Source organism: Salvelinus alpinus, chromosome 14 (assembly GCF_045679555.1).
Source record: "Salvelinus alpinus chromosome 14, SLU_Salpinus.1, whole genome shotgun sequence".
Lineage (NCBI taxonomy): Eukaryota > Metazoa > Chordata > Actinopteri > Salmoniformes > Salmonidae > Salvelinus > Salvelinus alpinus.
The window spans coordinates 11,346,031-11,417,181 of NC_092099.1; the positions used below are offsets into that span (position 1 = coordinate 11,346,031).

The 71,151-nt window shown below is 44.0% G+C and overlaps 4 protein-coding genes, 1 long non-coding RNA gene and 1 pseudogene across 9 annotated transcripts in view; 2 read left to right on the forward strand and 4 right to left on the reverse strand.

Annotated features, from left to right (window-relative positions):
• The first annotated feature begins 18,182 nt into the window (after positions 1–18,182).
• LOC139538411 (cyclin-dependent kinase 5 activator 1-like) lies at positions 18,183–25,471 on the forward strand (annotated as a pseudogene).
• LOC139538412 (uncharacterized) lies at positions 21,131–22,824 on the forward strand. The gene is made up of 2 exons (XR_011667735.1): positions 21,131–21,338; positions 22,366–22,824. It is a non-coding gene; the product is annotated as an uncharacterized lncRNA (long non-coding RNA).
• Positions 25,472–37,005: 11,534 nt separating the features above from the next.
• Positions 37,006–41,609, reverse strand: LOC139538413 (protein FEV). Of its 2 annotated transcripts, none has more exons than XM_071340406.1 (3): positions 40,112–41,609; positions 39,559–39,630; positions 37,006–39,062 (listed from the first exon to the last, which is right to left on the reverse strand). In XM_071340406.1, the coding sequence occupies exons 1-3, from the start codon at positions 40,158–40,160 to the stop codon at positions 38,524–38,526; spliced, it is 660 nt and encodes a 219-aa protein (XP_071196507.1). In that variant the 5' UTR covers positions 40,161–41,609; the 3' UTR covers positions 37,006–38,523. The 2 variants fall into 2 exon arrangements, with proteins under 2 accessions (XP_071196507.1, XP_071196504.1); XM_071340403.1 differs by having other exon boundaries at positions 40,100–41,609.
• A 2,414-nt stretch (positions 41,610–44,023) lies between these two features.
• Positions 44,024–46,662, reverse strand: LOC139538414 (beta-crystallin A2-like). The gene is made up of 5 exons (XM_071340407.1): positions 46,559–46,662; positions 46,081–46,267; positions 45,181–45,322; positions 44,794–44,936; positions 44,024–44,546 (listed from the first exon to the last, which is right to left on the reverse strand). The coding sequence occupies exons 2-5, from the start codon at positions 46,236–46,238 to the stop codon at positions 44,399–44,401; spliced, it is 591 nt and encodes a 196-aa protein (XP_071196508.1). The 5' UTR covers positions 46,239–46,267; positions 46,559–46,662; the 3' UTR covers positions 44,024–44,398.
• A 10,163-nt stretch (positions 46,663–56,825) lies between these two features.
• Positions 56,826–60,424, reverse strand: LOC139538415 (uridine 5'-monophosphate synthase-like). Its single transcript, XM_071340408.1, has 6 exons — positions 60,190–60,424; positions 59,730–59,883; positions 58,848–59,534; positions 58,381–58,556; positions 58,015–58,129; positions 56,826–57,656 (listed from the first exon to the last, which is right to left on the reverse strand). Exons 1-6 carry the CDS (start codon positions 60,337–60,339, stop codon positions 57,478–57,480), a joined length of 1,461 nt encoding a protein of 486 aa, XP_071196509.1. The 5' UTR covers positions 60,340–60,424; the 3' UTR covers positions 56,826–57,477.
• A 4,926-nt stretch (positions 60,425–65,350) lies between these two features.
• Positions 65,351–71,151, reverse strand: part of LOC139538416 (kalirin-like) — a 301,849-nt gene continuing 296,048 nt past the window's right edge. For all 4 annotated transcript variants that reach the window (XM_071340411.1, XM_071340413.1, XM_071340412.1 and 1 more), the window contains 6 exons: positions 70,981–71,112; positions 70,584–70,748; positions 70,117–70,195; positions 69,747–69,947; positions 69,076–69,214; positions 65,351–68,831 (listed from right to left, as the gene is read on the reverse strand). In XM_071340411.1, coding sequence (XP_071196512.1) covers positions 68,286–68,831; positions 69,076–69,214; positions 69,747–69,947; positions 70,117–70,195; positions 70,584–70,748; positions 70,981–71,112 — 1,262 coding nt within the window. In that variant the 3' untranslated portion in view covers positions 65,351–68,285. The remainder of the gene's footprint in view (positions 68,832–69,075; positions 69,215–69,746; positions 69,948–70,116; positions 70,196–70,583; positions 70,749–70,980; positions 71,113–71,151) is intronic.

A 71,151-nucleotide genomic window follows, 5' to 3' on the forward strand; every position in this document is an offset into this window, starting at 1 on the left:
GTGGCAAAGCAATTCACTTTTTGTCCTGAATACAAGTGTTATGTTTGGTCCAATACAACACATTACTGAGTACCACTCTCCATATTTTCAAGCGTAGTGATGGCTGCATCATGTTATGGGTATGCTTGTAATCGTTAAGAACTGGGGAGTTTTTCAGGATAAAAATAAACGGAATGGAGCAAAGCACAGGTAAAATCCTAGAGGAAAACCTGCTTCAGTCTGCTTTCCACCAGACACTAGGATCCAAATTCACCTTTCAGCAGGACAATAACCTAACTCTAGCAGAGTTACACTGAAAAATCAACACTGGCCAATTTGCTGTGTAGGGACTGGGCCTTTTAGAAACACATTTCATGCAATTGTCATTTCATATGACTGGAGACTCTCCTGTGAGGATCCAAAGATCAGGACAGTGGATCAGCGTCTATAGAGCGCTCTCACCTGCAAAGAGGGGGGGGGGGGGGGGGGTTGATGTGTTTTTTTTTTTACATCTCATGTCGATCGTAAATTGTAATGCAGCAGACGACTCCTTTCTGGTCTCTAGTATGGTATTAGGGTTACTGTGAGCATAGTTCATGGCTTCTCTTTCTCTCACGCTTTCTCTCTTTTTCTCACTCCATCTTATGTAACAAGTGTCATATTGTGTTAGTCTGCTAGGGACTTGTCATCGTATTAAGTTTCTAATCAATAACCTATGTGTGTAACATAAATAATCAAATCAATTTGTGTGGTACGGGATGATTACTAACACTCTGTTTTTTGCAGATTCACGAAGTATGCAACGTTCAGAATGAGACTAATATGAGGAAATTATTAATTAGTGTCTGGTATCAAAATATATATTATTGAGTTCATTCGGGAGACGGTAACTCGGTAAACAACTTCTCCCGTGGGGCCCCAAATTTCCTGAGTTGATTGTAACATGATTCATTTAATCGAGTAACAATTAAACATAGTTAGTTTGATTTGATAAATAACAGTCATCAGATTAATGATAGTCACGTCACTACGAAGCCTTTGGCAGAAACTTTTTTAATACCGCACAAATGATCGAAATGACAGGCTACTTTGACACTGACAAACTGAGAATAAATAAAAACGACCTCGTCTTGAGTCCATCAATAGCTTTCCATTTCTCTGACTCACCCAATGATCCGCAGCTCACTTACTGTACCGGTGATGGCCGATGCGCTCATGCTAAAAGGCTACCAATCTGGTGTTGCCAAATAGTTTCTTCACCAACAAGAGGGGTGTGAATAGTTTGTGTTATGAACAGTGCTTGTGTTGTGCCCATAGAAATAGATATGGAGCGCGGGATGTTCCCCACCCATACCAAAAAGTCCTATATGGCAATATATGTATATATAGGCATGTATGGTGGAAACATATACACTATATATAGAAAATTATGTGGACACCCCTTCAAATTGGTGGATTTGTCTATTTCAACCACACCCGTTGCTGACAGGTGTATAAAATCGAGCACACAGCCATGCAATCTCCATAGACAGACATTGACAATAGAACTGCCTTATTGAACATCTCAATGACTTTTAACGTGGCACTGTCATATGATTCCAACATGTGAGTTAGTCAAATTTCTGCCCTGCTAGAGCTGACCCGGCCAACTGTAAGTGCTATTATTGTGAAGTGGAAACATCTAGGAGCAACAACAGCTCAGCTGTATATTGGTAGGCCACACAAGCTCACAGAATCGGACTGCCGAGTGCTGAAGTACGTAATATGTAAAAATTGTCAGTCCTTGGTTGCAACACTCACTACCAAGTTCCAAACTACCTTTGGAAGTAACATCAGCACAAGATCAGTTCGTTAGGAGCTTCATGAAATGGGTTTCCATGGCCGAGCAGCCGCACTGTCACGGTGTGCGCTACTGGTGGAGAAGTCAGGTGCAGGAGAGCAGAGAGTTGTGAACAGGCGCACACTTTATTAAGGCAGAGGCCAATAAAACAGACAGACGCCACTGCGTCAAAACCTCTAGCCAAAGGTAAAAGTGCTATGCGCGAAACAGTCGCAAAAAAACCCACGGAATAACTGGGAAAAACCCAGCCTGGCGCGTACACACGAACATGTAACAAAAACTATTTCACACAAAGACATGGAGGGGAACAGAGGAATAAATACATTCAGTGTGATTAGGGAATGAAAACCAGGTGTGCAGGGAACAAGACAAAACAAATGGAACAATGGAAAAATGGAGCGGCGATGGCTAAAAAGCCGGTGACGTCGACCGCCGAACGCCACCCGAACAAGGAGAGGAGCCGACTTCGGCGGAAGTCGTGACACGAACACAAAGGTAAGATAACCATGCACCATTTACATTTTTTATTTAACCTTTATTTAACTAGGCATGTCAGTTAAGAACAAATTCTTATTTACAATGACGGCCAACACCGGCCAAACCCGGACGACGCTGGGCCAATTGTCCACCGCCCTATGGGACTCCCAATCACTAGGTAGTCTAGAATCTGGCTAACCACCATATACTAAAATATCCACACAAACCACCAGCCAGCCACCCATATACAGTGGGGAGAACAAGTATTTGATACACTGCCGATTTTGCAGGTTTTCCTACTTACAAAGCATGTAGAGGTCTGTCATTTTTATCATAGGTACACTTCAACTGTGAGAGACGGAATCTAAAACAAAAATCCAGAAAATCACATTGTATGATTTTTAAGTAATTAATTTGCATTTTATTGCATGACATAAGTATTTGATACATCAGAAAAGCAGAACTGAATATTTGGTACAGAAACCTTAGTTTGCAATTACAGAGATCATACGTTTCCTGTAGTTCTTGACCAGGTTTGCACACACTGCAGCAGGGATTGATAATGATGATAATTATTAATAATTACAGACCTCTACATGCTTTGTAAGTAGGAAAACCTGCAAAATTGTCAGTGTATCAAATACTTGTTCTCCCCACTGTATAATGAGTTAGAAGAGTATGAATATTAAGCTATATTATGAAGTTATTATTGAAGACCATCGAAGATAAATCACAACCTGTAAAAAAAAAATGAGCTAGCTAACTAGCATATTTACATCACTCATCCACATCAATGATCAACTGATAGCCTAAACTCATTTCCTGATGTCAATCATGTCTTTAGGGGGCACTGGTGCTAACTAGCTCGCTTACAATTTGTAATGAATGAGTGTGTTGTTGCAGAAATAAATAGGCCAATCCAGAAATATATATAATACTGTCACTTCAGAGGCAGTTAGTATGTTATGAATTTCGAGATCTGAATAATTTTTTTATTTCACTTTTATTTAACCAGGTAGGCTAATTGATAACAAGTTCTCATTTACAACTGTGACCTGGCCAAGATAACGCAAAGCAGTGCATCACAAACAACAACACAAAGTTACACATGGAATAAACAAACATACAGTCAATAATACAATAGAAAAAGGGTATATACAGTGTGTGCAAATGAGGTAGGATAAGGAAGGCAAGGCAACAAATAAGCCATAGTGTCGAAATAAATACAATATAGCAATTAAACACTGGAGTGAAAGATGTGCAGAAGATGAATGTGCAAGTAGAAACACGGGGGTGCAAAGGAGCAAAATAAATAACAGTATGGGGGTGAGGTAGTTGGATGGGCTGTTTACAGATGGGCTATTTACATGTGCAGTGATCTGTGAGCTGCTCTGACAGCTGGTGCTTAAAGTTAGTGAGGGAGATATGAGTCTCCAGCTTCAGTGATTTTTGCTGTTCGTTCCAGTCATTGGCAGCAGAGAACTGGAAGGAAAGGCGGCCAAATGAGGATTTGGCTTTGGGGGTGACCAGTGAAATATACCTGCTGGAGCATATGGTACGGGTGGGTGCTGCTATGGTGACCAGTGAGCTGAGATAAGGAGGGGCTTTACCTAGCAAAGACTTATAGATGACCTGGAGCCAGTGGGTTTGGCGATGAATATGAAGCGAGGGCCGGCCAACGAGAGCATACAGGTCGCAGTGGTGGGTAGTATATGGGGCTTTGGTGACAAAACGGATGGCACTGTGATAGACTACATCCAGTTTGCTGAGCAGAGTGTTGGAGGCTATTTTGTAAATGACATCGCCGAAGTCGAGGATCGGTAGAATAGTCAGTTTTACGAGGTTATGTTTAGCAGCATGAGTGAAGGATGCTTTGTTGCGAAATAGGAAGCTGATTCTAGATTTAATTTTGGATTGGAGATGCTTAATGTGAGTCTGGAAGGAGAGTTTACAGTCTAACCAGACACCTAGGTATTTGTAGTTGTCCACATATTCTTAATCAGAACCGTCCAGAATAGTGATGCTGGACCGGAGGGCAGGTGTGGGAAGCGATCGGTTGAAGAGCATGCATTTAGTTTAACTTGCATTTAAGAGCAGTTGGAGGCCACGGAAGAAGAGTTGTATGGCATTGAAGCTCGTCTGGTGGTTAGTTAACACAGTGTCCAAAGAAGGGCTAGAAGTATACAGAATGCTGTCGTCTGCGTAGAGGTGGATCAGAGAATCACCAACAGCAAGAGCGACATCATTGATGTATACAGAGAAGAGAGTCGGCACGAGAATTGAACCCTGTGGCACCCCCATAGAGACTACCAGAGGTCCGTACAACAGGTCCTCCGATTTGACACACTGAACTCTATCTGAGAAGCAGTTGGTGAACCAGGCGAGGAAGTCATTTGAGAAACCAAGGCTATTGAGTCTGCCGATAAGAATTGAGGTGATTGACAGAGTCAAAAGCCTTGGCCAGGTCGACGAATACAGCTGCACAGTATTGTCACTTATCGATTGCGGTTATGATATCGTTTAGGACCTTAAGCGTGGCTGAGGTGCACCCATGACCAGCTCGGAAACCAGATTGCATAGCGGAGAAGGTACGTGGAATTCGAAATGGTCAGGGATCTGTTTGTTAACTTGGCTTTCGAAGACCTTAGAAAGGCAGGGTAGGATAGATATAGGTCTGTAGCAATTTGGGTCTAGAGTGTTTCCCCCTTTGAAGAGGGGGATGACCGCGGCAGCTTTCCAATCTTCGGGGATCTCAGACGATACGAAAGAGAGGTTGAACAGGCTAGTAATACAATTTCGACTGATAATTTTAGAAAGAGAGGGTCCAGATTGTTTAGCCCGGGTGATTTGTAGTGGTCCAGATTTTGCTGCTCTTTCAGAACATCAGCTATCTGCATTTGGGTGAAGGAGAAATGGGGGAGGCTTGGGCAAGTTGCTGTGGGGGGTGCAGGGCTGTTGACCGAGGTAGGGGTAGTTGTCACGATCGTCTTGCGGTGAGAGAGATGAACAAACGAAACAAAACAACAAACAGACGAACGTGAAGCTATGAAAGAACTAAGTGCACACATGCAACATAGAACATAGACAATTACCCACAAAACCCATCAGAGACAATAAACCACAGCTGCCTCTAATTGAGAACCAATCTAGGCAGCCATAGACATACAAACACCTAGACAAGACACTGACCCATTAAACGTACAAACCCCTAGACAAACCAAAACACATACATTCCCCATGTCACACCCTGACCTAACTAAAATAATAATGAAAACAAAGATAACTAAGGCCAGGGTGTGACAGTACCCCCCCCCCCCAAAGGTGCGGACTCCGACCGCACAACCTGACATTGAAGGGGAGGGTCCGGGGTGGGCCTTATTACGGCGGCGGCTCGGGTGCGGGACGTGGCCCCCACTCCACCATTGTCAATACCCGCTTTGGTGGCTCTGGTAGATCCTGGCTGACTGGCGGCTTTGGAAGATCCTGGCTGGCTGGCGACTCTGGCTGCTCATGGCTGGCTGGCGACTCTGGCTGCTCATGGCTGGCGGACGGCTCTGGCTGCTCATGGCTGGCGGACGGCTCTGGCTGCTCATGGCTGGCGGACGGCTCTGGCTGCTCATGGCTGGCGGACGGCTCTGGCTGCTCATGGCTGGCGGACGGCTCTGGCTGCTCATGGCTGGCGGACGGCTCTGGCTGATCCTGTCTGGCGGACGGCTCTGGCTGATCCTGTCTGGCGGACGGCTCTGGCTGATCCTGTCTGGCGGACGGCTCTGGCTGATCCTGTCTGGCGGACGGCTCTGGCTGATCCTGTCTGGCGGACGGCTCTGGCTGATCCTGTCTGGCGGACGGCTCTAGCGGCTCGGGACAGACGGGCAGCTCTGACGGCTCGGGACAGACGGGCAGCTCAGACGGTGCTTGGCAGACGGGCAGCTCAGACGGTGCTTGGCAGACGGGCAGCTCAGACGGTGCTTGGCAGACGGGCAGCTCAGACGGTGCTTGGCAGACGGGCAGCTCAGACGGTGCTTGGCAGACGGGCAGCTCAGACGGTGCTTGGCAGACGGGCAGCTCAGACGGTGCTTGGCAGACGGGCAGCTCAGACGGTGCTTGGCAGACGGGCAGCTCTGACGGTGCTTGGCAGACGGGCAGCTCTGACGGTGCTTGGCAGACGGGCAGCTCTGACGGTGCTTGGCAGACGGGCAGCTCTGACGGTGCTTGGCAGACGGGCAGCTCTGATGGTGCTTGGCAGACGGGCAGCTCTGACGGTGCTTGGCAGACGGGCAGCTCTGACGGTGCTTGGCAGACTGGCAGCTCTGACGGTGCTTGGCAGACTGGCAGCTCTGACAGTGCTTGGCAGACTGGCAGCTCTGACGGTGCTTGGCAGACTGGCAGCTCTGACGGTGCTTGGCAGACTGGCAGCTCTGACGGTGCTTGGCAGACTGGCAGCTCTGGCCGGCTGAGGCACACTGTATGCCTGGTGCGTGGTGCCGGAACTGGAGGTACCGGGCTAAGGACACGCACCTTCAGGCTAGTGCGGGGAGAAGGAACAGGGCATACTGGACCCTGGAGACGCACATTAGGCCTAGTGCGTGGTGCCGGCACTGGTGGTACCGGGCTGGGGACACGCATCTCAGGGCTAGTGCGGGGAGCAGCAACAGGACGCACAGGACTCTGGGGACACACAGGAGGCTTGGTGCGTGGTGTAGGCACTGGTGGTAATGGGCTGGAGACACGCACCATAGGGCTAGTGCGTGGAGGAGGAACAGGGCTCTGGAGACGCATAGGAAGCTTGGTGCGTGGTGCCGGAACTGGTGGTACCGGGCTGGAGACAAGCACCACAGGGTTAGTGCGTGGAGGAGGAACAGGGCTCTGGAGACGCACAGGAAGCCTGGTGCGTGGTGTAGGCACTGGTGGTACTGGGCTGGGGCGGGGAGGTGGCGCCGGAAATACCGGACCGTGCAGGCGTACTGGCTCCCTTGAGCACTGAGCCTGCCCAACCTTACCTGGTTGTATGCTCCCCGTCGCGCGACCAGTGCGGGGAGGTGGAATAACCCGCACCGGGCTCTGTAGGCGAACCGGGGACACCATGCGTAAGGCTGGTGCCATGTATGCCGGCCCGAGGAGACGCACTGGAGACCAGACGCGTTGAGCCGGCTTCATGGCACCTGGCTCAATGCCCAATCTAGCCCTGCCAGTGCGGGGAGGTGGAATAACCCGCACCGGGCTATGAACACGTACAGGAGACACCATGCGCTCTACTGCGTAACACGGTGTCTGCCCGTACTCTCGCTCTCCACGGTAAGTACAGGGAGTAGGCGCAGGTCTCCTACCTGACTTCGCCACACTCCCTTTTAGCCACCCCCCAATACATTTTTGGGGCTGACTCACAGGCTTCCTACCGCGTCTTCGTGCTGCCTCCATTCGCCGGTATCCCTCCTCGCACTGCGCCAGAGAATCCCAGGCGGGCTCCGGCACTCGCCCTGGGTCGATCGCCCACCTGTCGATCTCCTCCCACGTAGTGTAGCCCAGATCCTGCTCCCATTGCCATAAATCCTGTGTGTATTGCTCCTGTTGCCGCTTGACGCGCTGCTTGGTCCCGTTATGGTGGGTAATTCTGTCACGATCGTCTTGCTGTGAGAGAGAGGACCAAGGCGCAGCGTGTGAAAAATACATCTTCTCTTTATTTTAGAAGATGAACAAACGAAACAAAACAACAAACAGACGAACGTGAAGCTATGATAGAACTAAGTGCACACATGCAACATAGACAATTACCCACAAAACCCAAATGCCTATGGCTGCCTTAAATATGGCTCTCAATCAGAGACAATAAACCGCAGCTGCCTCTAATTGAGAACCAATCTAGGCAGCCATAGACATACAAACACCTAGACAAGACACTGACCCATTAAACGTACAAACCCCTAGACAAACCAAAACACATACATTCCCCATGTCACACCCTGACCTAACTAAAATAATAATGAAAACAAAGATAACTAAGGCCAGGGTGTGACAGTAGTAGCCTGGTGGAAAGCATGGCCAGCCGTAGAAAAATGCTTATTGAAGTTCTCAATTATTGTGGATTTATCGGTGGTGACAGTGTTTCCTAGCCTCAGTGCAGTGGCCAGCTGGGAGGAGGTGCTCTTAATCTCCATGGACTTTACAGTGTCGCAGAACTTTTTGGAGTTTGTGCTACAGGATGCAAATTTCTGTTTGAAAAAGCTAGCCTTTGCTTTCCTAACTGACTGTGTATATTGGTTCCTAACTTTCCTCAAAAGTTGCACATCGCGGGGGCTATTCAATCCTAATGCAGTACGCCACAGGATGTTTTTGTGCTGGTCAAGGGCAGTCAGGTCTGCAGTGAACCAAGGGCTTTATCTGTTCCTGGTTCTACATTTTTTGAATGGGGCATGCTTATTTAAGATGGTGAGGAAAGCACTTTTAAAGAATAACCAGGCATCCTCTACTAACGGAATGAGGTCAATATCCTTCCAGGATACCCAGGCCAGGTCGATTAGAAAGGCCTGCTCGCTGAAGTGTTTTAGGGAGCGTTTGACAGTGATGAGGGGTGGTCGTTTGACAGCAGACCCATTACGGACGCAGGCAATGAGGCATTGATCACTGAGATCCTGGTTGAAGACAGCAGAGGTGTATTTGGAGGGCAGATTGGTCAGGATGATATCTATGAGGGTGCCTGTGTTTACGGATTTGGGGTTGTACCTGGTGGGTTCATTGATCATTTGTGTGAGATTGAGGGCATCAAGCTTACATTGTAGGATGGCTGGGGTGTTAAGCATGTCCCAGTTTAGGTCACCTAACAGCACAAGCTCTGAAGATAGATGGGGGGCAATCAATTCACATATGGTGTCCAGGGCACAGCTGGGGGCAGAAGGTGTTCTATAGCAAGCGGCAACAGTGAGAGACTTGTTTCTGGAAAGGTGGATTTAAAAAAAATAGAAGCTCAAATTGTTTGGGCACAGACCTGGATAGTAAGACAGAACTCTGCAGGCTATCTCTGCAGTAGATTGCAACTCCGCCCCCTTTGGCAGTTCTATCTTGTCAGAAAATGTTGTAGTTAGGGCAGAAAATTTCCGGGTTTTTGGTGGTCTTCCTAAGCCAGGATTCAGACACGGCTAGGACATCCGGGTTGGCAGAGTGTGCTAAAGCAGTGAATAAAACAAACTTAGGGAGGAGGCTTCTAATGTTCAGATGCATGAAACCAAGGCTTTTACGGTTACAGAAGTCAACAAATGCGAGCGCCTGGGGAATGGGAGTGGAGCTAGGCAGGGCCTGGATTAAACTCTACATCACCAGAGGAACAGAGGAGGAGTAGGATAAGGGTACCGCTAAAGGCTATAAGAACTGGTCGTCTAGTACGTTCGGAACAGAGAGTAAAAGGAGCAGGTTTCTGGGCATGGTAGAGTAGATTCAAGGCATAATTATGAAAGTCTTCTACTATTCTTTCAAACAGGGGATTTTTTTCATTTTGAGCACCTTTCCCCTGAAAGGTCTGTGCACGGTCCTGTGTAGGTTTATGTTTTCAAATATTTGGTTTTAAGCTGGCATTGGACGTGGGAACGGGAGAACGCTTTTTCCCTAAATCGCAACTTCATTTGCTTGGTTTAATTCTGATTGGACTGTGGAATCAATCACTTGCTTTCTAATGACGACCAGTAATTACTTCTGGATGAATTGTAGTCCAATAATGGACTAAAGGAGCCTAACGTTACTCCTTATAGTCCAAGGACCTTACATGTTCTGTTTAGAGGTGAATTGGCTCTGGCAGCCAAAACAGCCAAATAATCAGTGGCAATTTTAGCATGTAAATCTTATTGGGGGAGGATGCATGCCAGCAAAGCCACAACACAACACAACACAACACAAAACAATACATTAAGTGCACTATAACGGTGACAAACGGTGCCCACAAACTGTTAGGGCCTACATAAAGCAGTCCCAACAGCAGTCCCAACATCTTACCACTGCTACACCTGGCTATCAGCGAAGCCTTTTCTGGCAATGAAACAGTTCATTGATTTAATGCCTTAAAAAAAAAGATAGCTGACGTGGCTGACTTGCTTAAACAAATGTGATTTTTAATGACAATTGAGATGTACAAGCTATGGCATAAGGGGACGACAAGAGGAAAGGAGGTAATCTGTAATTTTGATTAAGACATTAATGAGCGAACTAGGACTTTTGGAATGTACAGGTACAGAATTCAGAACATGGGCCATTCTTACAGTGTTCTCCAAGTACATCAAGTCAGAACGGTAGTATAAATAAAGGGGACATATAATCAGACAATGAAAGCTCTTACAATATTCGATGATTCCATTTCAATAAGACAGTTTATAGGCTACATGTGCACCACCAAGTCACCACCAAGATACTGTACGTTCCATATGTTTCCAAAACTGTACAGCAAGCAATGCGTTTTAACGTTCAGAACGAGCGCCGGGGCTCTCAACAAAACCAGACGATACTTGTCAATAGGCGCAAAAGGTAGTTAGCGTCTATGAATGTTTTAGAAGAATTGTAGAGGTATCATTGTCCATAATTATCCCTCAACAGGCTGGTGTGATACATTTTTTGAGGGCAGGACAACATTGACGTTGGCCGAATGTATATGATTTTGCTTTCAGGATTTGTTTACACTTCAAGGATTTCCGTACAAGATACGCCTTCAACCACCTCCATAGGTGGTTTGGATGATCTAGTCACAATCAGATCACAATGTATCTTTTGACTGTCTACACCTGTCAACAAATGTGGGCATAATCAAAATGTGGACAAGATCAGGACAACAGACACATGTCAGAGCCAGGTATAAACAGGGCTTTTGTTGTGCTGCTGTGTGTCTTATCAGGCTGTCTATGGCCAGCTGCAGTGGCAGGCAGACAACTCCCCCATGGAAGGACCTGTGATCTGGCTTGCCTGCCTGCCTGCCACCCCCTTCCCCCTCCCTCCCTCCCTCATGCCTCTGGCCACAGTGCTGTGCAAAGCCCCTGCTGAAGGCCTTGATGGACAAGTCCTCGATAAGACAGGATACCTGATCCCTCTGTTTGCTTTTGATGTGCTCCACGACAACAGCCAGACAGATTCTTCTTGTAGAGAGAATGGGCTGAGGGTATAGGCTAGTGGGAAAGTGAGAGGCTTCATCTTTCTGGGAATGAGTGCTGAATGATTTCAGTGTGGTAGTTCAATTAAATGTATTGTATTATTTCTTACTACTTGTCCTATACAATAGCATGGTAACTGTCTGGGATTTATTTATTTCATGTATCTAATAATGGATTCACAGATGTATCTAACTATTTGTGAATAGTTTCACTCTCAAGCTTTACGAGCACTTGTCTTGCCATATAAATGGTTGTGTCTGAACCTTAAATGAAGAACAATTAAGTTAATGTATTTAGCAGAGAAAGAGCTTTTCCTGTAGTAGTAGTTGGTATAGGCAGGTCATTTCCATTGGTTGTGTGACTAGACTCCTGGCAGTGGCAGATGGGTTGAAAGGAGGATTCTGTCATGATGGGCAATATTACCCTGATAGAGGCATTGGGGTCTACCATTTCACCGTCTGGACTAATTAAAATGCTTGCTTGAAGTGGTGAAGACTTGCTGACAGAATAGATCAACAAGCTGCCTCCATAGGGCATATACTCACTATTGGGACACATTCACTGTATGTCTGACTGAGGGACGAGCCTGCACCCTGGTGTTCGTTTTCAATAGTTCAGAAACAACTAGCACTTGTGACATATTAGTTCCTGATGCACTACAAGAATACAAAAAATACTCAATTGAATCTGTGTAACCCTACAGTTAAAAGTTTGCACTGTATAATAACAATTTTCAAAATGACATGACCCTCTCTTTCTAAATTAGTAAATGCAATTAAAACATAATGTAAAGTTTTGTTACATTGTCATAAAAACTGAAAATAGGAATAGATACTTTTATTATGACATTTTGGAACACAGGTTGGTACTCTGCACTATCACTAGCACTAAATGACCACAAGGTGGAAGAATGAAACTGTGAGAATGGAAAGCAAGCGTTTCAGTGTTTCAGCACAGCAAGTGCTCGACCATTGAGTTAATCAAGACGCTTAAATAATAATGTAAACTTGATTGAGAACTCATCAAAATTACAATAACCACAATAAATGTAAAATAAATGTTGATGTTCATTTCGTTTTGTCTGTGCAACTTCACTATTTTCCTATTATGTGCTATTGGTTGTCATAAATAGTATTGTGGTGCAAGTTGCGTTTTACTTCCAGCCGATATTCTACATCTGGTGGATTTGGACACAAGCCATTTCCTCCACCCAACTCCAATTGTTGTTAGTGAACAGATGTGATGTGAAGCCTGTCACTTCTCTCTACTCTCACACCCACTCACTCACTCCCCCTCCCTCTCTTTCCCTCTCTCTCTTTCCTTCTTTCGCTCTCTCTCTCTCTATCTCCCTCTCCATCCCTCCCTCTCTTTTGCTCTCTCTCTACCCCCCATCCCCCCTTTTCCTGACAGCAGTCATCTCTCTACGGCAGACTGACAGTATGAGGCAGCTCCTGCCCGGACCCCGCTGAGACTGAATCAAACTTTCACAGGAATCACTTTGCATATTCCCACGTCCAGTGCCAGCGCAAAACCAAATATTTGAAACACTATCAAATCTGCCCCTTCTGCAACACTGTCACTTTCCTCCCTCTGCTCACATGTGTTAGTGTTCCAAAAGGATCATCAGCTTGAAGCACGGCCAGCTGTTAGCTCATATCTGCCTGAACATGTTTTGAGAGGGGGAAGTCAATACACATTGATAAGTTTTAATAAAAATGAATTGATTAGCCCCAGACTGAGAATATTCAATAGCAGGAAATGGAATAAACGTATTAACAGTTTCAACAAAAAAAAAAGAGCTGATCAGTGATTGATTTGATCATTCCCCATCATCAATATTCATTGAATCGTTTTTCCGATTTTGTTGCATTACAACCTGTAATTTAAATAGATTTTTATTTGGATTTCATGTAATGGACATACACAAAATAGTCCGCAAAACAGCCCGGTTCAACCTGTGCCTGCACTCTGGAGGGTCCGGGCTAGAGTAGTTATCCAGCCTGGGGGAGTGGTGCCAAGACTGCGCACCAGAGCTCCAGTGCTCCCCCACAGCCCGGTCCTTCAGGTGCCTCCTAACACCAAGCCTCCTGTAAGTCTCCCCAGCCTGGTGGGTCCTGTGGCAGCCCCACGCACCAGGCTGTCTCTCCGTCTCCTCCCTACAGGTGTGTCTGTCTGCCCAGCGCCGCCTGCGCTGCCCGTCTGCCTAGCGCCGCCTGCGCTGCCCGTCTGCCCAGCGCCGCCTGAGCTGCCCGTCTGCCCAGTGCCATCTGAGCCGCCCGTCTGTCCTGAGCCTTCAAAGCCGCCCGTCTGTCCTGAGCCTTCAAAGCCGCCCGTCTGTCCTGAGCCTTCAGAGCCGCCCGTCTGTCAGGAGCCGCCCGTCAGTCAGGAGCCGCTAGAGCCGTCCGCCAGACAGGAGCCGCCAGAGCCGCCCGCCAGACAGGAGCCGCCAGAGCCGCCCGCCAGACAGGAGCCGCCAGAGCCGCCCGCCAGACAGGAGCCGCCAGAGCCGCCCGCCAGACAGGAGCCGCCAGAGCCGCCAGTCAGCCAGGAGCCGCCAGAGCCGCCAGCCAGCCAGGAGCCGCCAGAGCCGCCAGCCAGCCAGGAGCCGCCAGAGCCGCCAGCCAGCCAGGAGCCGCCAGAGCCGCCAGCCAGCCAGGAGCCGCCAGAGCCGTCAGCCAGCCAGGACCTGCCAGAGCCGCCAGCCAGCCAGGACCTGCCAGAGCCGTCATTCAGCCAGGACCTGCCAGAGCCGTCATTCAGCCAGGACCTGCCAGAGCCGTCAGTCAGCCAGGAGCTGCCAGAGTCGTCAGTCAGCCAGGAGCTGCCAGAGTCGTCAGTCAGCCAGGAGCTGCCAGAGCTGCCTGTCACGCCGGCGATGCCGGAATTGCTCCTCAGTCCGGAGCTGCCCCTCAGTCCGGAGCTGCCCCTCAGTCCGGAGCTGCCCCTCAGTCCGGAGCTGCCCCTCAGTCCGGTGCGGCCCCTCAGTCCGGAGCTGCCCCTCAGTCCGGAGCTGCCCCTCAGTCCGGTGCTGCCCCTCAGTCCGGTGCTGCCCCTCCGTCCAGAGGCGCCCCTCAGTCCGGTGCTGCCCCTCCGTCCAGAGGCGCCCATCAGTCCAGTGGGGTTAATTTGGAGGGGCGCCGTTAAGAGGAGGCCACGGAAGCGGGGATTAACTATGGTGGGGTGGGGGCCACGTCCAGCGCCAGAGCCGCCACCGTGGACAGATGCCCACCCAGACCCTCCCCTATAGGTTCAGGTTTTGCGGCCGGAGTCCGCACCTTGGGGGGGGGGGGGGGGTACTGTCACGTTCCTGACCTTATTTCCTTTGTTTAGTATTTGTTTAGTTGGTCAGGACGTGAACTGGGTGGGCATTCTATATGTTGTGTTTCTATGTTGGGTATGTTGTTTGGCCTAATATGGTTCTCAATCAGAGGCAGGTGTTTGTCATTGTCTCTAATTGGGAACCATATTAAGGTAGCCTGTGTTCACTGTTTGTTTGTGGGTGATTGTTCCTGTTCGTGCGTTCATGTGTTTTATGTTCTCTCGTTCAAGACTGTAGCTTCGTTGGTTTTCGTTTGTTTTATTGTTTTGTTCGTATTGAAAGTAAGTGTTCCAATAAATATGGAAACGTACCACGCTGCGCTTTGGTCCTCCTCTCCTTCCAACGACGAAAGCCGTTACACCCCTAAATAATATCTGGTGCAACCAATTACCTTCAGAAGTCACATAATTAGTTAGATAAAGTCCACCTGTGTGCAATCTAAGAGTCACATGATCTGTCACATAATCTTAGTATATATACACCTGTTCTGAAAGGCCCCAGAGTCTGCAACACCACCAAGCAAGCGGCACCATGAAAACCAAGGAGCTCTCTAAACAGGTCAGGGACAAAGTTGTGGAGAAGTACATATCAGGGTTGGGTTAGAAAGAAATATCAGAAACTTTGAACATTGCACGGAGCACCATTAAATCCATTATTAAAACATTTAAAGAATGGGGGAGCACGTGATGCCGCAGAGCTGAGCAGACGTTGACAAACCGAGCTCTTCAAAGTTATTCCATTATTACCTAAATAACAACGTTGAAACAATATTCTAACATCGGCTGATAAATTGTCAAGTACTTACCTTCCCAAAGAGCCATGGACCTCCGACCAAGAGGCAAGAAGGACGATCAAAACGTCATTGATTCCCAAGATAACGATAACGCTACAGCTAGCAAGATTAGCATTACTAGAACAGTAGTAACAATATCCGTGTGGTGGGATTGAAAGAGGACAGCGAGGGCCGTGACTCGGTCCATTTCTTCACTCAATGGATCCCTGATGTCCTAGGCAAAATCAACTTCACCAAGCCGTTGCAAATCGAAAGCGCCCACAGAACATAAGCGCCGAAACCCCGGCCAGATGAGCCCCCACGGGCCGTCCTGATCAGGTTCCTCCGTTTCCAGGACAGAGAGAAGATACTGCAACTCGCAAGAGCCAAAGGGGACATCACCATCGATGGCAAGAGGGTCAGCCTTTTCCCGGATATGAGCGCGGATCTCGCCAGACGTCGCAAACAGTTCATGTTCTTAACCTCTTCCGGTGTGAAGTAATTGCTACTGTAGCTTGGTAAACTTAACTCAGCAAAAAAAGAAACGTCTCTTTTTCAGGACCCTGTCTTTCAAAGATAATTCGTAAAAATCTAAGTAACTTTACAGATCTTCATTGTAAAGGGTTTAAAGACTGTTTCCCATGCTTGTTCAATGAACCATAAGCAAATAATGAACATGCACCTGTGGAACGGTTGTTAAGACACTAACAGCTTACAGACGGTAGGCAATTAAGGTCACAGTTATGAAAATTTAGGACACTAAAGAGGCCTTTCTACTGACTCTGAAAAACACTAAAAGAAAGATGCCCAGGGTCCCTGCTCATCTGCGTGAACGTGCCTTAGGCATGCTGCAAGGAGGCATGAGGACTGCAGATGTGGCCAGGGCAATAAATTGCAATGTCCGTACTGTGAGACGCCTAAGACAGCACTACAGGGAGACAGGATGGACAGCTGATCGTCCTCGCAGTGGCAGACCACGTGTAACAACACCTGCACAGGATTGGTACATCTGAACATCACACCTGCGGGACAGGTACAGGATGGCAGCAACAACAACTGCCCGAGTTACACCAGGAACGCACAATCCCTCCATCAGTGCTCAGACTGTCCGCAATAGGCTGAGAGAGGCTGGACTGAGGACTTGTAGGCCTGTTGTAAGGCAGGTCCTCACCAAACATCACCGGCAACAACGTCACCTATGGGCCCAAACCCACCTTCGCTGGACCAGACAGGACTGGCAAAAAGTGTTCTTCACTGACGAGTTGTGGTTTTGTCTCACCAGGGGTGATGGTCGGATTCGTGTTTATCGTTGAAGGAAAGAGCATTACACCGAGGCCTGTACTCTAGAGTGGGATCGATTTGGAGTTGGAGGGTCACAGCATCATTGGACTGAGCTTGTTGTCATTGCAGGCAATCTCAACGCTGTGCATTACAGAGAAGACATCCTCTTCCCTCATGTGGTACCCTTCCTGCAGGCTCATCCTGACATGACCCTCCAGCATGACAATGCCCCCAGCCATACTGCTCGTTCTGTGTGTGATTTCCTGCAAGACAGGAATGTCAGTGTTCTGCCATGGCCAGCGAAGAGCCTGGATCTTAATCCCATTGAGCACATCTGGGACCTGTTGGATCGGAGGGTGAGAGCTAGGGCCATTCCCCACAGAAATGTCCAGGAACATGCAGGTGCCTTGCTAGAAGAGTGGGGTAAAATCTCACAGCAAGAACTGGCAAATCTGGTGCAGTCCATGAGGAGGAGATGCACTGCAGTACTTAATGAAGCTGGTGGCCACACCAGATACCGACTGTTACTTTTGATTTTGATCCCCCCCCCCCCCCCCCCACACCTTTGTTCAGGGACACATTATTCCATGTCTGTTAGTCACATGTCTGTGGAACTTGTTCAGTTTATGTCTCAGTTGTTGAATCTTATGTTCATAGAAATATTTACACATGTTAAGTTTGCTGAAAATAAACGCAGTTGACAGTGAGATGACGTTTCTTTTTTTGCTGAGTTTATATTTTCAGAGTAGCTTTCCCAACACTGGTTGTACATTATATAATGTACTTACTTTAAAAGCCCTAAATTCCCATGAAAGTATGCCTTCCCCTGTAGGCCCTTTCAATACCTTTCATTTGCTCAAATTATTCATATTGCTTTGCGCAATGTAAGTCTAGATGTTTAAAGTCTTCTTAATGAGGTTATCTATCAATGGAATCTTGTTCTCGAAAATTATATCCAATGAAATGTAATTTGGTCACTGACTATCTCTCTCATTGGTCCAACCAGCTGACAGTCTTTCCCTATGTATGGGGGTTGGCTAATTCTTCAGATTTGAACAACTAAGCCTTGTTTACAGAATTATCCCTGCTGCTTTTGACTGTCTCTAAATCCCTCACTGAGTGTAAAGTTCTGTCTGTTTACTGTTGAGTGTTTGTGGGGAAGTGTGTTCTACAGAGTGGTGATGTAAGAGGCGAGCATCACCTTCTGGAATTTCACCCATCAATATCCACTTGATTCCTAGCAGCATTTCCACTGTCTACGATATGGATCCGCATAGTCAATGGATTTAAATCTGCTGCTCTGACTTGACCGCCACCGTATCCCAGAGTGAATTCTCTGCAGGGGAGGAACGTCATCTCTCCAGGCCGTAGCTGTGAAGAGAAGGTTATAGGATGGGAACGGTGCTCTCCATATACCCAACATCAAAGAAGGAGGCTATTCTGGATGACAGAAAAGAGGGGGACCATGCAATCAAAACGGGGAGCGTAAAAAAGCAGTCCATGCTTGTCTCAGCTCTCACATTTAAGAAAATGGTTGTCGACTCGACCAAGAAAAAGAGTTGCAAGAAAGTCAACCCAAACACCTCACAGGTGAACAACAGACACGTAAATCAGCTTAATAATGAAAATAACAAGAAATCCCAGCAATCGAGTACAGATGGTAAGAAAGGACCACTCACTGTGCCAGTGCCGATGGTTACTACCCAAAGTCTTCAACCCTAGGTCCCCTCTGAGAATGTGAAACTCTTAGCTGTCCAAAAGCAACCTAGCAAAGTAGACCTCCTCTCACCGAGGTGTGTGATTATCCAGGCATCGACCGGCGAGCTGTTGCGCTGTCTGGGAGAATTGACATGCCGGAGATGCTATAAAGTGAAGCTCACTTACAGTGAGGTCATTATATGGTTCCGTAATGTCGACCAAACCCTTCTCCTCCAAGGCTGGCAGGACCAGGGATTCATTACAACTGCTAACTTGGTCTTCGTCTACCTGCTCTGTAAGGAATCGATACCCGATGATATCGATAGCGCATCCGAACTCCATAGTATCATCCTGCTCTGTCTCTGTCTATCCTACTCGTACATGGGTTGCGAGATATCTTACCGTCTGAAACCATTCATGATTATGGCCAATGAGGATCATTTCTGGGATAGTTCAATGAGCATCATCAATAACACAAGTGCCAAAATGTTGCAGTTAAATGCAGACCCTTACTTTTTCACGGAGGTGTTTCAAGAGCTAAAAGACGAAGGAAAGTCTAGGGACAAAGACTTGGACCATTAAATCAAAGGCGATCTCTGATGAATGTTTCACAAAACCAATGGAGTCGTGGTTTGAATATAATATTTAACAGTTTTCAAGGCCGAGGCCTACTAGAGAATCCAGTCTATTAGTTTCTAAACTATTCATGTTGACTTGTACCAGTGTTAAAACAAACTGTAGTAGCCTACGGAACAACTGTAAATGCATGCTGAAGTATTCTAAAAGTAGGCATATCTCCTTTGTAAACTTTTGCAAATACTGTAGGATTGTCACAAGGACACTGTGGATAATAGAAATGTCTGCAAATACATCAATGTATGGGTAATCTAGCGTACTTTTATAATTATCTGGGTGTTCAGTTATGGAGTTCTGTTGTGGGCAAGAATAGCAGCATGTCATAGGTCAAGATGCAAGATGCTGAACAATCCAATGTACTGGATAGCCTTTCTTTACGCATCGCTCCTGCTGAAGCCTATGCTAGCTCTTTGGACATGATAGAATGGAATGTACAACTAAAGAGATGATTTATCGTCATTTGTGCCAATTAAAAACTGGTTTACATAAAGTTATAGCAGATTGCCTGCATTTGCAAAAAATATTAATATACGTATATATGTTTTTTTTTATTGAGCCATTTTGTTGACGTACTTGTTGAAGCAAAAAATATCAGTTACACTGGTTTCTGAATGTAATATGCCCTATTTGTAAACTTGTAATGGTGCAAGAGCTGGCAGCTGCTTTTCAGCATTGTAGGTGCATCTCTCCAATCACCCTGGTCTCAGAGCATTTTGTATTATTCTGTATGTAAATCAGAACACTCCATTTAGTATGATATGTTGCATTTTGTGTGGTTACATAAGACAGATGGCTACTTAACCCTTTTAGCTATCCGTTCCCCTAACCTTAACCCTTTAACCTAACTCCTAAATTTAACCGTAACCTCTAACCGCTAACTCCTAGTCTAGCTAATCTTAGCAAGCTCGCTAACATTAGCCACCTAGCTAGAATTCGTAACATATCATACGTTTTTCGAATTCAGTACATTTAGCAAATTTGTAACATATAATACAAATTGTCATTCATAACATAGCATACGCAATGGGTGATGGACATCCACAAATTAATACATACCACACGAAATTTAACATATCATACTAAATGAAGGGTCTCAGATTTACGTACAGAGTAATACGAAATGCTCTGAGACCAGGTTGCTCTGCATTAAAACATTGGAGTAGATTTGCAGCTATTTGCGCAGTCTGAAAGAAGGCCATGCCAATATAATGTATTTAAGCAACAAGGCACGCGAGGCAACCCATTTACCTGTGACTGTCTTCATGATACAGCACTGCCTCGGGTGCCTTATTTATTTTATAAAATGGTTACCAACGTATAAAAAGTCTGTTCTGGACTTGGGGACTGTGAAGAGACCTCTGGTGGCATATCTTGTGAGGTATGCATGGGTGTCCGAGCTGTGTGCCAGTAGTTCAAACAGACAGCTCGGTGCATTCAACATGTCAATGCCTCTCACAAATACAAGTAGTGATGAAGTCAATCTCTCCTCCACTTTGAGCCAGGAGAGATTGACATGCATATTCATAATTTTAGCTCTCTGTGTACATCCAAGGTCCAGCCGTGTTGCCCTGTTCTGACCACATGACTGAACAGTAGTCCAGGTGCGACAAAGCTAGGACCTGCCTTGTTGATAGTGCTGTTAAGAATGTAACGCTTTATTATGAACAGACTTCTCCCCATCGTACCTGCTGTTGTATCAATATGTTTTGACCATGACAGTTTACAATCCAGGGTTACTCCAAGCAGTTTAGTCACCTCAACTTTCTCAATTTCCACATTATTTAGACACCCTAAAGACTGCACATCATGGTTCACCATCAGCCATAAACATCTTAAGAATAAGCTACCAGCCAAACAAGCTTGTAAACAATGTAAACAATACATTTTAATCTTTCCTTCCATATTTTCATTTAAATTCATACCATTTCATTCTTCCACCAGAAGATATAGAAGGCTTGCGGTTGATGTAGAACGCCTCCTGGTGGCCATATTGGAAGACCACCGCATCATTTCTTCTGACAACAACAGCTGGGTGGCTACCCCAAACTGCATGATAACAGTGCCTAAAACTAGTTGCTGCTCTAACAAGACAGATTCCCCGCAATCATGAAACCCCATTGGTGACATCAACGAGATAAGACTCAAGGACTGTCAGAAAAGAGAATGAACCTTTTGGCCCGTCAAGACCTCAACACAGACAGCAGTCAATACAAGGTTTGCTACGATAATTTCATTACTGTTAAATCAAATCTGATCGATTTCGAGTTTAGTTTCGCTGTTCTGATAAGCAGTTGTTAGCTAGCTTGTAGTCTAGTTATTAGCATGTGTCGCTTGAGTTTCATGTTTTGGGGAAGCAATTTTTTCACCCTTTATAACAAAGGATTGCATGCATGCCTCTAGCATCGCATTTGCAGACTAATGTAAGCCTGAGGAGTAGATTGGATAGTGATAATTTAGGCTCATAATAAACACGTAGTGGCATAGGTTTATAGGCTATACCAGAGACATTTCTTTCCTTTGCAGAGGGGGAAATGTAGCCTTTGATAAACATTTAATGCAATTCTACTACACTTTATATGACTGGAGAGGAGAATATTGTTTAATACGATGGTAGTCTAGGCCTACTCTACTGACACTGACAACAAATAAATAAAAACGATCTCGTCTTGAAAGCAACCATGTAATCTAGGCTGAAAAGTGGTCCTGGATAAAAGGATCCAGCTTTTGTCAAATTAACGTAAACATTTATATTTTTGCATTTTAGTTAACCCTATTTTTTTCCCTAAACTTAACCTAATTCTCCTAACCTGCTGCATAAATTTTCTTAATCTGCTATGAAATGTCAAATATTACATTAATTTGACAAAAGCTGGATACCTTCTAGCCATGACCGTGAAAAGCAGTGACGCAAATTGTCCATATAGCCTGGAGGACATTATTGTCCAAAAAACTCCAATGATTATCATATTCATATGATCATATTCATATGATAACCCATTGATAATTTGATAACTGGAGGGGAAATGTATGGACATTACAGCATAGGACAAAGGCCTCAATGGGATCAGACAACCTGATGTGTTGACTATTGGTTGTTCCAGCCCAACAATAGATTTAATCTTTATATGACACTAAAACAACTGAATGAATTAAACACAACCATCACAACTGATGTTATAGGTGACCTGAAGAAGGGATATTCTAACATCAGGTGTGGTTCTCTTTTGTTTATGTACTGTAGGTTCACCAGCTGACCTCTAATCAAGACACCCATGTCAACGGGACTCCCACTGTGGAGATGAGCAATGCCGCATCAGTTTCTACTTCTACTTTGTCCTTTTCCAGATATGAAAGGACACATCCGTCAGTGATACGAGATTGTCATAGGCTGTGCTTTGGACAATCTGAATGATTCTGTTGAGCCATTTCAGTAGAGAGCACATTCACCTTGTCATCATGACAAACGTGCCCCCTTAAACTGTGTGAATATATAAAGTGTAATTTGGAACGTGTAAAATAATATTGTTGATATTGTAAACATACTGTAATTTAATATTAGGCTATATTGTTGTATGAGTTGAAATGACAAGTATTTTGTCGTCTCTGCTCTGCCTAACCCCATTGAATATTGTAAATATCAAAAGTAAGCTTTGGCAATATGTACATTGTTACGTCATGCCAATAAAGATAATTGAATTGAGAGAGAGAGAGAGAGAGAGAGAGAGTGTGTGTGTGCTGGACGTAAAGCTGTTGCTGAGGCAGTGATGACCTGAAGAGCCTCTCATCCACTTTCACTTCCTAAGCCTTTCGCCTTCATCTGTTGGCTATTTGCATCCTTTTTATGCAGTATATATTAGAATAAATATGCAGGGCATACTGTTAACATTTACATTTACATTTAAGTCATTTAGCAGACGCTCTTATCCAGAGCGACTTACAAATTGGTGCATTCACCTTATGATATCCAGTGGAACAACCACTTTACAATAGTGCATCTAACTCTTTTAAGGGGGGGGGGGTTAGAAGGATTACTTTATCCTATCCTAGGTATTCCTTAAAGAGGTGGGGTTTCAGGTGTCTCCGGAAGGTGGTGATTGACTCCGCTGACCTGGCGTCGTGAGGGAGTTTGTTCCACCATTGGGGTGCCAGAGCAGCGAACAGTTTTGACTGGGCTGAGCGGGAACTGTACTTCCTCAGAGGTAGGGAGGCGAGCAGGCCAGAGGTGGATGAACGCAGTGCCCTTGTTTGGGTGTAGGGCCTGATCAGAGCCTGAAGGTACGGAGGTGCCGTTCCCCTCACAGCTCCGTAGGCAAGCACCATGGTCTTGTAGCGGATGCGAGCTTCAACTGGAAGCCAGTGGAGAGAGCGGAGGAGCGGGGTGACGTGAGAGAACTTGGGAAAGTTGAACACCAGACGGGCTGCGGCGTTCTGGATGAGTTGTAGGGGTTTAATGGCACAGGCAGGGAGCCCAGCCAACAGCGAGTTGCAGTAATCCAGACGGGAGATGACAAGTGCCTGGATTAGGACCTGCGCCGCTTCCTGCGTGAGGCAGGGTCGTACTCTGCGAATGTTGTAGAGCATGAACCTACAGGAACGGGTCACCGCCTTGATGTTAGTTGAGAACGACAGGGTGTTGTCCAGGATCACGCCAAGGTTCTTAGCACTCTGGGAGGAGGACACAATGGAGTTGTCAACCGTGATGGCGAGATCATGGAACGGGCAGTCCTTCCCCGGGAGGAAGAGCAGCTCCGTCTTGCCGAGGTTCAGCTTGAGGTGGTGATCCGTCATCCACACTGATATGTCTGCCAGACATGCAGAGATGCGATTCACCACCTGGTTATCAGAGGGGGGAAAGGAGAAGATTAATTGTGTGTCGTCTGCATAGCAATGATAGGAGAGACCATGTGAGGATATGACAGAGCCAAGTGACTTGGTGTATAGCGAGAATAGGAGAGGGCCTAGAACAGAGCCCTGGGGGACACCAGTGGTGAGAGCACGTGGTGCGGAGACAGATTCTCGCCACGCCACCTGGTAGGAGCGACCTGTCAGGTAGGACGCAATCCAAGCGTGGGCCGCGCCGGAGATGCCCAGCTCGGAGAGGGTGGAGAGGAGGATCTGATGGTTCACAGTATCAAAGGCAGCCGATAGGTCTAGAAGGATGAGAGCAGAGGAGAGAGAGTTAGCTTTAGCAGTGCGGAGCGCCTCCGTGACACAGAGAAGAGCAGTCTCAGTTGAATGACTAGTCTTGAAACCTGACTGATTTGGATCAAGAAGGTCATTCTGAGAGAGATAGCAGGAGAGCTGGCCAAGGACGGCACGTTCAAGAGTTTTGGAGAGAAAAGAAAGAAGGGATACTGGTCTGTAGTTGTTGACATCGGAGGGATCGAGTGTAGGTTTTTTCAGAAGGGGTGCAACTCTCGCTCTCTTGAAGACGGAAGGGACGTAGCCAGCGGTCAAGGATGAGTTGATGAGCGAGGTGAGGTAAGGGAGAAGGTCTCCGGAAATGGTCTGGAGAAGAGAGGAGGGGATAGGGTCAAGCGGGCAGGTTGTTGGGCGGCCGGCCGTCACAAGACGCGAGATTTCATCTGGAGAGAGAGGGGAGAAAGAGGTCAAAGCACAGGGTAGGGCAGTGTGAGCAGAACCAGCGGTGTCGTTTGACTTAGCAAACGAGGATCGGATGTCGTCGACCTTCTTTTCAAAATGGTTGACGAAGTCATCAGCAGAGAGGGAGGAGGGGGGAGGAGGGGGAGGAGGATTCAGGAGGGAGGAGAAGGTGGCAAAGAGCTTCCTAGGGTTAGAGGCAGATGCTTGGAATTTAGAGTGGTAGAAATTGGCTTTAGCAGCAGAGACAGAAGAGGAGAATGTAGAGAGGAGGGAGTGAAAGGATGCCAGGTCCGCAGGGAGGCGAGTTTTCCTCCATTTCCGCTCGGCTGCCCGGAGCCCTGTTCTGTGAGCTCGCAACTTAAAGTTAAGTGTATCATAACATTAGGGGGTGGTTGCGTAGTCTTTAAATAATCAAAGGACTTTACGCATTTCAAGAGCGTGAAACACTGATACGTTGTGGATATTTGCGGCTACTAGAAACCCTGTTAACATACTTGGTCTATAAAGATACACATTTCATTTTGGAAATCAATTTTGGTCATGACAATAACTTATGTGATCAGTATGACGATTACCCACTTTACTCTGACAGGTCGGATAATATCTTCATGAGACAATGTGGTTAACATTGATACAAGAGGAATTCCCCAGAACTAGAACACGTTGGCCAAAGGCTCCTCCAGTTGATTGGTTGGAATTTGCTGCAGTCTGATAGAAGTGTCTGTGTGAAGACGTTGTAGGCTGCAGTCTGAGCTTTGTCGGGTCCTAGGAATGTATAATCGAATAGGGTGCCATTTGAGATGCAGCCCGGGTCTGATGGTACTGTCGTTCTCACCGTTGATAGCACTGACCCGCCGTTCTCTACAATACTGTCGTTCTCTACAACACTGTCGTTGTCTACAATACTGTCGTTCTCTACAACACTCGTTCTCTACAACACTGTCGTTCTCTACAATACTGTCGTTCTCTACAATACTGTCGTTCTCTACAACACTGTCGTTCTCTACAACACTGTCGTTCTCTACAACACTGTCGTTCTCTACAATACTGTCGTTCTCTAAAACACTGTCGTTCTCTACAACACTGTCGTTCTCTACAATACTGTCGTTCTCTACAACACTGTCGTTCTATACAACACTGTCGTTCTCTACAACACTGTCGTTCTCTACAATACTGTCGTTCTCTACAACACTGTCGTTCTATACAACACTGTCGTTCTCTACAACACTGTCGTTCTCTACAATACTGTCGTTCTCTACAACACTGTCGTTCTCTACAACACTGTCGTTCTCTACAATACTGTCGTTCTATACAACACTGTCGTTCTATACAACAATGTCGTTCTCTACAATACTGTCGTTCTACAATACTGTCGTTCTCTACAATACTGTCGTTCTCTACAACACTGTCGTTCTATACAACACTGTCGTTCTCTACAACAATGTCGTTCTCTACAATACTGTCGTTCTCTACAACACTGTCGTTCTCTACAATACTGTCGTTCTCTACAACACTGTCGTTCTCTACAACACTGTCGTTCTCTACAACAATGTCGTTCTATACAACACTGTCGTTCTCTACAACACTGTCGTTCTCTACAACACTGTCATTCTCTACAACAATGTCGTTCTATACAACACTGTCGTTCTCTACAATACTGTCGTTCTCTACAACACTGTCGTTCTCTACAACAATGTCGTTCTATACAACACTGTCGTTCTCTACAATACTGTCGTTCTCTACAACAATGTCGTTCTCTACAATACTGTCGTTCTCTACAACAATGTCGTTCTATACAACACTGTCGTTCTCTACAATACTGTCGTTCTCTACAACAATGTCGTTCTCTACAATACTGTCGTTCTCTACAACAATGTCGTTCTATACAACACTGTCGTTCTCTACAATACTGTCGTTCTCTACAACAATGTCGTTCTATACAACAATGTCGTTCTCTACAATACTGTCGTTCTCTACAACACTGTCGTTCTCTACAATACTGTCGTTCTCTACAACAATGTCATTCTCTACAATACTGTCGTTCTCTACAACACTGTCGTTCTCTACAACAATGTCGTTCTCTACAATACTGTCGTTCTCTACAACACTGTCGTTCTATACAACACTGTCGTTCTCTACAATACTGTCGTTCTCTACAACACTGTCGTTCTCTACAACACTGTCGTTCTCTACAACAATGTCGTTCTATACAACACTGTCGTTCTCTACAATACTGTCGTTCTCTACAACAATGTCGTTCTCTACAATACTGTCGTTCTCTACAACAATGTCGTTCTATACAACACTGTCGTTCTCTACAATACTGTCGTTCTCTACAACAATGTCGTTCTATACAACACTGTCGTTCTCTACAATACTGTTGTTCTCTACAACAATGTCGTTCTCTACAATACTGTCGTTCTCTACAACACTGTCGTTCTCTACAATACTGTCGTTCTCTACAACAATGTCATTCTCTACAATACTGTCGTTCTCTACAACACTGTCGTTCTCTACAACAATGTCGTTCTCTACAATACTGTCGTTCTCTACAACACTGTCGTTCTATACAACACTGTCGTTCTCTACAACACTGTCGTTCTCTACAATACTGTCGTTCTCTACAACACTGTCGTTCTCTACAACACTGTCGTTCTCTACAATACTGTCGTTCTCTACAACACTGTCGTTCTATACAACACTGTCGTTCTCTACAACACTGTCGTTCTCTACAATACTGTCGTTCTCTACAACACTGTCGTTCTATACAACACTGTCGTTCTCTACAACACTGTCGTTCTCTACAATACTGTCATTCTCTACAACACTGTCGTTCTCTACAACATACAACACTGTCGCTCTCTACAACACTGTTGTTCTATACAACACTGTCGTTCTCTACAATACTGTCGTTCTCTACAATACGGTCGTTCTCTTCAATACTGTCGTTCTCTACAACACTGTCGTTCTCTGCAATACTGTAGTTCTCTGCAATACTGTCGTTCTCTACAACACTGTCGTTCTCTACAACACTGTCGTTCTCTACAACAATGTCGTTCTCTACAACAATGTCGTTCTCTACAACACTGTCGTTCTCTACAACACTGTCGTTCTCTACAACACTGTCGTTCTCTACAACAATGTCGTTCTCTACAACACTGTCGTTCTCTACAATACTGTCGTTCTCTACAACACTGTCGTTCTCTACAACACTGTCGTTCTCTACAATACTGTCGTTCTCTACAACCCTGTTGTTGGACAAAGTTAGCTGCTCTTTAGATCTCTATTACATAGAGATGTAGGATCTTAATTTGAGCCAGTTTGATACAGCAGGAAAATAATACTGCAGCATCAGGAAATGTGAATTATTATGTGGATTATAATTAACTGACATTTTTTGTAGGGGTTGGTACAATTTTCATTAGAGCAAATTAGGTCTGAATTTTCAAAGTGGAATTTACAAACTTTAGAAGCCTTTTTAAAACTCAAATACACTACAAGTTTGCAATTCTCATCAACAAAAGAGTGATCGAAATTAAGATCCTACATCTTTACACTGAGACAGAATCAGACAAGCTGACCAGTCATTGCTTCAAATACACCCCTTCTAATCTGGGATTATTTCAGACAAGCCATTGACACCTGTAACATTTTCGCAAGTTTCCCCTTAGATATGCCAGCTGCAAGTCAAAAATGGCTGTATTGTACAAATGTAATTTAAGGTTAGTGTTAAGCATTAGGGTTAGAAGTGTGGTTAAGTTTAGAGTTAGGGTTAGGTTTAAAATCAGATTTTATGATACTCTACAGAGTTGCCTCCAGATTAATGACGAAAAATGCTAGAATGCAACATTTTCACTCCGATGATGTAATACAAGGTCAAAATATCTGTGCTTGAGCATCATGTCTATGAATAGTAAAATCATTCATGTCATGTTTAGATGGGTGTATTAATGTTGATTTATATTTATCTTAAATGTTGTATTGACTGTAGTGAAAGCCCATCATTTGGTCATTGTTCCACTGTGGTAGAGGAATGACTTAAAAGCAAAGTTCAACTAAATGGAAACTAAAGTGGAACAAGGAACATGAGGGATTGTGGGCTATTCTTTTCACTTACCATAACTGCCACTCCTAATCTGTTCAACAAGATTATACCTGATCCTGCATGTAGTTGCAGTCAACTCGACTAGCTACAGTATAGGACACCACTCAACTGCAGCTATATTGACTGAGCTTAATCCACTTTAGCCCAGTTTACAGTGAATGGGTTGAGGTAAAAGATCACGCTGTGGGTGGTAGAACGCGTAGTTGTGAACGGTAGCTGAGGACACAGAGTCATGTTTACCATTGAGAGAGAAAGGTGACTCCCTCTGCTGAAAATGTACGACATTGAATGACCAACTGACCGAGAATAGTGATCCCTGAATTTCAAAAACCTACACATTTATCTGTGTCCCTGTCCTTGTATTGCACCTTATGGATGATCAAAACTCAATTCTTTGCTGGTGTCAAATCTAGGGAATACAGTGTCTGTTACGGGTGACGTTTAAAACAGTTTAGCCAGACTTTCCACAATGAATCCCATCACATGTGTTTATGTAACAGATGACAGTAGAGCAAAGGACACAGGGAGGAGGCATCTTTCTTGATGAAACTGCTTACTGACATGTTATATATGCCATTTAGCAGACACTTTTATCCAACGCAATTAACAGTCATGCATGAATAAATTTTTTGGTTGGCCACAGCAGGAATCAATCACACAACCTTGCATTGCAAGCGCCATGCTCTGCCAACTCAACCAGAGAGGACCACAGAGCCACGGAGAACCAATAACACATGTATTCTTCTGGCTGCTCCTTATCTCTGTCAGGACTAGACAAAAGCGTTGCCGTTCACTGTATAAAGTATCACCGAACAATATACCAATGGTTCAATTTTATCTAGTCCTTGATTTGCAGTCACATATTTCCAGAAATGTGCAATAAAATGGCTCCAGGGTTTTAAAATCTCTCCTCATCTGAGGCAGTTATATAATAGAGCTTGTAGGTGTGGTGTGTGACTGAGCCCATTTGGATTGGTTTAATAATACCTCCCACTGGCTGCGAGTTAGAGTTAGTCAGTTACTGACTCGATCACTTCAAAACAACAGTCAGAGAACACTGACCCTTAACCCCTGGGATAACACTTCCTCACACACAAAGTACTGATGTACTCAACTCAGTGACCATCTGATTTATTTGAACAGTTTTACCAAGATGTCAATGGATGAAATTTGCATGAAATGGAGAACAATTGCCCATTTCTAAACTTTGGGGGACACTTTGGGTTGAACTGGTGTGTCCATTAGTGAAGTCACAAGGGACTGAAATAAAACATTCATGTAAAATGTAATTTCTGGTTAATTAAGAGGGTATAGACAGAGATAATGTCACATAAATATATTGTGCAATGATAAAAGAAATGCAGGTATATGAAGATAATACCTAATATCTCTGTTTAGTACATTGATCACATTGTATACCTGTTCTAGTTTGCTGTACTTTCACGTTCACGCTGTGTAAGCCCTGATCAGGGAAAACAATTCCCAATTCCCATCCTAAAACGGTACCACGTTGAAAGTCACTGAGCTCTTCAGTAAAGCCAATCTACTGCCAATGTTTGTCCATGGAGATCGCATGGCTGTGTGCTCGGTTTTATACACCTGTCAGCAACGGGTGTGGATGAAACAGCCAAATCCACTAATTTGAAGGGGTGTTCCCATACTTTTGTATATATAGTGTTTTTAAAATAATTAATCTACCTTGCGGATCTGTTTGAACAATTTGCACATTCGGATCAAAATGATTGTTAATTAATATCATCACACTTTTTGAGTTTATTTGCCCATGGGAGAAGTATATTTCGACACCCCCAGTCCTTTTTCCACACAACTTCATCTAAAATTGTTGAATGAGTATCCTGTAAACAATAGATATTATATTCCCTCTCTTTCAGCCAGGTAAATACTGATTGTCTTTTCTTATTATCGACTAAGTCATTAGAATTATAACTGGCTATACTTATTTCAACATATACTATAATGAGATAAAACTTTCCGTTCTATTTATCTTAATATATGTTTGTAAACTTACCATTGAAGAGTACCATAATGATTGAGTGTCCATATAGCAGTACCATGATATTTGCACTGCTAAACCTCCAATAGTGTTTGTCACTATTCCAGTGTTTGAATAGTGTTTGTCACTATTCCACCCGCTAAATCCTCCCCCCAACCCAAGTTGGGTTGTTGTCCCAGTGACTGGAAGACCTCCCCTGTCCACCTGGCTTCTAGGGCCTTTGAGCGATTGGGACCCATCGTTTAAAAAGAGCACACGGTGCCACCCACAGAACAGAAGCAGATTAACTGGCAAAAACATTTCCAACGCCCTCACCTCGATTGTATTGTATTCAGTTATTTAAACATATACACAGTACCAGTCAAACGTTTGGACACACCTACTAATACTAAAGGATTTTTCTTTATTTTACTATTTTTTACATTGTTAAACAAATATAGATTTTAGATTCTTCAAAGTAACCACCCTTTGCCTTTATGACAGCTTTGCACAATCTTGGCATTCTCTCAACCAGCTTCATGAGGAATGATTTTCCAACAGTATTGAAGGAGTTCCCACATATGCTGAGCATTTGTTGGCTGCTTTTCCTTCACTGTGTGGTCCAACTCATCCCAAACCATCTCAAATGGGTTGAGGTCGGGTGATTGCGGAGGCCAGGTCATCTGATGCAACATTCCATCACTCTCCTTCTTGGTCAAATAGCCCTTACACAGCCTGGAGGTGTGTTGGGTCATTGTCCTGTTGGGAAAAAAAAGATAACCCCACTAAGAGCAAACCAAATGGGATCAAATCAGATCAAAGTCTATTTGTCACATACATATGGTTAGCAGATGTTAATGCGAGTGTAACGAAATGCTTGTGCTTCTAGTTCCGACAGTGCAGTAATATCTAACAAGTAATCCAACAATTCCCCAACAACTACCTAATACACACACATCTAAAGGGGTGAATGAGAACATGTCCAGGTAAGTATATGGATGAGCGATGGCCGAGCGGCATAGGCAAGGTGCAATAGATGGTATAAAATATAGTATATACATGTGATATGAGTAATGTAAGATATGTAAACATGATTAAAGTGGCATTATTTAGAGTGCATTGTATAAAGTGACTAGTGATCCATTTATTAAAGTGGCCAGTGATTGGGTCTCAATGTAGGCAGCAGCCTCTCTGAGTTAGTGATTACTATTTAGCAGTCTGATCGCCTTGAGATAGAAGCTGTTTTTCAGTCTCTCTTGTACTGACCTCGCCTTCTGGATGGTAGCGGTGTGAACAGGCAGTGGCTCGGGTGGTTGATGTCCTTGATGATCTTTTTGGCCTTCCTGTGACATCTGGTGCTGTAGGTGTCATGGAGGGCAGGTAGTTTGCCCCCAGTGATGCGTTGTGCAGACCGCACCACCCTCTGGAGAGCCTTGTGGTTGAGGGCAGTGCAGTTGTCGTACCAGGCTGTGATACAGCCCGACAGGATGCTCTCGATTGCGCATCTGTAAAAGTTTTTCAGGGTTTTGGGTGACAAGCCAAATTTCTTCAGCCTCCTGACTTTGAAGAGTCCTGACTTCTTCACCACACTGTCTGTGTGAGTGGACCATTTTAGTTTGTCTGTGATGTGTACGCCGAGGAACTTAAAACTTTTCACCTTCTCCACTGCTGTCCCTTCGATGTGGATAGGGGGGTGCTCCCTCTGCTGTTTCCTGAAGTCCACGATCATCTCCTTTGTTTTGTTGACGTTGAGTGAGAGGTTGTTTTCCTGACACCACACTCTGAGTGCCCTCACCTCCTCCTGTAGGCTGTCTCGTCGTTGTTGGTAATCAAGCCCACTACTGTTGAGTTGGAGGTGTGCATGGCCACGTAGTCGTGGGTGAACAAGGAGTACAAGAGGGGGCTGAGCACGCACCCTTGTGGGGCCCCAGTATTGAGGGTCAGCGAAGTGGAGATGTTGTTTCCTACCTTCACCACCTGGGGGCGGCCCGTCAGAAAGTCCAGGACCCAATTGTACAGGGCGGGGTTGAGACCCAGGGCCTCCAGCTTGATGATGAGCTTGTAGGGTACTACGGTGTTGAATGCTGAGCTGTAGTCAATGAACAGCATTCTTACATAACTAATTATTTTGTCCAGATGGGATAGGGCAGTGTGCAGTGTGATGGCGATTGTGTCGTCTGTGGACCTGTTGGGGCAGTATGCAAACTGAAGTGGGTCTAGGGTGACCGGTAAGGTGGAGGTGATATGATCCTTGACTAGTCTCTCAAAGCACTTCATGATGACAGTGACAGTGAGTGCTACGGGCGGTAGTCATTTAGTTCAGTTATCTTTGCCTTTTTGGGTACAGGAACAATGGCAGCCATCTTGAAGCATGTGGGGACAACAGACTGGGATAGGGAGTGATTGAATATGTCCTTAAACACACCAGCCAGCTGGCCTGCACATGCTTTGAGGATATGGCTAGGGATGCTGTCTGGGCCAGCAGCCTTGGGAGGGTTGACACGTTTAACTGTTTTACATCAGCCACGGAGAAGGAGAGGGGGGGAGGGGCGCAGTCCTTGTTAGCGGGCCGCGACCGTGGCACTGTATTATCCTCAAATCGGGCAAAGAAGGTTTTTAGTTTGTCTGGAAACGTGACATTGGTGTCCGTGACGTGACTGGATTTATTTTTGTAGTCCATGATTTCCTGTAGACCCTGCCACATACGTCTCATGTCTGAGCCATTGAATTGCGACTCCACCATGACCCTGTACTGGCATTTTGCTTGTTTGATTGTCTTGTGGAGGGAATAGCTACACTGTTTATATTCAGACATATTCCCAGACCTCTTTCTATGGTTAAATGCGGTGATCCCGCTTTCAGTTTTGCGTGAATGCCGCCATCCATCCACAGTTTCGGGTTAGGGTAGGTTTTAATAGTCACAGTGGGTACAACATCTCCAATGCACTTCTTTATAAACGCACTCACAGAGTCAGCGTATAGGTTGATGTTGTTCTCTGAGGCTGACCGGAACATATTCCAGTCCGCGTGATCAAAACAATCTTGAAGCGTGGCTTCCGATTGGTCGGACCAGCGATGAATGGTTCTCGTCACTGGTACATCATGTTTGAGTTTCTGCCTATGAGAGGGGAGGAGGAAGATTGCGTCGTGGTCAGATTTGCCGAAGGGAGGGCGGGGGAAGGCTTTGTATACATTGCGGAAGTTAGAGTAGCAGTGGTCGAGGGTATTGAGCATGCACGTAGAGCAATCAATATGCTGGAAGAATTTAGGTAGACTTGTTCTCAAATTCAGCCTGGTGGCTGAACGATTCCGACAGCATATCCCAAGAGAGCCATGTTTCCGTGAAACAGAGAATGTTACAATCTCTGATGTCTCTCTGGAAGGCAACCCTTGCTCAAATTTCAAGTCTGTTACTTGAACTCTGTGACTCATTTATTTGGGCTGCAATTTCTGAGGCTGGTAACTCTAATGAACTTATCCTCTGCAGCAGAGGTAACTCTGGGTCTTCCTTTCCTGTAGCGGTCCTCATGAGCGCCAGTTTCATCATAGCGCTTGATGGTTTTTGCGCCTGCACTTGAAGAAACTTTCAAAGTTATAGAAATTTTCCAGATTGACTGACCTGTCTAAAAGTAATGATAGACTGTAATGTATCTTTGCTTATGTAAGGGGTGTGTACTGGCGACAGAGAAGTCTGGCGCAGGAGAGCAAAAACTGTATTTCCAAAGTTTAATAATAAAAAACACCGGAAAACAGAACAATCAATAAATGGGTACAAAACCCATCACACACCAGACATAACGTGCACAAGCACTTACAATAAACAATTTCGGACAAGGACATGGGGGGAACAGAAGGTTAAAAACACAACATGTAATGATGGAATTGAAACCAGGTGTGTGGGAAGACAAGACAAAACAAATGGAAAATGAAAAGTGGATCAATGATGGCTAGAAGACCGGAGACGCCGAACGCTGCCCGAACAAGGGGAGGAACCAACTTCGGCGGAAGTCTTGACAGCTTATTTGAGCAGTTATTGCCATAATATGGACTTGGTCTTTTATCAAATAAGGCTATCTTCTGTATACAACCCCTACCTTGTCACAACACAACTGATTTTCTTTCCAGGTGACTACCTCTTGAAGCTGGTTGAGAGAATGCCAAGAGTGTGCAAAGATGTCCTCAAGGCAAAGGGTGGCTACTTTGAAGAATCTAAATAAAGAAAAATCCTGGAATGAGTAGGTGTATCCAAACTTTTGACTGGTACCGTCTATTACAAAATATTGTAGGTTTTAAGCATAGCTTTAAACAGTTTTGATCGGTATACATATCTTGCTTGTTCTCCTCTTTTAATCTTTTGAAAGTGAATGTCATTGTTATAGGGACATTTCCTTTAAGTGTTCTATAGTGTGAGAACAAGAATAGAGAGAAACTGAGATCATGCCTTGCCCTCTGTTGGTCTGGCAATGTGCAGACAGAGGGAAAGGAGACAGGGTATTTCAAATGTGTCTGGTGTTTCGAGCACTGCCTGCCTGACATCAATAGAGGAAAGGGTCCCTGGTGGCTCTATTGATATGCAGGTCACACACACATACAATGCCGTGTTCTTATCAGCCTCCTCATAATATGCAACCATGCAGGAGGCATTCTCCATCTATGACTTCAAATTGGCTCCACAGACAACGAGTGAATAGTTGTTTCTCTGGATCTCAAACCACTTGCATGACAGCACTGCATGTCTAGATGTAGGTTTAGGTTACGTACGAGCTTATGTGAAGTAATTCTTTACCAGATACAAGCAATCTGAAATGGAAGGCATGTAGACCCATACCATCAATATAATGTAGTTACTCCACAATAATAACCTAAATGACAGAGTGAAAAGAATGGAGCCTGTACAGAATAAAAATATTCCAAAACAGGCATCCTGTTTGCAACAAGACACTAAAGTAATACTGCAAAATAATGTGGCAAAGCAATTAACTTTTTGTCCTGAATACAAAGTGATATGTTTGGGGCAAATCCTATATAACACATTACTGAGTACCAAACATAATAGTGGCTGTATCATGTTATAGGTATGCTTGTAATCGTTAAGGACTGGGGAGTTTTTCGGCATAAAAAAGAAATAGAATGAATCTAAGCACAAGCAAAATCCTAGAGGAAAATCTGGTTCAGTCTGCTTTCTACCAGACACTGGGAGATTCAGCTTTCAGCAGGACAATAACCTAAAACACAAGGCCAAATCTAGACAGGAGTTGATTACCATGAAGACAGTGAATTTTCCTTACTGGCCGTGTTACAGTTTTGACTTAAATCTGCTTGAAAATCTATAGCAAGACCTGAAAATGGTTGTCTAGCAATGATCAACAACCAATTTGACAGAGCTTGAAGGATTTTGAAAAGAATAATGGGCAAATGTTATGCAATCCAGGTGAGGAAAGCTCTTAGAGACTTGCCCAGAGAGACTCACAACTGCCAAATATGATTCTAACATGTATTAACTCAGAGGGTTGAATACTTATCTAATCAAGACATACAGTATTAGTGGGTTTTTTTCGTAATTTTTTTAACATTACAGAGTATTTTGTGTTGTTTTTTGACAAAAAAAATGACAATTGAATCCATCATAATCCTAATTTGTAACAAAACAAAATGTGGAAAAATCAAGGGGTGTGAATGCTTTCTGAAGGCACTGTAAATGTGTCCAATGACCTGATCCACAGCAATGAAGGTGAAAACATATTTTGAAATAGCCCTACTTCATTTTTGTCTAGATTTAAAGTAACACAAAACGTTTCTCCCTCAAAACAGAATAGCACATGGAACAGTGGGTCATGTTTTTAAATGTAGATCATTTAAATGTTATAGAAATGTAATGGAAACAGTATGACGCCGCGCCCCTGTGTGGCTTAAAATAATGTAGGCCTAATTATACGGCACCATAAGATCATCAACCAAGCTGAGAGTGAAAGATGTGTTGCGCCCTTGGAAAAATCATCTGCAAATTCTAATGAGGATAATGATGGTCTTATGCACATTTTCATACATTCTGTGATAATTCTGCAAAAATAAAATGCATGTAAAATAACATGCTAAATTCACAAAATGTCACAAATCTAGGCTACAATAGGCCTAATAGCATGCATGCCTAAACCTTAACAAATGACAATCAACCACTGTACAAATGACACTCGATTTATTCAATAACATGTTCATTTTATAGGCTACAGTAGGCTAACACCAAGAGCACGAATAAGATGTAATGGAATAGGTACATTTGAAGAGTTTAATTCAAAATGTTATATAGACCTACCCATTTTCAGAAATGTTGGTAAATTAGCTTTTATTGTTTAAACAAATTATTAAAGAGGTTAGTGGGTTTTTTCACTATCTAATCATGGCATGGGGTTGTTCGATGACAGATATGTATTTGTTTAAAATCTATCACTTGATGGTTTCATTTCATAGAGACAAATAATTACGTGTTTTTCAAAATGCTACATATGCGCCACACTCTCAGAGAAATAGGTAGTACTGCTATGTTTTACAGAGTCAAATGTAACAAGTAACAAAAAAATATATAAATAAATGTACAAATGATACATTTAGAACACAATATACATATTTTTTAAATCAACTTTTTTTCATACAGTAATATGAGATCTGTATGTAAAACAATTAGCCTACATTTTATATTTTACAGGATATGAACAATGGATGTATAACATTTAGCAAAAAAAGTATAATAATCATAGACAAGAAAATCTGAGAACAGTAATATTTTACACATAAATTAACGTACCCATAAGCAATCATTTCTGATGAAAAACACAAATGTGAAAAATTGGTGGATATAGCTTTTTGGAAAAATGTGCCTACAATTTCAAAGATAATTTCCAAGAGGTTTTAAGTGTTAATCTAACAATCTATGTATTTATTTCCGTGCATAAAAATGTCGAATCTGTGTGTCAAATGTGAAAATAGGCTATACGGGAAACGTATGAAAACGAAAAGGCAAACCCTTTTGTTGTCGTAACTAATAGACACCTGCACTGCATTGTAAACTGCCTGTGTAGGCTACATCTACATAACGAAGGCTATTTAAATTGACGATATATCTTTATCTCCATAATGTTTTTAGAGTCGCAGTAATATCTCTACTTTGAAAAGTACACTGCAAGCTTATTTGAGATCAAATCAGTATTTATATGCCCAATTAATATCCACCTGGTGGCGCTAGAAGCCAGACAATCTCTTGCAGACACCAGGGATGCGTTCAGCAAGACGCAACGTTTTGCAATGTCCAGGTAGCGAAAACATGCGTCTCTGACATGTAGAATAAGGAAATTACGTCGGGTCTATTTGTAGTATTTCTATCTGCAACGTTCGAGAACGTTTTCGTAATGTCTTATCAACAAGAGAAAAATAGGCAAGAAAATGGTTCTTAATCTAGATTTTGTTTGATATAGGCTTCATATCTAAAAAATAAAAAAATTAAAAGCATGTGATTAAATGTTAAACTTTCCATAAATGTTTCATGATTTTCCCATAGGCCCATTAATGTAGGATTTTTCATAATTCATAATTCAGGGAAATTCATAATTCAGAGGCCTAGTTTTAAAAGGCGCGCCTTCAGCTACCATTGTGAATTATGATTAGGCCTTTTTAAACAACATTATTGGTAGAGTTAATAGGAGTCAATTGTAGTGGTTATTGATATTATTCAGGTTGTTGATGTTGTTGACGCAGCTGATGTGCGAGGCAGACACAGAACCAAACGGACCCGGGGGTTGGAGGTTGTGACTGTGGTAGAGAGTCGGTGGCGACCCCGGCCAATAAGAGAATCCAGACGAACCGACGCCTGGACCAACCAGGTTTAGCTTTGAAATCCCTGAAAAGGGAATGGGGGCAAAATTACTCTGGAATTTATAAAGAGCTTGCTCTGTTGATGAGGGTTGACAAACCTGAGCCAACCCGTGAAAGTCGAACTTGTAAGCATATCGCTTCCCATGGACCTTTGTCATTATGTTTTTGTCATAGTAGTAGCGCAATGCGCGGCTGAGTTTGTCGTAGTTCATGTTGGGCTTGCTTTTGCGCTCGCCCCATCGCCGTGCCACCTCATCTGGTTCAATTAGCTTGAATTCTCCATTCGTCCCTTCCCAGGCGATGCAGGACATGTTGGCGCTGTCTGACAGGAGCTCGAGGAGAAACTGCCATAGCTGAATCTGTCCACTGCCTATTCAAAATAACACATAATAGTACACATTTGTGACGGTGACAATACAGCAAAATAAGCATTCATCCTTTGATAGGCTATTTAAAAAATGTATTTAACTTGATTTCCAAAATAAGTGGCCAATTACGCATCAAATAAACATGTCGATAACCAATCAGTAGTTGGGACAACAATTTGGTTAAATTTCCTCAATGTCTATGTCTTACAATTATAAAAGCACGAAAGAAAAATATTTGTCCAAAAAATTGTGCCTAATTCACAAAAAACCCAATGACGTATTTATTGTCCACTCTTGTAGAACCCTTTTTTAATCGGGTTATCATTTTCTTTCATGTGATTAATTATCTCTAATCAAATCGATGGCAGTGCTTCTATGGACGGTAGATTATTACAATTATTAAAAGGTAAAGCTTATATTAATTCATAAAAATGCTCTGAATGCCTATAATGCTGGGTTGGGATGCATATAATAAATACAAATTAAACAATTTCTTACCTTTTTGCACTCCTGTGTTTATGGGACTCCAGGATGCACCTTTGCTTTCTTTCAACAGATTTTCTGTTGGATCTGCAATAGTCCGGTCATTAACACAAATAAATATGTTATTAAACCAATATTATTAGAAAATATAGCATATATTAATGTAAAATAAGTATTGATTGCAAAATTATGTTAAAATACAATAAAACATTAGAAAATTCTGTAAACTAAATCCTTGTTCCACGTTGAAATAGCTATCTTCAGATTGAAAATATTATAAAAAGCCTTTAAACGCTATGGTTTCATTTTATAATCTAGTCTCTAACTAATGCTCGGTTTTCTAATATTTGTGGTTTCTTCCTCCAAGCTTTACGGCTGAAGCCAGGAAACGCGTTCAGGAAAGAGGATATCCGATTTCCGACAAAAGAGGAGACGGGTTACAGATTGAAAAGGCAGAGCAATCGCTAGCTAGAAGCAGAATCACTACCCAAGGAATAAAGACGATTTCCCTCATCTGAATAGCCCATAAAGAAATAATATATCAAATGTCACGTACAAAAGCACGAACCTGAGAGATACATGTTAAACATAAGGTTTCCTCCGCAGTTCTGTCTCATTGTAGCTGTTGTTCAAGAAAGGGTTGGATTTCATTCGGGCAAAGATTTTTATTAAACTTTATCTCCTAACTGTGATCTGGAATAAATGTGGGACAGATTGAAGTTTCCAGGCAACTGTCACAAACCCCATCTCTGAGACAATATTCAGACAGCAATTTCCTCTGGTGCATTGCTTTAATTAAAAGAGCAATTTGCCTCTGTCATCTCTCCCCGGTCTCCACAATAAAAAGATCCGAGAGAAATTCGGTCTTATCAATCCACCATCAGGGTTTAATAAAGTTTCCGCGTTAAGATCAGAGTTTCTATGGAGAATTGAAGTGTTTGACATGGAAAACCAGTTCAGATCCCCTCTCTTTTCCGCCTCTTTACCTCTTTGCAAACACAGAGGCCTATTTCATGTATGAAAATAATATTGACCTTAAAAACACGCCTCAATGCACCTGGGAAAACAAGAAAAATGTATCACCGACCTTATGTTTATAGGTATAAGGCTATATGCAATCGGAGTGAAATGAGGCTAAATCTAAAACAATATCTTAAATTATGTTTATCGATGTAAAGCCACGAGAGAACAATTGTCTATTAATCAAAAGCAATCCTGCGAGGACGAGCGTCCAAGCTACCTCACAAGACCCCATCCATGATCCACAAAAGCCCATTAGCCTAATAATAGCATATCAATAACAACAATAGGCCTAAAAATAATAATAACAACAATAGGCCTAATAATAATAATAAAAGGAATCCTAATCATACTCAGAACCATACACATGATCATGATCATAATAGGCCTAATAATACAGAGGCTCGGTATAATAATAAGAAATAATAATTATTATTATTAAAATAATAATGCATTCTCTTTATTAAGATTTTCCTTGAAATACAATAACTGTATCCATATAAAAGTGGCCTAGTCCTAGCCTAAGGAATATGAAGAATAATACACTGTGGGTAGATAACATTAATGAGATCAGCTGTGAAAATATTCAGTGAGTAAGTGTAATAAAAAGGGAATGACAGCCAAACAGTATTTAAGGCAAACACTTTATTAGCTGTCATATGCCATGGACATGCAAAATGTACAGCAAATTGTAGATTTTGTAGACGTTTTATGCTACTTTTACCAACTTAATAGTACCTATTTCTAATCACAACACAGGACAATAATTAAATGCACATAATCAACATAACATATTCAATTTCTTGTAAATCAACATGCGTTGATGCAAATGTAATATTTTCACGAAAATGTGTTATGACAGCTAATAGTTGTCCGGGGCAAAGATAACAGGAGCAAACGATATGAGACCAGAGAGTATGTATGTGACTGCTAAACGAGGCTATTATATGACTCATGAAGTAGGCGATTATATTCCACGTCCCCACCACGCCTCTCCCTCCACGCGTTCCGCTGCTGCTGCTCTCAGAAGAGTTGTGTCTGGCGTCCCAGACTTGCTTTAGCTGCCTGAGTCTTTAAACAGGTCGCAGGCAACTTAAAACAAGCCTCGAATGCTAGATAATTTTCGAAAGGTTTGAATGAAATATTTTTGGCCCATTCTGGTGTGTTCCAAGTTATAGTTTCAGTTTTGATGTCCTTATAGTGTCCTTATAGTTTCAAATAAATATTTGTCAATTCAAACAAACGATAAGCTCTAAAACACTTCAGGTCGAATCATAATTTGACACCTGTGCGCATAAATCATATTGTCAGTGGTGGTAGTTATGCACGAATCTCAAATTAGGATTCCACCCTTAAATAACACTTTACATAAAGTCTATTGACTGTAAAGCAATCCCACAGAAATACATATATAATTGTATACATCTGATTACAAAATGAGACCATTCCTATGTGCGCACAGTAAATCGATGATGAGAAGCCAAGACAAGTGCAGTGCCTCCTGCATTTAAAATAATTACCAACTCGTTCACAGGCAAAGAGAGTGCTAGGCTACCTAAAAACTATTTATATCTTCTCTTACTCATCGTTGGACTTACCAGTTTTTCGGGATTGAAACACAAGCAACACTGGCCTAACCTATTCCCCCACCATCCGAAACGACTGCCAAGCTCCTCTGCACTGTGCGGCCGTTTTAATCAGTCGGGATAGAAATGTGTATTTGGGAAAGGTGTGTATAGTTGAACATTTATTAAAAGATCCTGGACTGGGTGTGGGCCTGTGTCTTTTACCGGTCTGCGGTTCATGAGCAAGTCTCTGGGTGTGTAGGCTGACGCGGAATTGAATGTACTGGACCTGAACTGTCAGACGACACAGCAAACAAACATTCAATAAGGATGTGGCAAGTGTGATTTAAAACGTAATCCGGTTCAAGAAAACATGCATATATTATACACAACTTGGCAAAGGTGTGGCAGTCTCAACGATAGCCTGACCCTACATAGTGGGGCTATCCCCCAATTTAAATAGTTTATTTGGTCTTAAATGAGTTTGTCATGGCTGCAGTGGTCAGCACCTTGGACAACTCACATTGTCTGGCTGCATGTTAGTGCCTCTTGGGCCAGGTTTGGAGAGAAGCCTACTTCATTTCAGATTAAGAGCCTTCTGCCTTCATTCATTCATACGATGGTTTTTGAGTGAAACATACACTACGTTGCCAACAGTATGTGGACTTCTGCTCGTCGAACATCTCATTTCAAAATCATGGGCATTAATATGGAGTTGGTTCCCCCTTTGCTGCTATAACAGCCTCCACTCTTCTGGGAAGTCTTTCCACTAGAAGTTGGAAAATAGCTGCGGGGACTTGCTCCCATTCAGCCACAAGAGCATTAGTGAGGTCGGGCACTGATGTTGGGTAATTAGGCCTGGCTCGCAGTCTGCGTTCCAATTCATCCCAAAGGTGTTCGGTGGGGTTGAGGTCAGGGCTCTGTGCAGGCCAGTCAAGTTCTTCCACACCGATCTAGGCAAACCATTTTTGTATGGACCTTGCTGTGTGCACAGGGGTATTGTGATGCTGAAACAGGAAAGGGTCTTCCCCAAATTGTTGCCACAAAGTTGGAAGCACAGAATCGTCTAGACTGTTGTTGTATGCTATAGCGTTATGATTTCCCTTTACTGGAACTAAGGGGCCTAGCCCAAACCATGAAAAACTGCCCCAGACCATTATTCCTCCTTCACCAAACTTTACAGTTGGCACTATGCATTGGGGAAGGTAGCGGTCTTCTGGAATCTGCCTACCACACAAGCCGTTGTTGCTCCTACATGTTTGCACTTCACATTAACAGCACTTACAGTTAGCCGGGGCAGCTCTAGCAGGGCAGAAATTTGACGAACTGACTTGTTGGAAAGGTGGCATCCTTTGACGGTGCCACGTTGAAAGTCACTGAGCGCTTTAGTATGGGCCATTCTACTGCCTGTGTTTGTCTATGGAGATTGTATGGCTGTGTGCTCGATTTTATACACCTGTCAGCAATGGGTGAGGCTGAAATACCCGAATCCACTCATTTGAAGGGGTGTCTATATACTTTTGGGCATGTAGTGTATGTTATTTCAAGGCACAAGCACAGAAACATTTTGTTTATTTCTTTGTTCTTTTTTAAAAACATATTTGAAAGTATTTTCACGTTTTATTGATAGCCTACCTTTAGGGCAGAGAGGGATATAGCAGAGAAAGTGAGTGTCGTAACTGGGGGTCGATCCATTGCCTCCAGGGGCATGTATGTGGCATATATTGTCGATTTCATTTGGTTCAATTTTATGGCTCTTTTGATTGTTGTCACGGTAAAAGAAAGGTGATCCTTTGACGCCCCAGTTTAGCCCCCAACCCCTCTTTTTCTGTATAGGCTTCATGGTAGGCTACTACAAAACACAACATTGCAATAACAAATGGTGGAAACAATAGTGATCTCTTGCTTTTATTTATTGGAAATAAGATACAATCTGACAAGAACAATATACATCCTATCCTAACAGAAAGGTGGTATTTACCCTGGTTTATGTATTGATGTATTTGTCATATCATGAAATGCCTATGTGATTCACTTGTGTTGGAGTATACAGCTAGCGGCTGTGGCAATGGGTTCTTAAGACTCTACCACGGGCCTTTAAACAGATAGATAGCTAGCTATATGACCTGATCAAGAGTGCGGTTTTTTTTTAAAGCAAGGAATTGCCACAAGCACTCTGTTTCCGTAGTTTGAATAAAGTCTTTATTGCCTATTTTAATACATGGCATGGTCAGTACATGGTGGCCGCTGGAGGATAGTGTCGGGTGGACTTAGTGCTGGATTCTGCGGATAGACTGGACCTGGTTGGTGTGAGCCTGGGTGCTGTACTCATTGTAGTGTCTGTACTCTCCCTGGTGTCTGTCTCTCTCCAGGATGTACTGGTAGCCACGGTAACCGGGGAACTGATAGGCCACCCAGCTGTGAAGAGAAGGGCACATGTTATTCACTTGATCATTCTAATGGGACTCTATCACACAAAATATATGAGGCTGCTATCTAGGTGATATGTGACCGGATGCAGTCCTAAGCTGTTGTGAAATGTACAAAACCAATCGTCTTGGAAAGTAATGGGTGATTATGTCTTTGTCAATGTAGTTTACGTATCAGAGCCTAGAGTGTTTGTAACGAAAGCATATATAGGTTACAGAAATAAGAAAAGACTTACGCTCCGGAGTTGACTTTAATTGAGGGAACCTCCTTGCTGCACCAGCCCATAGCCTGTAGAGAGGGGTAGTCATCGCACATCTCGAACTTGCGCCCCTGGAAGTCTTCACACTCGTACAGAGTCACCTTGCTGTCACTGTGGTTCTGTTGATAGAGGTGCAGGAGCCTTGATTAGTTTTCATATGGCCTCATCATATTTCAGAGATTTGGGAAAAATCCAAAACAGATGGATTTGAGAATTGTGGTATGATGGTACTATGATACAATATAAACACACGCATCATATGTGAATATATTAACCTTTAATAAAACATACATTTTATTAAATATGCTTCAGATGGGTGCTTTTCTTTATCCTTGAAATTTCATTTGTGTGGGAGGAACTTACAGCACACTTAATAGGTCTGAAGGAAAGCATATGCTCGGTTCTGTAACTGCTGTTTCCGCTCCAAGCCTCGTAACGGGGGTAGTCTCCCTTCTCAAGGATGAACTGCTGTCCCTGGAACTCAGGGTACTCAAAACCCACCCAGCTAAACGACAGGCAGGGGAGAAAGAGGGAATGAGAGAGAAAGAGAGAAAGAGAGAAAATAGAGTGTCAGGTTAGTTAACAGAAGTGCAACGCCCCATGGCACAGAGCGCTGTGTTGATTACAGGACAAAGGGCCAAAGCAAACACCACATGCTGCGCCTTTGGACCATTATCAGATCGCCAGTCAGCCGCTTGAACAGACCACAAGGCAGGCAGCTGGGACTCAATGGAGATTACAACAGTAGCCTACTTTGACTGACTGGCAGAAACAAAACAACGAGCTACATTTAAGGTTAATAACGCGCACAAAGCGACTATCTCATGTATTGCGTTCAGCTATAACATTTGGTCCAAACAATGTAAAAATGATACATAAACTATATTGCACACAGATTGCCCAAATCAGGCTATCAAGTGTTGAGTGGACATGATAATGATAACGAAACGTAGCATTGCCATACCAAGCTTTGCTTATCAACTGATGGCAGGCTCACAACAGTACAGTACAACTGCAATGTAGAATAGAATATTCAAGTATACATTAGCTTCTGAGAGGAACTAAGGCTAGAAAGGAATGTTACAATGACCATATTTCTCCCTTTCTACTCAAACACAACATATGAGCTAAAAATCCTCAAAACCATTGATTGACCAAACAACATCGTGGATCTAATACAGTAATACTACATTACTACTCTACCAGTAATGTAGTACAGGTCCTCTGTGTTAGGCTGGTGTAGACATCCAAAGAGAGACTTACGGTCCATTCTCGACCTTGATGGAGCGGATCTTTTGGAATCCCCTCTCCATGATGTTCTGACACTCCAGCAGGAACTCGCAACGCTTGCCCTGGAAGTTCTCCTCCTCCCAGACAGTGATCTTGAACTGGCCCATCTGCTCCATCTGCTGAGTGTTCATGGTTGCTATTTCCACCGTGAGGTTGCTCTCTACCAAAGGGGGACAAGGAAGACCAGAGATGAGGAAACTAGGCTAAAACGGAGAGCTTCACTCTGGGTTCCCTGGTAGCTAGCTATACATGAAAGTGAACATTGATTCCTCAGCAAGGTGCGAAGCACCAGACAACCCATGTTGAATGAGTTGAGCTCTCAGTTTGCACTGGGGAAATATCAGATACAAATATATATCTCCCATATTGGATGTAATCAATCCCACTGGTTGGTACGCCGATGCACAGGAATAAGATGTTCACGTTCTACCTAGGTTGTGTGAATACTTACAGAGTACTGAGGTGGAACAGATCCAGTGTAACAATGTCGAGTCCTAGGCCCCCACTTCTGTTTTTATACTACCAAGCCCCTCGTTTACTGCCGCTTCCGCACAAGCCTTGCATACTCAGCAGCGGCAGGCTGAAAGCGTGCATTAGTCCACACCATTGTGGAGGCTCCAGAGGCCCATTGTGGGAAGCTTAGATCCACTGACTCATCAAAATTGCACCCAGAGCCTGTGCCTGCCTGATGAACCGGCCACAATAGCAACACACTGACACGACAGTTTGATTGGAAATTGGGTATAATGGCAGCATTCTTGGAGATTAACCCCAGAGGTGGGTACAAGGGCACCAATGTATGGTTGCCTCTACCCATGCCACTGCACAGCACCCAACATGGCACCACTGTCATCTCTCATTGGAAACTAAATGAGAAACAGACAGATTTTCTTTTCAGGAATAATTCATATTCTTTAATGTTGGATCATGTTTATACTTCATATGGTTGAAAGAAAGCATTTTAAATGTATAACCTTCTTAATACCTGTTTTTTTTTCACGCTAAATCTATTCTCGTCATATTAATTGAAAGGAATGTGAGAAAAGATTCTGACATGTTCCTAGTAGCACTCAATTCTCGTCCATTTACAATGCAGATTGTTCTATGTATTCAGTGTTTTTCAGTTGTTGAATTGTCAATGGGTCCAAATTGTTTCTGTGCCTTTGTGGAGCTTATGAATGCAAAGTAGAATGTGGATCTGTGGATCTTCTCATCAATATGGATGGTTGGCTTATAAATGTGTATCATATTTTATTTAAGAAGGCGCTTGGATATTGCAATGTTACTTCATGATCTGGATTCTTAGTGTAATAATACAAATGGAACCTAGTCATGTAAGTCAACTGCAATAATACCTGTCTGCAGTGACATCTTGTGGCATAACAGTTCATTACAGTGACTGATGATAATAGGCTAATTTGAAGTGAGGCAACATATCATAGAGACATATGGTCAGGTCAGGTGACGTTATAATAGAAAGAGAGGTCTGTGAATACAGTATGCATAATAGTATTGTATTTTCATGAACAAATTCACTAGGTGAGGGCTTTAGGAGGTTGTTGGCCTAACTCTTGTGCGGCGTCCCAAATGCCACCCTATTCCCTATAAAGTGCACAACTTTTGACCAGAGCCCTATATAGTGCACTACTTTTGACCAGAGCCCTATATAATGCACTACTTTTGACCAGAACCTGGTCAAAAGTAGCGCACTAAGGGATAGGGTGCCGATTGGGAATGAGACTTGGACATTCTGAATTTCAGTTTACTTCCTGAATTGACTGGATTGAAATGGAATTGACCCCAAAGCTGTGGTAGACTTAAATACACTTGCTGATGGAAATTGAAAGTAATCAGACTTCAGACTTGGATGAGTCCTCTGTAATGTGTTTTTAGGGTAGTTATACCCTTTTCTGTTGTCTCCGTGTGTGGCCACGTGTGTGCCTATATGCTTCATTTCTTGTGTGTACAGCAGCCACTTTGAGTGGGGTGGGTTCATTGTTCTCTCTTACCTGTGTGGCCTTGTTTGCCCTGGGGCAGGTGGACACGGTGACAGAGCAGTAGTCACCCATCTGCTGGCCTTTGATCCCCCATTGGAGAGATTAGATTTGTCAGCTCATCAGCAGAAGCCTAATTTCACTTGGAAATTCAGCTCTCCCTATTTGCATCTGACACATAGGGCCTACAGTAAAGGCTCATAACTCATAACTCTACTTTGAATCTTTATCTCCTTTGCAGTAGTAGTAGGAAAGTAGTAGGCTAGTCTATTCTTCTGATCTGGTCTCACGGGTCTCTGATAGAGGGGATATTGCCCGTGAAACTTTTAAATGATCGGTTGTACTATTTCTATGTTTATAAATGAAATGGAACCTGTGAAATATGATCATATCAGATGCTTTTCACAATAACAATGAATATTTACTTATTGTGCATTGGAAAAGTGTTGGCTAGTCTATATTCATTTGTCTCTGGCTACAAATATCTTTATATTTTAGAAATAACATCTCATTTCAGATATTATAGATACTATTTAATATATTATTTGTGTTGGATAAAAAGAGACAACGCATAGAAATGTCAATCTCTGGTCCACTGCACTTCGACAGGTTGACCACTTCATTTAGCAATGCTGGCACCATGTTTGCCATCCTGAGTAGCCAACCTGCAAACAGTTGGCTGAGGTGCAGGTTGGAAGAACCAGTCAACCAGGCAGCAACCAGAGCAAACAAGATTGTTTGAACATCTGTTTTTTTCTCCCTCACAGCATTTTCTCGTATCCATTCATTGTATCTTATACGTTTCGGCTAATAAACGATAGAGTGATGTGAAATGAACCAGGCTAGAGACAACTTAAGTTATCACAATTATCCCCCTTAATTTCTTTTTCAATCAATACCCCTCTATAGGGCAACATGTGTACGTGTGATAACTGTGTGGTGTAAGTGAGGCAGACTGTTTCTCAGGATCCAGTTTCTCCATGGTAACAAAGCCCTCCAGCCTGTGCCTATCTGACTTAGTCAGGAAGGTTGCGTAAGCATTGATGTATTGTCAGGAAGTGATGCTGCTATTGCTCACAGATTCATAGTTTCAGGTTACCCTTCAAATTTATTTTGTATTTATTTGATTTTTATTTATACAGGGAGTCAACATTGAGACCCAGTTCTCTTTTTCAAGTGAGCCACTCAAAAAAACACAAAGAAATAGGATGGATATTGCTAAAGAATATACATTGAGTTGCACCCCCTTTTTCCCTCAGAACAGCCTCAATTAGTCGGAGCATGGAGTCTACAAGGTGTCAAAAGCATTCCACAGTGATGCTGGCCCATGTCGACTCCAATGCTTTCCACAGTTGTGTCAAGGTTGCTGGATGTCCTTTGGGTGGTGCACCATTCTTGATACACATAGGAAACTATTGAGCGGGGGGAAACCAGCAGCGTTGCAGTTCTTTACATTTACATTTACATTTAAGTCATTTAGCAGACGCTCTTATCCAGAGCGACTTACAAATTGGTGCATTCACCTTATGATATCCAGTGGAACAACCACTTTACAATAGTGCATCTAACTCTTTTAAGGGGGGGGGGGGGGGGTTAGAAGGATTACTTTATCCTATCCTAGGTATTCCTTAAAGAGGTGGGGTTTCAGGTGTCTCCGGAAGGTGGTGATTGACTCCGCTGACCTGGCGTCGTGAGGGAGTTTGTTCCACCATTGGGGTGCCAGAGCAGCGAACAGTTTTGACTGGGCTGAGCGGGAACTGTACTTCCTCAGAGGTAGGGAGGCGAGCAGGCCAGAGGTGGATGAACGCAGTGCCCTTGTTTGGGTGTAGGGCCTGATCAGAGCCTGAAGGTACGGAGGTGCCGTTCCCCTCACAGCTCCGTAGGCAAGCACCATGGTCTTGTAACGGATGCGAGCTTCAACTGGAAGCCAGTGGAGAGAGCGGAGGAGCGGGGTGACGTGAGAGAACTTGGGAAAGTTGAACACCAGACGGGCTGCGGCGTTCTGGATGAGTTGTAGGGGTTTAATGGCACAGGCAGGGAGCACAGCCAACAGTGAGTTGCAGTAATCCAGACGGGAGATGACAAGTGCCTGGATTAGGACCTGCGCCGCTTCCTGCGTGAGGCAGGGTCGTACTCTGCGAATGTTGTAGAGCATGAACCTACAGGAACGGGTCACCGCCTTGATGTTAGTTGAGAACGACAGGGTGTTGTCCAGGATCACGCCAAGGTTCTTAGCACTCTGGGAGGAGGACACAATGGAGTTGTCAACCGTGATGGCGAGATCATGGAACGGGCAGTCCTTCCCCGGGAGGAAGAGCAGCTCCGTCTTGCCGAGGTTCAGCTTGAGGTGGTGATCCGTCATCCACACTGATATGTCTGCCAGACATGCAGAGATGCGATTCACCACCTGGTTATCAGAGGGGGGAAAGGAGAAGATTAATTGTGTGTCGTCTGCATAGCAATGATAGGAGAGACCATGTGAGGATATGACAGAGCCAAGTGACTTGGTGTATAGCGAGAATAGGAGAGGGCCTAGAACAGAGCCCTGGGGGACACCAGTGGTGAGAGCACGTGGTGCGGAGACAGATTCTCGCCACGCCACCTGGTAGGAGCGACCTGTCAGGTAGGACGCAATCCAAGCGTGGGCCGCGCCGGAGATGCCCAGCTCAGAGAGGGTGGAGAGGAGGATCTGATGGTTCACAGTATCAAAGGCAGCCGATAGGTCTAGAAGGATGAGAGCAGAGGAGAGAGAGTTAGCTTTAGCAGTGCGGAGCGCCTCCGTGACACAGAGAAGAGCAGTCTCAGTTGAATGACTAGTCTTGAAACCTGACTGATTTGGATCAAGAAGGTCATTCTGAGAGAGATAGCAGGAGAGCTGGCCAAGGACGGCACGTTCAAGAGTTTTGGAGAGAAAAGAAAGAAGGGATACTGGTCTGTAGTTGTTGACATCGGAGGGATCGAGTGTAGGTTTTTTCAGAAGGGGTGCAACTCTCGCTCTCTTGAAGACGGAAGGGACGTAGCCAGCGGTCAAGGATGAGTTGATGAGCGAGGTGAGGTAAGGGAGAAGGTCTCCGGAAATGGTCTGGAGAAGAGAGGAGGGGATAGGGTCAAGCGGGCAGGTTGTTGGGCGGCCGGCCGTCACAAGACGCGAGATTTCATCTGGAGAGAGAGGGGAGAAAGAGGTCAAAGCACAGGGTAGGACAGTGTGAGCAGAACCAGCGGTGTCGTTTGACTTAGCAAACGAGGATCGGATGTCGTCGACCTTCTTTTCAAAATGGTTGACGAAGTCATCAGCAGAGAGGGAGGAGGGGGAGGAGGGGGAGGAGGATTCAGGAGGGAGGAGAAGGTGGCAAAGAGCTTCCTAGGGTTAGAGGCAGATGCTTGGAATTTAGAGTGGTAGAAATTGGCTTTAGCAGCAGAGACAGAAGAGGAGAATGTAGAGAGGAGGGACTGAAAGGATGCCAGGTCCGCAGGGAGGCGAGTTTTCCTCCATTTCCGCTCGGCTGCCCGGAGCCCTGTTCTGTGAGCTCGCAATGAGTCGTCGAGCCACGGAGCAGGAGGGGAGGACCGAGCCGGCCTGGAGGATAGGGGACATAGAGAGTCAAAGGATGCAGAAAGGGAGGAGAGGAGGGTTGAGGAGGCAGAATCAGGAGATAGGTTGGAGAAGGTTTGAGCAGAGGGAAGAGATGATAGGATGGAAGAGGAGAGAGTAGCGGGGGAGAGAGAGCGAAGGTTGGGACGGCGCGATACCATCCGAGTAGGGGCAGTGTGGGAAGTGTTGGATGAGAGCGAGAGGGAAAAGGATACAAGGTAGTGGTCGGAGACTTGGAGGGGAGTTGCAATGAGATTAGTGGAAGAACAGCATCTAGTAAAGATGAGGTCAAGCGTATTGCCTGCCTTGTGAGTAGGGGGGGAAGGTGAGAGGGTGAGGTCAAAAGAGGAGAGGAGTGGAAAGAAGGAGGCAGAGAGGAATGAGTCAAAGGTAGACGTGGGGAGGTTAAAGTCACCCAGAACTGTGAGAGGTGAGCCATCCTCAGGAAAGGAACTTATCAGGGCGTCAAGCTCATTGATGAACTCTCCAAGGGAACCTGGAGGGCGATAAATGATAAGGATGTTAAGCTTGAAAGGGCTGGTAACTGTGACAGCATGGAATTCAAAGGAGGCGATAGACAGATGGGTCAGGGGAGAAAGAGAGAATGTCCACTTGGGAGAGATGAGGATCCCAGTGCCACCACCCCGCTGACCAGAAGCTCTCGGGGTGTGCGAGAACACGTGGGCAGACGAGGAGAGAGCAGTAGGAGTAGCAGTGTTATCAGTGGTAATCCATGTTTCCGTCAGTGCCAAGAAGTCGAGGGACTGGAGGGAAGCATAGGCTGAGATGAACTCTGCCTTGTTGGCCGCAGATCGGCAGTTCCAGAGGCTGCCTGAGACCTGGAACTCCACGTGGGTCGTGCGCGCTGGGACCACCAGGTTAGAGTAGCAGCGGCCACGCGGTGTGAAGCGTTTGTATGGTCTGTGCAGAGAGGAGAGAACAGGGATAGACAGACACATAGTTGACAGGCTACAGAAGAGGCTACGCTAATGCAAAGGAGATTGGAATGACAAGTGGACTACACGTCTCGAATGTTCAGAAAGTTAAGCTTACGTTGCAAAAAATCTTATTGACTAAAATGATATAGTACTGCAGGCTGGTGAAATAGGCTAGCTAGCAGTGGCTGCGTTGTTGACTTTGTTTGAAAGTGTAGCTGGCTAGGTAACCTCTAACTGGCTAGGTAACCTCGACAATTACTCTAGACTACACAATTATCTTGGATACAAAGACGGCTATGTAGCCAGCTAAGATCAAACAAATCAAACTGTTGTACTGTAATGAAATGAAATGTAATACTACCTGTAATACTGCCTGTGGAGCAAAGCGGAATGCAACTACTCGCTCCAAACCAAACCGGGAGTGCGTATCGTAGAGGGAGAGGCAATAGAAGTGTTGTTTCTTGTATTATTGTCTTTTGTGTCTTTAGAGGACTGCTTCACCTTAATGTCCCCTTTCCCTTTTCTTCTGTCCTTATTTTGTCCCACTTTGTCCCTTCTTTGTCCCTTCTTCTCTTCTGCCAACTAGACACTCCTTGTTAGCTAGCTAGCTTCTTGACTCAAACAAGTGCACCTGGCACCTACTGCCATACCCCGTTCAAAGACACTTAAATATTTTGTCTTGCCCATTCACCCTCTGAGTACCACACATACACAATCCACATCTCAATGCTTAAAAAGCCTTCTTTAACCTGTCTCCTCCCCTTCTACACTGAATGAAGTGGATTTAACAGGTGACATCCACAAGGGATCATGCCTTTCACCTGGATTCACCTGATCAGTCTATGTCATGGAAATGTTTTGTACACTCAGTGTATGTTTGAACCAAGGACATATCCATACACATACCTGATCAGACACTGATCCCAACATGTGCAAATATTCACTTATAGCACCTTTCTTCAGAATATCGCCTTGAGGAGACACAACTCAATAGAAGATAAGTGGCATACGATACAACTTTATTGTCCAATGTGAATCAGAAATATCTCTTTTTGCTATAAGGTTGTAAATGGACAGGTCTCGTTTTCTGCTTCAATGTGAGTTGGTGCTACTTGAATAGTCAGTGAGTGAGCAGACGCAGACCACCACCAAATGTTCCCTGTGTGTTTTTCCCCTCTCTGCTGCTATAGAAACAAATCCTCCTAAGGACAAATTTGAACAGGCCATGACAGCTCATGCAGGTGACATCTGCTCTGTGAATGGCTCTGGCTCTGCGTCAAGAGTGAACCGCAACAGACAGGCAGGATTTACCCGAGGCCAAGACAGGGTGCTTCCAAAATGGCACTCTATTCCCTATATAGTGGACTACAAAAGTAGTCCACTATATAGAGAATAGGGTGCCATTTCAGACGCACCCAGATAGGTGCTGCAGAGCCCTGGGTTCTCCCCCTCCTTCTCCCCGCCTCTGTGCTCACTGCTTAGGTAAAGCCAGGCAGTTACAAGAGAAACAACCCCCAGGCATTTTCATATTTCATTAGCAACCTCTTTAACTGTCATTTGAAACAGCACACAGCCCACAGGGCAACACTTGTCCTCCACTTAGGAAACAGGTAGCAGTTGAACAGGCACCACAAATGCAATCATGCTTTTCTGCAGACACACACAATTGTCTGGGTGTTATGATAGCCACAGACCTAAAGAATAATAGCCCATGGGGAAAAAACGGAGCCTATTTGATCTTACACATAATTCTCTCAAGGTGATGTAATAGGATAAGAGAAGGTTGATTTTTATAGCTGTATAGTCAGAATGAATTGAAATAGTCACAATTTGTTTGCATCTGTGAGAGAATCCCACACAGTTTTATAGGTTGCTGAGACAGGGCAAATAATAATTTTCGTGAAGTAATTTTGTCCCAGTCATGTTTATCCATAAAACAGAACAGATATGAAATGATATGAACATAGATTGCACCGTGAACGACTGAAAGATTGAAGACTTGCTTGAGACATCAGGGAATAGCAAAATAATATTGTGTGTACATATTTTACAGAGCCAATAACTGCTCTGTAGAGTAAGTTGAGGAAGTGTCATTTTGGAGGTTTAGGGTGGAACTGCAGCACGAACTGTCACTAGCATGGGAATACAGGCTGTGAAGTCTCCTTACACCAACTTTAAACAAATATTTACTGGAACTTTGTAGGGAAACATGAGAGCAGAAATGATTACATGGGAAAGCCTTTACCAGGCTGTTTATTGGCCATTCATACAATGAAAACTGGATATGCAAATGTCTACCTGCAGTTATGCTCAAAGTAGAATGGAACTATACAGATACTTGAGGTACAGGCGTTAATCATCTCATGGAAGTGGTGTGTGTGTGTGGTGGGGTAACTGGCACTACAAATGATACTGTCTGAGGTGGAAAATAGACGTTTCTGAAACATATGCAAAGCAGTGATATGCCTATAGTGAATGATGTCTCTGTGCTTAACTGAAATGCAAAATGTTTTACAGTGCATGAGCAATGGAGAATGACGTGGTGTTTTTATGATGAGCTGTATGTTATAGGCTACACTCTTCATTTACTGGAATAAATGTCCAGACACCTATGAATTTCATAGTTAATTTAACAGAGTAGCCTCTTCAGAGGTATAGATCCCAGGCAGCTGAGGATCCAGCCAGCAGATGGTCCATATCAGATGGCTGTTACTTGGCTGGTTAATGATTAAGATAACTACAATTAAGAAATGACCAGCTCCCTGATTCCCGGTGCACTCTGACATAATGATGACACTATTGGCGCTAACTGGTTGGATATCATCATTACAGCATGTCCATAAAGAAAAACCTAATGGTATTTAATAAAAGGAAATAACTAGGTAATACAAGTCTAATAACTAGTCATAGTAAAATCCATGGAGAGAACTATAGCATTTAGTGGTGAGCAAGAGTCTAAAAACAAAACAAAAAATGGTAACATAAAAACTTTATCCATATAAATCAAGAGAATACTGATAAAAAATTGTCCAGTTGGCAAAAAAAATTCGATGTTTGTATTTGTGACAGGAAAATACAGCAGCATCAACGAGAACGACTTCTGTCGGAATATGAACTTGCTCTTCTGTTTTGTAGAAAACCTGTACCTGCTTAACGCGAGCCGAACGAACAAAACTTAATCTTCAGGTATTGTGCGTGTGGCTCAACGTGAGGCAAATACAGAAAATCTATCGAAATATGATGATCCCGTCTTGGAAAAGCAGTTGTAGACTACGTTATACTCTCCATTTGTCGCTGCGTCCACACACCTGGAAAGGTGCAAAGGTTAACATTGATGCCAATACAAAAAAATGTAGCCTACCTGTCTGTAAAATTGTCATTCACAATTTAATCCAACATACACATTTTGCCGACATAAAACTTACCATTGTCTATCTATTGTCGAAAAAAGTGAGAAGACATTTTAAAAACGCACTAGCAGTAATACCTGCGCATTGTGTGCATCTTATAGGCAACACTGAATGCGTATGGCACGTTGCAGGTAGCCTATATATACTCCTGGCATGGTAGGCCATCCTTCCATTTATCTTCTCTCTCCCTTTTTTTTCAGGTTGGTTTTAAAAAGAGAGAGGATTCTCCAGTGGACACCTGTCGCACGGTGCGTTGCTCAGGTCCAATATTGACACAACAGCCAGGGGGAGGGAGAGCAGACTAGACGAGTTTAGCTCTTTATTATGCCAACCCTCCCTCTCTATGCAAACCAACCGTGCTTTGCGCTCGGTCCAATCGACGAGATGGCAGGATTTGCTGACCTTTGTGCTCAAGCTGAACCGGTGGAGAATGGGACATTCAAAGGTGGCTTCATTCACCTGTGTTGAAGGAAGGAGAAAACCCACCTGCCTGCCTCCCTGCTCTGTTCCCCATCATGTCATTTACACATATTTACATATCATGTGGCTTGCAAATTTGTTCCTTACCTAGTCATCAGAGCTTGACTTGCAAAAAGACTGGGGTGTTATGTAGACCATGCCCGATTTCACAAAGTAAAAGTAGATGCAGACACTTCTACATCTGCATCGCTTGCTGTTTGGGGGTTTTAGGCTTCTGTATAGCACTTTGTGACACCGGCTGGTTTAAAAAGGGCTTCATAAATACATTTGATTGATTTGAGATACCATATAAAATGAAACAGGCTCAGCATATTCACTGTTTATTAGTGGCTAGGGTATACAGCATACCCTACACCTGGATGGCACATCACAAATAATCATCAGAGGGCTAAAGACTTCACTGGTTCATCATACATTGTTGTAAACACAAGTCAATTGATTGTTGTAATGTCAATGAATTAATACACAATGCCGAGGTTAGTTTAGTGAAACGAATCTTTTAACAGTCTTCCATCTGTAGAAAACTCCCTTGATGAACTGTTTATAGACTTCAAGGAACACTGATAATTACAGCAAATGTATTTATTAAATTCATTTCACAATTCCATATAACTGGTCAACACAAATCATTTCAAAAATTGCAAATTAGATTATATAAAAATAACACTATGGAGAAAAAAAAAACTGAAACATGTCCCTGTCGCCAAAGGTTAAAATTAGCATTGTCACAGTTCAGTTGATTTAGCAAGTTTTGTAACTAGTTGTGGCTAAGAGAAAGGTCTCAGCAGCTGGTTGGAGGGAATAATCATGTTTCACATTAGCCATGTGGTATCTGCTCTAGTCTTGTCAGCATCCCAAATGGCACCCTATAGGGCACCTATAGGGCTCTGGTCAAAAGTAGTGCAATATATATGGAATAAGGTGCCACTTAGGATGTCGCCCTAGTCTTCAGCATCTCATTGGCTAGATGTGTTGAGTCTCTTGGTGTATGCGTTCCAGCCTGCCTCTCTGTACTCTGCAGCAGCCTTCACTCTATCAGAGGCCCCCAGGATACCACGGCCCACGATGATGATGTCAGAGCCTTTTTTACATATCACATCATCAGGACTGGAGTACTGCTGGCCCAGACCATCTCCTGAAACAGAAAGGATGGAGATTATGATCAATGAACAGTGTGGTGCTGAAGAAAACACCACCCTAGTTTGTTGCCGAAGAGGTTAAAAAAACACACAACGAAAACAAGGGCTGCATTCAAAATGGCACTCCATTCTCAACATAGTACATTACTTTTGATCAGGGCCCATAGGGCTCTGGTCAAAAGTAGTGCACTATGTAGGTAATAGGAAGCCAATACGGACACAACCGAGATAAGTGACCCAGTCTTCATTTATTGGACACCGGCACCATCTAGCGGCAAGGAGAGCTTACAACAGGACAATGACAGAACACTGGACAGGATGGATGAAGTGGTTAACGGGTATAGAGTGTGGTACCTCCTGACTGCATCTGCACCCCTGGAGTCATGTGTACAAACTCAGGCTTGTTGCTGATCTTGGAACCAGAGATGAACCCAAAAACAAAATCAGAGTGCTCCTCAGCCATTTTCACCTATGGAATGACAGAGACAAAAATCACATGAGAGAGATTAAGGATTACATTAAGGAATCCAACTATTACTACAGTTAAGCTGTCCGATGCAAACATCCTTATTAAAACATACTAGAATGTAATCAGGCTTTCACTGTGACCCTGCAAGATGACACTGTGTCCTGAATTGTAACACATTGCAGAGAGCTGTGGGAGGTTAGAGAGATGGACGGAACATTCTGAGGAACGGCTTGCTGGAGCGCTTTGCTTACCACAGCCTGCGTATAGTCCCCTGTTGCTAGGGAACCCTGGGAGCTCATCTGACCTATGAGGACACAGCCGCGGTCCAGCGGACGGCCCACCGCACTGAGCCCCTTCACCACCCCAGGGCCTGGTACCGCATGGGCATTAACGATGTGAGACCACGAGGAGATCTGGTAGAGCCCACCTGAGAAATAGAGGAAAACACACAACAGTCAGAAGACTTAGAAATAATAGCAACCAGGTATTAATTAGGATGGATTAGGATTGAAAAGCATGTTTCAAAAGGTTAAGGGGACAACTGTTGTACAACAATGCCCCTTATTTTCTGGAGTTGGACAATGTGTCTATTTTAACACGGGGCGCGTTAGTTTTGCATAGCCTGGGGCCCTGGGCGGGAAGAGTTTGCACATTTAAAGTGAAATCACCCCCCACCGAGGGCACACAGCAATGCAAAACAAGTGCGCCCACTAATCACCTTCATACTGGTGCTTGACCGTGTTCCCGATGTCGGCAAACTTGCGGTCCTCAAAGATGAGGAAGTTGTGTTTGAGGCCCAGGTCCCTGAGGGACTGGGTGAAGGCTGGGCTGAAGTCCTGAAGGATGTCCACGTGGGTCTTCAACACACACATCTGAGGCCCCAGAGTGTCGGCCAGCTGCAGCAGCTCCTCGCAGCACGTCATGTCCGCCGACACACATAGATTGGTCTTCTTTTCTTCCATCAGTCTGAGGAGCTGGGCGGCCAGAGGGTGTGTATTCTGGAGCTGAGCCCTGTCTCCATAGCTCAGCTCCGCCGACTTGCAGGGCTTTTTGGTTGCAGGTGAGCCGTTCTTCTCCTCCTCGCCAGAGGGCTTGTAGGTGTTGTTCTCCTGGATGAACCTGCACACGCTCTGGGCCATGGAAGAGTCGATGCAATCCGCCTGGAACAGGGTGTTGAGGAGTTTGGAGATGGAGATGACGGAGTGGAGCGTGATGCCCCTCTTGGCCAGCATGGCTTCGCCGCCCTGCTCCCTGTCCATCAACACGATGGCATCCGTCACCTTTAAACCCTCCGCCTGGAGCACCAGAGCCGTCTCCATGACGCTGCTGCCGCTGGTCACTACATCCTCGATGATCAGACACGTGTCTCCAGGGTGAATAGTCCCCTCTATAATCTTCTTAGTTCCTAGGATCAAGAGATGGAACATATTGTGGCCATGATGGATGTCTGATATGAGAGATCTGAAATCTATTTAGACTGATGAAATGCTCTAACACTTGCTAGCTCCAACTTTAGAATGAACTGACGGGATGCATAAAAATACATTTTAAAAAACTCTCATAAAGAGAACAATCAAATTTGACCATCATGAAATCGCACCATACTCTTTGGCTTCTTTTCTTCGGATGAGCATGGGCAGCTCGTGTTTGGAGCAGATGATTGTAGCCAGGGGTAGAGCAGTGTATGGGACTCCACACACAGAGCTGTATTTTAAGTCCTCATCTTTGGCGCGTTGATAAAGAAGACTTGACACCTAAAGGCAAACAAACCCGTATTCAACAAACTCCAACTAATGAGCTCGTAACATACATTTTACAACTTGATTTGATTGCCTCCGAACAGACATAGTTCCGCGTTTCCCAAACTCGGTCCTCAGGACCCTAAGGGGTACACGTTTTGTTTTTTGCCCTAGTAATCAAGCTTTGATAATTTGAATGAGCTGTATAGTGCTAGAGCAAAAACCAAAACGTGCACCCCATTTGGGTCCCCATGACTGAGTTTGGGAAACGCTGACATTGCTGTTGTTTCCATTACTCATGGAAAACACGTGTTTACAAACCTGGTTCATGAGAGTTGGGTAAGAAACAATAACTCTGAGATCAAAATAAATCGGCGAGGTTATTCCACTCTTCAGCGTGAACGTTCCGAATTTCACTGCCTGAACATCATGCAACTTTAAGATTAAAGTTTTAAGGCAAACGTTTTCCATTTTCAATGTTTTAACTACGCTAGCAAATATTAGTAGGCTAGACAGCGGTCTCTCTCGTCAAGCGGCAGCTCGTCAGACACTTAAAAAAGTGCTTCCGGGTCATGGAATTTTCTAAATAAAGGTCCACAATTTAATATTAGAAACGTGTCATTAACATGTATTTAGTCATGATATATGCTTTTTTTTGTCTAAACATTAACAGTTATTAATATTTGTTCATATTTAAGTGACAGGTCCATTACATTTCGGTCAAATAAATGCCCCCAATGCAATACACTGTATATGAAATACATACTGGCTTATAGAAAGAAAACTATTCTAGGTGCTGAAGTAAAAGTGGGGTTGGGACTACTCACTAGGGTCTATAGAATCTATATATTGTGTTATTTCATGGGGGACAGAGGTCTACATGCCCAGTAACACTTTCTACTCCAACCCACTCCATTGGTCCCAATACAATACACCATTTATTTTACGTATTGGCTTATAGAGAGAAAACTATTCTAGGTGCCGAAGTAGAAGTGGGGTTGGGATTTTCTCAGTAGGGTCTGTAGAATCTAGATATGGTGTTATTTCATGGGGGATATATATTAGATTAGAATATATTTTAGATTCTTCAAATAACCACTCTTTGCCTTGATGACAGCTTTGCACACTCTTGGCATTCTCTCAACCAGCTTCACCTGGAATGCTTTTCCAACAGTTTTGAAGGAGTTCCCATATATGCTGAGTACTTGTTAGCTGCTTTTCCTTCACTCTGCGGTCTGACTCATCCCAAACCAGTAAAGTGGTTGTTCCACTGGATATCATAAGGTGAATGCACCAATTTGTAAGTCGCTCTGGATAAGAGCGTCTGCTAAATGACTTAAATGTAAATGTAAATCTCAATTTGGTTGAGAATGGGGATTGTGGAGGCCAGGTCATCTGATGCAGCACTCCATCACTCTCGTTCTTGGTCAAATAGCCCTTACACAGCCTGGAGGTGTGTTGGGTCATTGTCCTGTTGAAAAACAAATGATAGTCCCACTAAGCCCAAACCAGATGGGATGGCATATCGCAGCAGAATGTTGTGGTAGCCATGCTGCTTAAGTGTGCCTTGAATTCTAAATAAATCACACAGTGTCACCAGCAAAGCACCTCCACACCATAACACCTCCTCCATGCTTTACGGTGGGAAATACACTTGCAGAGATCATCCGTTCACCCACACCACGTCTCACAAAGACACAGCGGTTGGAACCAAAAATCTGACATTTGGACTCCAGACCAAAGGACAAATTTCCACCGGTCTAATGTCCATTGCTTATGTTTCTTGGCCCAAGCAAGTCTCTTCTTATTGGTGTCTTTTAGTAGTGGTTTCTTTGCAGCAATTTGATCATGATGGCTTAATTCACACAGTCTCCTCTGAACAGTAGATGTTGAGATGTGTCTGTTACTTGAACTCTGTGAAGCATTTATTTGGGCTGCAATTTCTGAGGCTGGTAACTCTAATGAACTTATCCTCTGCAGCAGAGGTAATTCTGGGTCTTCCATTCCTGTGGCGGTCCTCATGAGAGCCAGTTTCATCATAGCACTTGATGGTTTTTGCGACTGCACTTGAAGAAACTTTGACAGATTGACTGACCTTCATGTCTTTAAGTATTGATGGACTGTCATTACTCTCTGCTTATTTGAGCTGCTCTTGCCATAATATGAACTTGGTCTTTTACCAAAAAGGGCTATCTTCTTTATACCACCCCTACCTTTTCACAACACAACTGATTGGCTCAAACACATTAAGAACAATAAAAAATCCACAAATTAACTTTTAACAAGACACACATGTTAATTGAAATGCATTCCAGGTGACTACCTCATTTACATTTACATTTACATTTACATTTAAGTCATTTAGCAGACGCTCTTATCCAGAGCGACTTACAAATTGGTGCATTCACCTTATGATATCCAGTGGAACAACCACTTTACAATAGTGCATCTAACTCTTTTAAGGGGGGGGGGGGGTTAGAAGGATTACTTTATCCTATCCTAGGTATTCCTTAAAGAGGTGGGGTTTCAGGTGTCTCCGGAAGGTGGTGATTGACTCCGCTGACCTGGCGTCGTGAGGGAGTTTGTTCCACCATTGGGGTGCCAGAGCAGCGAACAGTTTTGACTGGGCTGAGCGGGAACTGTACTTCCTCAGAGGTAGGGAGGCGAGCAGGCCAGAGGTGGATGAACGCAGTGCCCTTGTTTGGGTGTAGGGCCTGATCAGAGCCTGAAGGTACGGAGGTGCCGTTCCCCTCACAGCTCCGTAGGCAAGCACCATGGTCTTGTAGCGGATGCGAGCTTCAACTGGAAGCCAGTGGAGAGAGCGGAGGAGCGGGGTGACGTGAGAGAACTTGGGAAAGTTGAACACCAGACGGGCTGCGGCGTTCTGGATGAGTTGTAGGGGTTTAATGGCACAGGCAGGGAGCCCAGCCAACAGCGAGTTGCAGTAATCCAGACGGGAGATGACAAGTGCCTGGATTAGGACCTGCGCCGCTTCCTGCGTGAGGCAGGGTCGTACTCTGCGAATGTTGTAGAGCATGAACCTACAGGAACGGGTCACCGCCTTGATGTTAGTTGAGAACGACAGGGTGTTGTCCAGGATCACGCCAAGGTTCTTAGCACTCTGGGAGGAGGACACAATGGAGTTGTCAACCGTGATGGCGAGATCATGGAACGGGCAGTCCTTCCCCGGGAGGAAGAGCAGCTCCGTCTTGCCGAGGTTCAGCTTGAGGTGGTGATCCGTCATCCACACTGATATGTCTGCCAGACATGCAGAGATGCGATTCACCACCTGGTTATCAGAGGGGGGAAAGGAGAAGATTAATTGTGTGTCGTCTGCATAGCAATGATAGGAGAGACCATGTGAGGATATGACAGAGCCAAGTGACTTGGTGTATAGCGAGAATAGGAGAGGGCCTAGAACAGAGCCCTGGGGGACACCAGTGGTGAGAGCACGTGGTGCGGAGACAGATTCTCGCCACGCCACCTGGTAGGAGCGGATCTCAACCAGCCTCATGAGGCTGGTTGAGAGAATGCCAAGAGTGTCTAAAGCTGTCATCAAGGAAAAGGGTGACTATTTGAAGAATCTCAAACATAAAATACATTTTGATTTGTTTAACACTTTTTTGGTTACGACATGATTCCATATGTGTTATTTCATAGTTTTGATGTCTTCACTATTATTCTACAATGTAGAAAATAGTAGAAATAAAGAAAAACCCTTGAATGAGTAGGTGTTCTAAAACTTTTGACAGGTAGTGTACATCACATTGGGGTTTAGACCAGGGCACAGTACTATTACTGCAACAACATTAGTTTTAAATAATATTGTCAATGCTTTACATTGGAACATTAATTGTGCTGCCTTGTTTGTGGACTATTGTGGCCAGGTTAAATCTCAATTCCTTGAAGTGCATAAAGGGGTACCCCAGGGTTCGATTCTGGAGCCACTATTATTTACGCTGTATATAAATAACATTAGAAATACTGTGAAAAATGTGAATAATCTTTATGCTGATGATACAGTATGGTATTCTGTTGCACCATCTGTAAATCAAGCCTTTTCACATTTGTAGTCTGATTTCCAAGCACTACAGTCACTCTTGGATCTTAAGTTGGTACTTAATGCAAACAAAACTAAATGCATGCTATTTTCTAGGTTTTCCATACTTAAGTAACCTTGAAATTACTAGCCTGAACAAAACACATTGTTTTGTGAGTTCCCTCCCTCTTTATAAATATCTTGGTATCCGGCTAGATGATCAATTGGAGATCAAAATGGGATGATTCTACAGAAATAGAGCATGTGTAGTCTTTTGATAATAGAAAGAAAGCTGTCCAGGCCACTTTTATGTCTGTTTTAGATGCAGCTTCCACACTTAAACCTCTAGATGCTGTTTTCCATTGTGCCCGTAGATTCATTACTCCCGATTAATCTTATAACTCACCATTGCGTATTGTATCAAAAGGAGGGTTGGGCCTCTCTATTTGTAAGAAGAGAGCAGCATTCCCTTTGTTTATTTACCATGAGCTCCTGCAGAAACACTCGGCAAGGTCAAAACAATAGAATACCGTAGAAGAGCACAAGAGGTTCCAAGGGTTGCTTCTGATTTAGGGAATAGCTGCTTTGGTTTTTATGCTCCACAGATGTGGAATGTGTTGCAGGGGAGGCTCAGGCTTGAATGCCTGTTGCCCTTTATGATGTGTGTGTTTGTATTGTGCAGGGCTCATTTGAAAAATGGGACTTGGTATCAATATGACACCCTGTAAAATAAAGGTTAGTAAATCAAATACAAGTCTCTGAGAGCTTTCCACACTGGATTGTGCAACATTTGCCCATTATTATACTGAACAAAAACATCAACCCCACATGTAACAATTTCAACAATTTTACTGAGTTACAGTTCATGTAAGGAAATGAGTCAATTGAAATATTCATTAGGCCCTAATCTATGGATTTCACATGACTGGGCTGGGGCGCAGCCATGGGTGGGCCTGGGAGGGCATAGGACCACCCACTGGGGAGCCAGGCCCAGCCAATCAGAATGAGTTTTTCCCCACAAAAGGGCTTTATTACAGACACAAATAATCCTCAGCTGTCCGGGTGGCTGGTCTCAGACGATTCCGCAGGTGAAGAAGCTGGATGTGGAGGTCCTGGGCTGGCGTGGTTACATGTGGTCTGCGGTTGTGAGGCTGTTTGGACGTACTGCCAAATTCTGAAAAACAACGTTGGAGGCAGCATATGGTAGAGAAACTAACATTCAATTATCTAGCAACAGCTCTGGTGGACATTCCTGCTGTCAGCATTCCAATTGCACGCTCCCTCAAAAGCTGTGGCATTGTGTTGTGTGACAAAACTGCACATTTTAGAGTGGCCTTTTATTGTCCCCAGTACAAGGTGCACTTGTGTAATGACCATGCTCACTAACAGGGACGTAAACAAATGTGTGCACAACATTTTAGAGAAATAAGCTTTTTGTGAGCATTGAACATTTCTGGGATCTTTAATTTCAGTTCATGAGACATGGGACCAACACTTTACATGTTGCGTTTATGTTTTTGTTCAGTGATTTTCAAAATTCTTCAAGCTCTGTCAAATTGGTTGAATGATCATTGCTGTTTTAAAGTCACCATTGTTCTCATGGTGAAATCCCTGAGGGGTTTCCTTCCTCTCCACAACTGAGTTAGGAAGGTCTGTATCTTTGTAGTGACTGGGTGTATTGATACACCATCCAAAGTATAATTAATAACTTCACCGTGATATTCAATGTCTGTTTTTTTATTTTATTTGTACCCATATACCAATAGGTGCCCTTTGTGAGGCATTGGAAAACCTCCCTGCTCTTTGTGATTGAATCTGTGTTTGACATTTACTATTCGACTGAGTGACCTTACAGATCATTTTATGTGGGGTACAGAGATGAGGTAGTCATTCAAAAACCATGTTAAACACTTAGTGCACACAGAGGCCATGCAACTTATGTGACTTGTTAACTTATTTAGGCTTGCTATAACAAAGGGGTTGAATTCTTATTGACTCAAGACATTTCAGCTTTTAATGTTTTATTCATTTCTAACATAATTCCACTTTGACATGGGGTATTGTGTGTAGGCCAGTGACACAAAATCTCAATTTAATCCATTTTAAATTCAGGCTGTAACACAACAAAATGTGGGGAAAGTCAAGGGGTATGAATAGTTTCAGAAGGCACTGTAATCTTAAGCATTTTACCACTTAGTTTTAGGTAGCAATAGTATCACATCTTGCTAACGCGAAGCAGAACTGATTCACCAATTTGCTCAGTAGTAGGTTTGAAGCACTGTACCATGGCGCATACTGCCAGCTTTGTATTTGGTTAGGCAGGTACACATGGTTCTAGTTTTATGGTTGTTTATGAGTTGCCATTCAATTGCCTTGCCTGTAGGTATGAGAAAAATGTAACCAGCATAACACTTAAACATTTGATGACGAAGATTGATTTTTGTGAGAGAGTCGACATACTGTACTGTACATCCTACTTATAGGAATGCTTAATGTGCTTCACAAATGGCACCCTATTCCTATATAGTGCACTGTTTGACCAGTGCTATAGACCCTGGTCAAAACTAGTGCACTATGTAGGGAATAGGGTGCCATTTGGGAAGCATCCTTAGAGAACGTTGAAGTACACAGGACGTGGGAATGATGGGGCTCTGCGTCCGCTGTTACAAAATGTTAGAAACAAACATCCTTCCATAATTTGAATAAATAAATAACGATTTAAAATCAATCAAGTTATACCAGTTCTCATATTTAAATAAACAATACATCCAGAAATTAAGTAATTCAGGCCTGGGTTTTCAAATCCTACACTATTGGGGCAATACTACATTAAGTGTTCTAGACTCTGAGTGCTAATTGCACAAGTAAACAATCATATTGAGTAAACGGGTGACCAGTACTAAGTGTCACAGGTGGGATCTGAACCCCAGTCTCTGAGCTCAGGAAACCAACATCTCAAAAGGTCCAATGCAGCTGTTTTTTGTCTCAATATCAAATCATTTCTAAAAATTAAGTGCCTTATTGTGATTGTTTTCAATTAAAATGATCAAAAAGAAACCAAAAATAGCTTCCTAGCAAAGAACAATTTCTCAAATAAGAACTTTGCTAGGACTGTCTGGGAGTGGTCTGAGTGGGGAGGGGGAAACTATAAACTAGCTGTTATTGGCTGAGAGGTTTGGAACTCTCTTATTGGTCTAATAAAGAGATGCTCACCAGGCAGGTCAAAACTCCATCCCAACAAAACAGGCTGACATTTCAAACAGCTCTTACACTAAAAGGGTATTATCATAATTTTCACAATTCCACAGTATTATTCCAACCTCATATTGTGGAAATATAGAACACAGGAAAGTCACGTTTGTGACTGCACTGGCCGTTTAACCATTAGACCAAAATTCCTCTTGGGCTGAGGGTGACACTGATTTTGAATTCGCAGGCAGTCCGACTCACCTCAACTACATGAGCGATGAGAGCTAATGTGAAGACTTCAGATTTGTTGTAAATGATTTGGGTCTAAGAACAGAAATATGCCACTCATTGTTTGGTCACTGCCCTATTTGGATTGAAATTGCAGCCTGTCCCTCCAGCTTTGAACATTCAATCACAACTAAACCTGAGATTTATGAATGGTGAACCAACAAAATGCATTCAAAGTGAGCTTGGAGGTGACAGACGTGTACTGACAAACAAGAATGATGTACAAAGTGATGTGAGAAGTTAATCGTGTTAGATTCTTTTCATTCATATCTCAAACCGCACCATTGGAAAAATAGCCGTTATACTATATCTTCTAAGGGATCAACACTGAATATTTCTTCACATACAATAGCACTCCTACAAAGGCTGACCACATTCTACAATAAATTACATTCAACAGTTTATATTACCGTTCATAGATCTTTCTCTGAGAGTTAGTTAATCATTTCCAAGGATAATATATTACAATTTTGGCATTTCCAATACATGGACACCATAAGAGTGCTTCATACTACAGCTCTGAAACATCTCAAACAATCAAATGCCAATGTCTTGTCTTCTGGCATCTTGAACACAGTAATGATATTCACACAACATGTTTGTTGACAAGTTACAGTAGTATCTACTATCCAGAGATGGAAAACCATGTTTCAATGGCAACATTGATGATGAGTCCTGGGGTGTAATCATTAGTCCAAACCGTTGCAAAAAAGTTTAGTTTAGCAACAAAAACAAGTTTCTATTGGACAAATTCAGGTAGGTCCCTCCCCGTTTGGTTCAGTTGACTTCGGTTTGGTTCTGTTTAGTGCCTAGTGAATACACCCCTGTAGTACTACTAACAGAGTGTTTCGTTTCACCTTTGTTGTGTTCATAGGGTGTTAATTGGCTGTTCACAGGGTGATTATAGGGTGTGTCCCATGCTGCTGGTCAACAGTCCCTTGATGTTGGTGACAGGGCGCACGTCGTGTAGTTGTCTCCGTCTGTCGATGAAGGATGCCAGGCGGCCCGTGTCCAGTGGGATCTTGGAGTAGTCTCCACTGTGGGCACTCACCCAGGGGTGCTGAAGACAGATGGTGGCAATGGGCCTCTTCCGGGGGTCCTGCTGCAAGGTAGAGCTGATGAAGTCCCTGGCCGCCTGGCTCACTCCCTGGAAGTAGTCCTCTGGGAAGCAGAAGTCCAGCTTGCAGATATTGACGCACGTCTCCTCCAGGCTCTCGTCCAGGAAGGGCGAGACACCGCTCAGCATGACGTAGGCCAGGACCCCGGCGCTCCAAACGTCCGTGCTCAGGGACACCGCTGTGCCCTGGATCAGCTCAGGAGCCGCAAACTCGGGGTTGCCAAGGAGAAGATGGACATAACGGTGACGAGACACCTGGACCGCATCTCCAAAATCTATGAGCTTGATAGAAGGAACAGGCACGTGGAGATCCACCAGGAGGTTCTCAGGCTAGGGACACGATATGAATGCGTTTGTTAATGGGTTTGACCAAGATCAGGTTAAAAGGGACGTTTCTCAGATGCTGTTAGACTACAAAAGTTGACTAATTTTCATTCATTTGGGGCGTCGCGGGACGTGGTTTCATCTTGACAGACTACTTTAGAGGTCTGAAAACATCTGTCAAACTAAAGTGTACTGTCACTTTAATAACATATGTTCTTAGCATTGGTACTGATGTGTGCTTTGTGTTCACCTTAAGGTCTAGATGTGCCACTCTGCAGGTGTGGAGGTGCTGCAAGGCCTCTAAGGTGTCCTTCACAAAGAAGGCCACCTTCTCCTCCATCAGCTCATCATGGGCCACCAGGTAGTCCAACAGCCTCCCGCCCTCCAGCCTGGAAACAACACGAGACAAAAATGTATTCAGACCACACTATGACACTAGAGTGCGTCCTAAATGGCACCCTATTCCCTACACAGTGCACTCATTTTGACCAATGTAGGGAATAGGGTGCCATTTGGGATGCAAACAAATGACTATGTTCATTTACACTAACAAAGCCAAGTGTAAACTATAATCCCTAGCCTGGGTCCTATACTGGGTTCTTTTCTATGAATTTCATGCCATGAGCTTCACATGTTCGTGTTGGCAGTTGGCAACACAGCGAGGAGTTGGCTAAAAGCAAAAAGAGACTGAAACACCAGGCTGTATAATAATCTATCCCTCTTTCTCAATCTTTTCTCGATTCCTCACATCCTCTCTCCTTGCCGACTCCTCAATCGTATTGGAGGATAAGGTCCAAAGCCCCTGCACCCGGACCTTCTTCTCCAATGCATTTTGCGAAAGAGGCGAGCAGAGATGACGCAAGGAATCAAGGGAAATATGAATTTATAAACAGCCCAAGTCCACAGCAGAAATGTCCTTACAGCTCGAAGACCAACATGAGGGAGGTGGGGGACTCGTAGGTGTCAGTCAGAGCCACCAGCTGAGGATGCTGGACGTGGCTCAAGATGTCTGCCTCGTGGTCCACCTGCTCCTTCTTTTGCATCTTCTTAGTGATGTACTTCACAGCCACCTCCTTCTTACTGGCCTTGTTCAGACACTTTCTCACTACAGAGAATCGGCCCCTGGAGAAGGGAGAGGAGTAGGAGGATAGTTGTAACACGTAAAAAATGTAATTGTTGTACCTATCAAACTGCTGCTGTGGGCCTATGAGAATTTGTATGAAAAATCCCAATAAAATACAACAAATTATTATGATAGGCTGCTTTAAAACAGTGGGGGTGTGTACTTTACCGTCCAATCTCACAAATTTCTGTGAAACTCGATTCAAAGTTGTCTTTCCACTGAATGCCCATTCCATCATATGTGGAAGCTTAGAATAGAGAGAAAACAAATTGAACATTTTATTAGTCAATATTTACATTGTAGCTACATTCATACAGTAACGTTTCTTCAAGGACCTCTCAATCTGCCATGACTGGTTTTTGTGATGAGGGTGAAATACCAATCGTGAGACACTGCTTCCAAAATGGCACCCTATTCCCTTTACGGTGGCCTACATTTGACCATAGGGCTCTGGTCAAAAGCAGTGCACTGTATAGGGAATAGGGTGCCATTTGGTATGGATTCTAGGAGCAGGCATCTGGGCCCTGGTCAAAAGCAGTGCACTATATAGGGAATAGGGTGCCATTTAGGACGTATCCATAGTCTAGGTATAGCTTAACTCCCTCCCTGCTTGTAGGGTGGAGGGTTTGACTCACTCCCGCTGGGCAGGGTCACCATGTTGGAGGGCTCGCTGGGTGGACTGACCCCCCAGGGGTTACTGGCACAGACCCGGAACTGGTAGTGCCCCCCAGGAATGAGCTCTTCAATCTTAACACACACATCTACCGTAGAGACCACTGACTGCTGCCACAGTAGGGAGTCTGCAGGGAAGAGAACGAAGAGGTTAGGTCAACAAGTTCTAGCTCAAAGATCTCAGGTGACTGTCAGTAGCTTGTGAATTGTAGGTGAAGTTGGGCCTAGATGGTGACCTTGGGTCAGTTTCGCATTTCCCCTACTAATGGTTAGGGTTAGCATTGGGGAGGTGAGGCTGATCCTAAATCTGTATCTTGGTGCAACGTGACCCCAGAGCCAGAAGAGATGGGCCTACTGTACCTTCCTGCCTGTACTCTACTGTGTAGCTGGACACAGCACAGCTAGCTGAGCTGGCAGGGGGGAGCCAGTGGACGATCACCGCATTGCTACTGGCCTCCTGGGCCACGGGCCTCGCAGGTGCTGTTGGGATACCTGAGAACAGACATCAGCCCGACATCAGTAGTCTCCATG

What these genes read in the sequence shown, in the direction of transcription:
- LOC139538413 (XM_071340403.1), bottom strand. Translation starts at nt 40,160, where the DNA reads ATGAGACAGAACTGCGGAGGAAACCTTATGTTTAACATGTATCTCTCA. An exon ending in TCTCTCAGGTTCGTGCTTTT is followed by an intron (nt 39,631 to 40,099) that starts GTACGTGACATT and finishes GGACTATTGCAG; the next exon opens with ATCCAACAGAAAATCTGTTG. An exon ending in AAACACAGGAGTGCAAAAAG is followed by an intron (nt 39,063 to 39,558) that starts GTAAGAAATTGT and finishes TATTTTGAATAG; the next exon opens with GCAGTGGACAGATTCAGCTA.
- LOC139538414 (XM_071340407.1), bottom strand. Translation starts at nt 46,238, where the DNA reads ATGAACACTCAGCAGATGGAGCAGATGGGCCAGTTCAAGATCACTGTC. An exon ending in ATCAAGGTCGAGAATGGACC is followed by an intron (nt 45,323 to 46,080) that starts GTAAGTCTCTCT and finishes CCTGTCGTTTAG; the next exon opens with CTGGGTGGGTTTTGAGTACC. An exon ending in TCAGACCTATTAAGTGTGCT is followed by an intron (nt 44,937 to 45,180) that starts GTAAGTTCCTCC and finishes CTCTATCAACAG; the next exon opens with AACCACAGTGACAGCAAGGT.
- LOC139538415 (XM_071340408.1), bottom strand. Translation starts at nt 60,339, where the DNA reads ATGGAAAACGTTTGCCTTAAAACTTTAATCTTAAAGTTGCATGATGTT. An exon ending in ACCCAACTCTCATGAACCAG is followed by an intron (nt 59,884 to 60,189) that starts GTTTGTAAACAC and finishes GTTTGCCTTTAG; the next exon opens with GTGTCAAGTCTTCTTTATCA. An exon ending in AAAAGAAGCCAAAGAGTATG is followed by an intron (nt 59,535 to 59,729) that starts GTGCGATTTCAT and finishes TCTTGATCCTAG; the next exon opens with GAACTAAGAAGATTATAGAG.